The 72,089-nt window shown below is 40.9% G+C and overlaps 1 protein-coding gene and 1 non-coding gene across 2 annotated transcripts; one reads left to right on the plus strand and one right to left on the minus strand.

The window, feature by feature from the left end:
* Window positions 1-22,949: 22,949 nt before the first annotated feature.
* On the plus strand, window positions 22,950-55,284 carry LOC122682703 (translation initiation factor IF-2-like). Its single transcript, XM_043885705.1, has 5 exons — window positions 22,950-22,967; window positions 31,631-32,537; window positions 34,444-34,595; window positions 49,681-49,866; window positions 54,858-55,284. The coding sequence occupies exons 1-3, from the start codon at window positions 22,950-22,952 to the stop codon at window positions 34,503-34,505; spliced, it is 987 nt and encodes a 328-aa protein (XP_043741640.1). The 3' UTR covers window positions 34,506-34,595; window positions 49,681-49,866; window positions 54,858-55,284.
* LOC122683383 lies at window positions 34,441-34,603 on the minus strand. Its single transcript, XR_006337729.1, has one exon. It is a non-coding gene; the product is annotated as a U1 spliceosomal RNA (small nuclear RNA).
* Window positions 55,285-72,089: the final 16,805 nt, after the last annotated feature.

Raw genomic sequence — 72,089 nt, forward strand, 5'->3', positions numbered from 1 at the left:
TCAGACTGGACCTATTTTATTATTACTCCTTCCCTGGAGGTTCTCATTCTGCAGCTGGAAGAGAAAATCTTTCTTCTCTCTTGATGGAGTTATCAGCATGTGGGACTCTAACTCCCTGTGTTCGTGTTCTTCACCCTGTAGAGAGGTCCCGGCAGAGTGAAAATGAACAAACGATACGATGCAAAACAAAGAAGAGATTAGAGACAAAGGTGGAGAAACAGAGCACCAACAGAAGTTGTGTCTCTGGATCCCGTTGCCCTGAAGGTTACTGTTGACTTTCTGCAGTTCAGATTTCTCTTATATGTTTAAGTTCACTTCAGCTGTATTTCTCTTGCATCAGAGTAGTGATTTATATACATAATTGAAACTCATACATTCAATGTGTAGCCATAAAGTACCACATGAACACATTCCCATTATATGTCACTGTGTCTGATACAGCATTTCTCTTCATTTTTTAAGTGAATGAGCTTGAAGAATAATTCTTCAAGATTCTGTTTAAACATCAAATCTTACCAAGTTACTTCTTGATAACTTCAGATTAAACTGACCATTATATTTTGAGAGCCTCTTCATACATACAGAATTTACCCTTTTATATTTATTCATATCCTTTATTAGGTGGTAAAATTTTGGAAAAAAGGGACCCTTCCTTCTTCATTTTTGTCATTGATCATAGTGTCTGAGATAGAGAAAGTGCCAAATTAATATTTGTTAAATGATGGATGATTTTGCAATTTATGTTTACTATTTTAAATGGGAATTATTTTTGTGTTTGGGGATGTTTTATCAATTTGCTTTTGGACATACTTGTAGGAACCTTCATATTATCACTTTATTTATACACTATGGGAACAAAGAAAGGAACAAATGGTATTGCTTTCATTTTATACAAAGTATAAATAAGTCAATTTATAGTATTTTGTCAACATGTAAGTTAGAAAAATAAATGGGATTAAACCAAAAGGAAATCGCCCTTAGGACATAGGTTCCTAAGCATTGTGAAGTGAGACTGATATTAACAAGCAGCAATCCAGTGGAGACTAAGCCAAGTGTTGAGGTAAAGCTTTTAGAGTAGATACCCTTACAATTGGGCTTCCCTGGTGGCTCAGACCGTAAAGCGTCTGCCCGCAATGCGGGAGATCCGGGCTCGATCCCTGGGTTGGGAAGATCCCTGGAGAAGGAAATGGCAACCCACTCCAGTATCCTTGGCTGGAGAATCTCATGGATGGAGGAGCCTGGTAGGCTACAGTCCACAGGGTTGCAAAGAGTCGGACACGACTGAGCAACTTCACTTCACCCTTACAATTATCAATTTTTTTTCCATTTATTTTTATTAGTTGGAGGCTAATTACTTTACAATATTGTAGTGGTTTTTGCCATACATTGACATGAATCAGCCATGGATTTACATGTGTTCCCCATCCTGATCCCCCCTCCCCGCTGCCTCCCCATCCCATCCCTCTGGGTCATCCCCGTGCACCAGCCCCGAGCACATGTCTCACGCATCCAACCTGGACTGGTGATCTGTTTCACACTTGATAATACACATGTTTCGATGCTGTTCTCTCAATTTCAAATCTGGTATGTGCAATCACCAGACTTAAGCCTCATATTCATTTTTCAAAGATTAACAACAATAAATTGATGTACCTATACACAACTGGGGCTTCTGTCATAGCTCAGTTGGTAAAGAATCCCCCTGCAATTCAGGAGATCCTGGTTCGATTCCTGGGTCGGGAAGATCCCCTGGAAAAGGAAAAGCCTACCCACTCCAGTATTCTGGCCTAGAGAATTCCGTAGACTGTATAGTCCATGGGGTCGCAAAGACTTGGACGTGGCTTTCACTTTCATACACAATTGTTCGTAGAAAGCTCTGTAACTTCCCAATGTAAGTCTGTTTTCTAATATTCAAAATAAAACTCTAAGTCAGTTTGCATGAACTTGGATCAGACAGCCTCTGTATTTCATTTTCAAATTATGTTGTATTGTTCACTTCAACCAACCTCCAAAAGCAATTTTAGTAATTTAATATTATTTTATTTTACTTGAGATAAAACAATCTCCAAATTGATAAATAGATGTACATAATTCTAGCCAACTAGATTGATAGCAAGTAATTGTAAACAGTATTTTAATTCTAATAGAAATATATATATATATATATATATATATATATATATATGCTTAGTTGCTCAGTCATGTCCAACTCTTTGCAACTCCACAGACTGTAGCCGACCAGGCTCCTCTGTCTGTGGGATTCTCCAAGCAAGAATACTGGAGTGAATTGCCATGCCCAGGGGAATCTTCCCAACCCAGGGGTCAAACTCCGGCCTCCCGCATTGCAGGGAGATTACTAACTGAGCCACCAGGGAAGCCCAAGAATACTGGATTGGGTAGCTTATCCCTTCGTCAGGGAATCTTCCCAACCCAGGAATCAAACTGGGTTCTCCTTCATTGCAGGCGGATTCTTTATCAGCTGAGCTACCAGGGAAGCTCACATATATGTACACACACACACACACACACACACACACACATATATATATATATATGTATATATTCAAAAGTTTTTTATAATTTTAAAATATTGTCCTCTGTCTTAAGCCAGGTTGCTTCAACAAAAATACTGGGTGGCTTATAAACAACAGAAATTCATTTCTCACAGTTGTGGAGGTGGGAATCCCACGATCCAGGCTGGCAGGTTTGAAGTTTGGTGAGGGCCTGCTTTCTGGTCCATAGGTGACTATCTTCTCACTGTGGCAGAGGGGAGCAAGAGAGCTCTCTGAGGTCTGTTTTGTAAGGGCACTGATCCCATTCATGAAGGCGCCATCCCCGTGCCCTAATTACATGCCATGGGCCCCACTTCCAAATACCATCCCCTTGAGAGTTAGACTTCAGTATATGAATTTTGGGGAGCACAAACATTCAGTCCTTAGCAGTCTCTGATCTATCATTTACTGAGAAGCTGCATGAAACTCTGCCCCCATTTGTATGGATTGCTGAACGAGTATTGTCATTCTATCCGTTTTAAATTTCATATATTTTGAAGCAATGAAATTGAATGAAATGATTTTTGACATTTTATGTTTCCAGATAATTGTTCCTTTTATTCTTATAGTGTCCACCTTTCTCCCTAGCAACGAATATTCAACCATTCCTTATCATAATAGCAAATGATTATTTAGTGCTTCAAATGACTAGATGGGCTTCCCTGGTGGCTCAGCGGTAAAGAATCCACCTGCAATGCAGAAGATACGGGTTTGTCCCTGGGTTGGGAAGATTCCCTGGAGAAGAAAATGGCAACCCATGCCAATATTCTTGCCTAGGAAATCCCGCTGACGGAGAGCCTGGTGGGCTGCAGTCCAGGGTCACCAGGAGTCCAACATGACTTAGCGACTACACCAACCGCCATATATTTGCAGGTTTACAGAGAGTTTTAGCCCAGTAATACAATGCAGTGCTGAGTTTGATGGAATCATAACATAAAATTTTCTTCATTGATTTTCAAAAAAAGCTGTGAATCAAACCAGTTCTTTCACTCATCTGTACTCAACACCATTGTGTCCATTTTCCTTTCTTTTGAGGTTTTTAGCCAAAAAAGAAAAAAAGATCTAGGACCATCTGATTTTAACCCCATAGGCAGAGATGACCATTTACATCGATGAACTCGGATTCTTTCCTTTGGTTGCTGTTCTTCAGTCACTCAGTCATGTCTGACTCTTTGTGACCTCATGGATTGCAGCACTCCAGGCTCCCCTGTCCTTCACTATCTCCTGGAGTTTGCTCAGAATCATGTCCATTGAGTGGGTGATGCTGTTTAACCATCTCATCCTCTGCCATCACTTTTCCTTTTCCTATAGGAAAGCTGAAAATCTTTGAAAAATCTATTTATAGAGCATAACATAACATTTCATTTTATTTAACCTGATAATTTGTTCCATACCTTAGATATGTAGTTCTGATCAAACTGATAAATTCTTCCACCAACCCCATAAACTTCATTCTACTCAATGTGGTTCTGACTTGGCCTAAGATTTTATATCTCCTATAGCTCTGTGGGATAGTTTGGAGTTGTATATTCAAATAAGGTTTTTTGTTTTTTTTTTGGTTTGAAGGTATCAAAAAAGTCTATAACCTATTTGAACTAAATAGTAACTACTGTCTCATGAAACTTAGAATTCTTGGAACAGAGCCAACTTCAGCTAATAGCTGCATCCTGGCAATCAGAAATTGTCCTCAGGGTTCTCCTGCACTCTTTCGCTTGTCTCCACTTAATTTCCATCTGCAGGCAGGGGCTCCTCTTGTGATCGTCAGAATGACTTCCTGGACTCCCTCTTAGCTCTTAGGAAACACTGTGACTGTGCCAGTAAAATCACATGACCATATTGGAATAACCAGCCTTGGTCACACCCTGTATATCTGGTGCCTAAGGGAAGATATGATATGCTTTTCCAAAAGAAAAGAAAAAACAGGATGATATAAGCAAAGAGGAGGAAATGGAAGCCCGCTCCAGTATTCTTGCCATCGACAGAGGAGCCTGGTAGGCTGCAGTCCATGGGGTTGCAAAGAATCAGACACGACTGTGCACACATGCATAAGCAAAAAAAGGGCATAGGATACACCCTGTGATGACCACATCATAGCTTTTATAAGATTACTGTTCTAGAAAACATTCATCTTATCTGTGCAGCCCATATATCCTGAACAAAATGGTACAAAGAATAATGTTAAAAACAGTCAGTTGGAGGAAAGATTGTTTAGGAAAACTATACACTTTTTGACTTATAAGATGTTTTAATGTCTTATACAAGATTTTGAAAAACAAACAAATAAACTCATGGTCTCAGAGGTGCTCTTAAAATATACCTGATGAGAATTTACATTGGTATAACATTTCTGGAAAACATTTTTGCCAATTCGTAACCAAGATAGTAAAAGATCTAATGATTCTTAACCTAGGTATTTATCTGCTTCTAGGTATACAGCCTAAGGATAAATTAGAAATAAAGACAAATATGTATCAGAATGTTAGTCATAGAACATCAGTCCTTAAAACTGATGAAACATTCAGTTCAGTTCAATTGAGTTCAGTTGCTCAGCTGTGTCTGACTCTTTGCAACCCCATGGACTGCAGCACGCTAGGCCTCCCTGTCCTTCACCAACTCCCAGAGCTTGCTCAAACTCGTGTCCATTGAGTCGGTGATGCCATCCAACCATCTCATCCTCTGTCGTCCCCTTCTCCTCCTGCCTTCAATCTTTCCCAGCATCAGGGTCTTTTCCAATAAGTCAGTTCTTTGCATCAGGTGGCCAAAGTATTGGAGTTTCAGTTTCAACATCAGTCCTTCCAATGAATATTCAGGATTGATTTCCTTTAGGATTGACTGGTTGGATCTCCTTGCAGTCCAAGGGACTCTCAAGAGTCTTCTCCAACACGACAGTTCAAAAGCATCAATTCTTCGGCGCTCAGCTTTCTTTATAGTCCAACTCTCACATCCATACATGAATACACAACAACTCTCACATCAGTACATCAAAACCATAGCTTTGACTAGACAAACCTCTGTTAGTAAAGTAATGTCTCTGCTTTTTAATATGCTGTCTAGGTTCGTCATAGCTTTTTTTAGGAGCAAGAGTCTTTTAATTTCATGGCTGCAGCCACCATCTGCAGTGATTTTGGAGCCCAAGAAAATAGTCTGTCACTATTTCCATTGTTTCCCCATCTATTTGCCATAAAGTGCCGTGATCTTAGTTTTCTGAATGTTGAGTTTTAAGTCTACTTTTTCACTCTCCTCTTTCACCTTAGGAAGATTAAATGTACTACAGTAGAAGATGGTTTAAAAAAATCATAGCATATTTCAAATAGTGGAATATTATGTAACCATTGTAACTTAAATGAAAAGAAAAATGCTCATATAAAAACCAGATTTGAAGCTACTTAATACAAATTTAATCTTTATTTGGTGTTTGTAAATAGTTGTATCTATAGAGTTACACAAAAATTTCAAGTTTTTTTTTTCCCTGGTGGTCAAGATTACATGTGGTTTCACATTCATATTTTTTTTCTAAGTACATAATTTATTGTTACTATTGATTTTTTAAAGAAAAATCTTTCTTCCTGAAAACTGTATCTTATTTAAAACTCAATATTCAAAAAAAGAAGATTATGGTATCTTGTCCATCATGGCAAATCTATGGGGAAATAATGGAAACAGTGACAGACTTTATTTTCTTGGGTTTGCAGATGGTGACTGCAGCCATGAAATTAAAAGATGCTCACTTCTTGGAGGAAAATCTATGACCAACCAAGACAGCATATTAAAAAGCAGAGACATTACTTTACCAACAAAGGTCATCTAGTCAAAGCAATGGTTTTTCCAGTAGTCATGTATGGATGTGAGAGTTGGACCATAAAGAAAGCTGAGGACTGAAGAATTGATGCTTTTGAGCTGTGGTGTTGGAGAAGATTCTTGAGAGTCCTTTGGACTTCAAGGAGATCCAACCAGTTAATCCTAAAGGAAATCAGTCCTGGATGTTCATTGGAAGGACTGATGCTGAAGCTGAAGCTCCAATACTTCGGCCACCTGATGTGAAGAATGGACTCAGTCGAAAAGACCCCAGTGCTGGGAAGGATTGAGGGCAGGAGGAGAAGGGGATGACTGAGGATGAGATGGTTGGATGGCATCACCGACTCAATGGACATGAGTTTGAGCAAGCTCCGGGAGTTGGTGATGGACAGGGAAGCCTGATGTGCTGCAGTCCACGGGACTACAAAGAGTCAGACACGACTGAGCGACTGAACTGAAGTGAATTGACTATTAGACACTATGAATTAAGAGATTAAGTGCCTTTTTAGTAGCTATGTTACAATGCCAATATAACTAACTCCTTCTCATAGTGCAACAAAGAATATCTAAGAACTGCTCAGATAACATGAGATACTTAAGCATGTTGGTAAACCAGCAGGGAGAGAGCCACTTGGACTCCTAATGGTGCCAAAGGATGTCAGCTTCCTGAGGCAGGGGCAGGGTCCACTGTCCCCAGCACAGTGGCTGACACAGACGCGATACTCATGGAATTGCTCATCAAACACATTTTCTCACTCATGCAAAATAACAACTCAACTAACTATAGCAGATAACTATGAATACAACTCACTGGCTACCTGTGTCTTTGAAATCTTTAAATGCTGGCACATATGAAGAGAGGCTTGTTAGTTGGCATTTATGGAGAAAAGGATGATACAATATGAGACCTGGAGGTTCTCCTGGAGACTCCCACCCCTTCTGATGCTGTGAAGTGATTGTCATACAAATGGCACTGAACAATAACTGCACCACACTAACATCAAACAAAAGCATTTTGGATTTTCTGACAAACCAGAAATAATTTTCCAGGTGTAGGCAATATACTCATGTTGGCATTTGTAAGTTCTTACATGTGGTAATAAATATTGGGAAGCAGCCATGCCAGTTGTCTTGGGGGTGGTGGAACCATAGTTATTGGATTTATGGTGTTCCAGGTCAAAGCAGAAACTACGTCCTTGCCTTAAGTTCATGCAGGGATTCTTGGTAATATGTGGGGTCAGAATGGAGCTTACACTAACCTGCTTTCCATTAACTTTTACTCTAGCATTTGGTTCTGCAAAGAAACTGAAAATGACTAAAGGCAGTAAATAAAACTCGTGGCTTGATCACAGCTCTGCAGTTGTTTGCCAAAGGTTAGGCACACCGAGTGAATAGCAAGAGGAAAACAACCTAGGAATCTACAGATTGAAAAGATTTAAATGCACTTGTTTCAGCATGTACCCTCATAGGCCTTCTGTTAATAGTAGGATAACTGGTGTGCAGGGTTGCATGTTATAGGGATATTTGGTATATATGACAATCGAGAGAAATGGCACCAAATCCTACTTGGAGTAAAGCCCGACACTCATTCTCTTTATTTAGCAGATTCTCAGCGTGCACATCAGAGTTGAGATGTCTCAACATCACTTAGGGCTTTGGAACAAAACTGAGAGTGGGATCATTTGATTTCAACTGGGTGTAAGGGAAACAGAGCTGCCCAGCCCTCAGTGGCTTACTACTGATCTCTTGACTGTATTTAAACCACATGCTGCTGGTCAGGCCACAGAGGGAATGCCTGGAGTAACCCTGAACAGGATAAGGAGGGAATATGTGAACAATGTTAATGCATAATGTCTGAAGTCTACAAAGTTAATGTTCCCCCAGGCTTATGGTCCTGAGGTAGAGTGAAGGAAACAGAAGATAAAAGTGGAAGTTACTTTGGCAGGTAATGGATCATGGGGAGAAAAGCCATCATACCTCTTCTACGGGAATGCTGCTTCCTGAAGGAACTTCTAAGGATGTCTGATGGACACTGGGGTCCCTGTGACTTTGGCCACACAGAGGATGCTAATGCAATGACAGCCAAGCAGACAGGGGAAAAAGTGAGAAAATGAGTCCACTCAGCCTTGAGTCCTCCACAAGCTGCCCTTGCTTTGCTCAGAATCACTCTATCATCTCCTTTGAGAGGTTCCCATCTTGGAAAATCTCAGTGGTTCCTTTATAGCAGTGGTTCTCAAACTGGACTGCTTCAAAGCAATCTGGGTGACTTGTTAAAGCATCCATTTCTGGGCCCTTCCCTGAAGATTTGATTAAAAAGCTCTGTAGTGGGACTTGAAAATTTGCATTTCTAAGTTGCCAGTTGATAATGGTCTTGCTGGTCCTGGCAGCAAACTTTGAGACCCATTGCCTTACAGGACACTAGCTAAGATCACGGCATCTGGTCCCATCACTTCATGGTAAATAGAAGGGGAAAAAACGGAAACCATGAAATTAAAATATACTTGCTCCTCGGAAGAAAAGCTATGACAAAGCTAGTGAAAGTGAAAGTCAGTCATGTCCGACTCTTTGCGACCCTATGGACTGTAGTCTGCCAGGCTCCTCTGTCCATGGAATTCTAAAGGCAAGAATACCGGAGTTGGTTGCCATTCTTTTTTCCAGGGAATCTTCCCAATTCAGGGATTGAACCGGAGTCTCCTGTGTTGCATACAGATGCTTTACTGCGTGAGCTACCAGGGAAACTCTAGACAGCATATTGAAAATAGAGGCCTCGCTTTACCAACAAAAGTCCATATAGTCAAAGCTGTGGTTTTTCCAGTACTCACTTATGGATGTGAGCATTGTGCCATAAAGAAAGCTAAGGTCTGAAGGACTGATGCTTTCCAATTGTGGCACTGGAGAAGACTCTTGAGATTCCCTTGGACAACAAGGAGATCAAATCAGTCAATCCTAAAGAAATCAAGCCTGAATATTCATTGGAAGGACTGATGCTGAAGCTGAAACTCTAATGCTTTGGCCAACTGATGCAAAGAACTGACTCATTGGAATAGCCTATGTTGCTGGGCAAGTTTGAAGGCAAAAAAAAGGAGGGGGGCTGCTGCAGAGGATGAGATGGTTAGATAGCATCACTGACTCAGTGGACATGAATTTGAGCAAACTCTGAGAACTAGTGAAGGGCAGGGGAGTCTGGTGTACTACAGTCTATGTGGTCACAAAGAGTTGGACACGACTTAGCGGCTGAACAACAACAAATTCTGCTGTCTCCCCTCTCTATCATGACGGTTTTTCTAGCTTCCCATCTCAAATGGCAGGACCAGATTACTGGAAGCTTGTTATGTCAAACCTCCAATCTTCCCTGTAACACTATTGCTATGCCACCAGAGCAGCAAAGAAAATTCAATGTGAATGACTGGCAAAGATTATACATTTCTCAAGAGACTCTGATGCATTTTTTGCACAACCAGCTTAATTAAGAATCCTTGGCAGTATATTAACCACAAGCTTATGGATCTCAATATGCCAATCAAACATAATGAGATAAATGCAAATGTCAAAGTACAGACTCTTTGCCTAGGAAGTTCCAATGGCTTAAAGCTGTGTCTTCAGTCAGTTGGCAGAAAGCAATGGGAATAGCTGGGTCTGGTGAGGCTGGGGTTTGCCCATTACAATTTAAATATATATGGCATGACCTCCAGGACTGAGCTATGCTGTGTCCACGTGGGGTTTCAGGGTGTGAGTATGAAGATAAAAGTCTCTGGCTCACAAACTCACGTTAAGCTAACGACAGCAACAACAATAGTAACACACCCCAAGAGACTTTTAGAAAACAGGCCTATAAGTCAGGAGCCAGAATCAAAACCTGCACCCAGGTCTGCCTCTATAAGGTAACAGACAAGTCAAATGACAGCTCTGTGTCTGAATATCTAATAAAATAGACATGATAGTAGCTGCCTGTATTTGTTTCATAATAATTCATATCAGAAAAAAAGAGCAGTACATTTAATTATATTAATTTGTCTTTTCAATGACTGCACTAACAAACGGCTACACTATAGAACTGTTATCTACTTGGTGTATCTGGTTCTTGGCTAGATTTGATGATCTATTGACAGTTGAACAACTTGAAACTTAAAACAGGCTAACAGATGGTTGTTAACCTGGTGGTGTTTGCCATTCTTACTGAAGACCTGAATTGAAAGTATAGATAACACATTTATGTGTGACGCAAATTTGGAAGAGATGGGCAATATTTTCTATGAATAAATCAGGAGCCAAATATATTTTTTTTAATTTGACTATAAGGTGAATTTAATCAATTGCACTTTAATAGAGTAAATATAAGGATATTCACGAAGATACAGAAAAAGAAATTCAAACAACAAATTCCACCCTATGGATAGGTGACTTAAGAATATTTTAGGTGGAAGAGACTTTAAAATTTCACTGTGAAGCATTAATGTGTTTCAGATTCTAAGACAGTTAATGTGATCTTTGTTGTCTTTAATGGATTATAATGTACAGAATGAAAGAAGTGATGATGTTGCTGTAAATTAGACAGACTATCTCTGGAGTATCCTTCTTAGCTCTGGATACCATGCTGTTGAGTAAAGAGACAAGCAATCAGGTCGAGGAGACAATGGTTTCATATAACGTGCAGTTGAATGAAAAGGGAGGTTGTAGCCCTTATACATGCAAACTGAAGGAAGAAGAAGATATCTGGTTTAAAGTACTTGAAAGATAGTCAGGATGAAGAGAAACAATCAATACTTTTATATGTTGAGTCATAAGGAGGATAATTAGGACCAGAAGGTAGAGAGGCAGATAATAGGTCAGAATAAAAAAAAAAAAGAAATTTTCTTTCAACTGCTTAATACTTAAAAAAAATGTTTATTAAAATAATTCATGCACACAGTTTACAGAGACAAATAACAGTGCAAAGCATGTAATTTAAAACAACAGCTATTTTCTTTCTCTTCATCCTAGTCCTTGCTTCCCAGAGCAAACATTATGGACTGTTTTCACTTACTCTTCCAATATTTCCCTCTATTTTCTAAACGTTATGTATATTCTGCTCTAAAAACATTAAATCTAAACACTTTTACTATAGAACATGGGAATTTGGATGTCTATCATCTCCCCTCCTTTTCTTTTCTCCCAGCAAGTTAAATAACTGTTTCTGGTTAAATCAATATTTAGAATGTTATTTTATATAAATAGCTCATGACTGAGTCACATAAAGTATTGAGGATATTTTCTGTTTTTACAATGTTTTGTTTTTCTTAGAATTAATGATTATCCTATTTTTGCTATTTCCCCTGGGTGCTTTTGTTAATTCATCCTCCAGATTCTCCATCAGAGCTGTAGGGCTTCAATCAATGCAGTAAACATGTTGGTCAATCTTTTAATGCCATTTTTTTTCTCAGGAAAATGCTCTTTGGAGCCTTGAGCTCACTGACTCCTATCTGGCAGCTGTGGGTCTTTTCAACACTCCTTACTTCTTTCTGAAATATTACGTATCCTATGTCTTGTTCTATTTCCCTATTTCAAAGGAACATTTTCCCCAGTAAGCTTCCTCAGAAAGGATGTATGATAAATAAAAATTTTGAAACCTGACAATCTGTTTCTGTTCTTTTCTGAAGTTGATTAAGAGTGTTCCTGGGACTAGAATTCTGGATTGGAAATTACACTCTTTCAAATTTTAAAGGCATGGTTTGAATTATTGTTTTCTAACTTTCAAGATTGTTGTTTAGAACCTGAGAATATCATTTGCATATACATTACATTCAATTTTTTATTCTCCTGGAAATTTTTCAGTAAATAATCTTTATACCTTGTTATTGTTCAGTCTCTCAGTTGTGTCTGACTCTTTGTGACCCATGACTGCAGCATGCCAGGCTTCCCTGTCCTTCACCTCTCCCAGAACTTGCTCAAACTGATGTCCACTGAGTCGATGATGCCATCCATTTTGCTCTCTGTCGTCCCCTTCTCCTCTTGCCTTCAAATCCTTCCCAGCATCAGGGGCTTTTCTAATGAGTCAGCTCTTCACATCAGGTGGCCAAAGTACTGGAGGTTCAGCTTCAGCATCAGTCCTTCCAATGAATATTTGAGATTGATTTTCTTTAGGATACATGTCTGATCTCCTTGTTGTCCAAGGGACTTTCAAGAGTCTTCTCCAGCACCACAAAAGTATCAGTTCTTTGGCGTTCAGCCTTCTTTATGGTCTGACTCTCACATCAATACATGACTACTGGAAAAACCATAGCTTTGACTATATAGACATTTGTCGACAAAGTAATGTTTCTGCTTTTTAATATGCTGTCTTGGTTGGGCATAGCTTTTCTTCCAAGGAGCAAGTTTCTTTTAATTTCATGGCTGCAGTCACCATTTTCAGTGATTTTGGAGCCCAAGAAAATAAAGTCTGTCACTGTTTCTACTGTTTCCCCTGTTTCCCCATCTATTTGCCATGAAGTGATGGGACTGCATGCCACGATCTTCGTTTTTCTGAATGTTGAGTTTTAAGCCAGTTTTTTCACTCTCCTCTTTCACCTTCATTAAGAGACTCTTCAGTTCCTCTTCACTTTCTGCCATAAGGGTGGTGTCATCTGCATATCTGAGGTTATTGATATTTCTCCTGGCAATCTTGATTCCTGCTTGCGATTCATTCAGTCTGGCATTTTGCATGATGTACTCTGCATATAAATTAAATAAGCAGGGTGACAATATATAGACTTGATGTACTCTTTTCCCAATTTTGAACCAGTCCATTTTTCCATGTCTGGTTCTCACTGTTGTTTCTTGACCTACATACAGATTTCTCAGCAGGCAGGTCAGGTTGTCTGGTATTCCCTTCTCTTTAAGAACTTTCCAGTTTGTTGTGATCCACACAGTCAAAGGTTTTAGCATAGTCAGTGAAGCAGAAATAGATATTTTTCTGGAATTCTCTTGCTTTTTCTATGATCCAATGGATATTGGCAATTTGATCTCTGGTTCCTCTGCCTTTTCTAAGTCCAGCTTGAACATCTAAAAGTTCTTGGTTCACGTACTGTTGAAGAATCGCTTGGAGAATTTTGAGCATTACTTTGCCAGCAAGTGAGATATGGAGATGACACCACCCTTACATCAGAAATCAAAGAAGAACTAAAGAGCCTCTTGTTGAAAGTGAAAGAGGAGAGTGAAAAAGTTGGCTTAAAACTCAACATTAAGAAAACTAAGATCATGGCATCTGGTCCCATCACTGCATGGCAAATAGATGGGGAAACAATGGAAACAGTGACAGACTTTATTTTGGGGGGCTCCAAAATCATTGCAGATGGTGACTGCAGCCATGAAATGAAAAGACCCTTCCTCCTGAAGAAAAGTTATAACCAACCAAGACAGCATATTAAAAAGCAGAGCCATTACTTTGCCAACAAAGGTCCATCTAGTCAAGGCTATGGTTTTTCCAGTAGTCTTGTATGGATGTGAGAGTTGGACTCTAAAGAAAGCTGAGCGCTGAAGAATTGATATTTTTGAACTGTGGTGCTAGAGAAGACTCTTGACAGTCCCATGGACTGCAAGGAGATCTAACCAGTTCATTCTAAAAGAAATCAGTCCTGAATATTCACTGGAAGGACTGATGCTGAAGCTGAAACTCCAATCCTTTGGCCACCCGTTGCAAAGAGCTGACTCATTTGAAAAGGCCCTGATGCTGAGAAAGACTGAAGGCAGGAGGAGAAGGGGACGACAGAGGATGAGATTGTTGGATGGCATGACCGACTCAACGGACATGAGTTTGAGTAAACTCCGGAAGTCGGCAATGGACAGGGAGGCCTGGTGTGTTGCAGTCCATGGTTTTGCAAAGAGTCGGACATGACTGAGCGACTGAACTGAGCTGAACTGAGATGAGTGCAATTGTGTGGTAGTTTGAGCATTCTTTGGCACTGCCTATCTTTGGGATTGGAATGAAAACTGACCTTTTCCAGCTCTGTGGCCACTGCTGAGTTTTCCAAATTTGCTGGCATATTGAGTATAGCACTTTAAGCAGCATCATCTTTTAAGATTTGAAGTAGCTCGGCTGGAATCCCACCACCTCCAGTAGGCTTGTTCATTGTGATGCTTCCTAAGGCCCACTTGACTTCACACTCCAGGATGTTTGGCCCCAGGTTAGTGATCACACCATCATGATTATCTGGGTCATTAAGACATTTTTTGTATAGTTCTTCTGTGTATTCTTGCCACCTCTTCTTTATATCTTCTGCTTCTGCTAGGCCCATACCATTTCTGTCCTTAATTGTGCCCATCTTTGCATGAAATGCTCCCTCGTGTCTCTAATTTTCTTGAATAGATCTCTAGGTTTTTACATTTTATTGTTTTCCTCTATTTCTTTGCATGGATCACTTAAGAAGGCTTCTTATTACTTTTTTATTATATTGTATGTATATAATGTATTTTCTATAATATTTCTTATTATTTCTTATTCATATTATATTTTCTTTTTATTATTTCTCTCCTTGATATTCTTTGGAACTCTGCATTCAAATGGGTATATCTTTCCTTTTCTCCTTTGGCTTCCCTTCTTTTCTCAGCTATTTGTAAGTCCTCCTCAGACAACCATTTTGCCTCTTTGCTTTGCTTTTTCTTGGGGATGGTCTGGATTCCTGCCTCCTGTACAATGTTATGAACCTCCATCCATAGTTCTTCAGACTCTCTATCAGATCTAATCCATTGAATCTATTTGTCACTTCCACTGTATAAAAGTAAGATATTTGATTTAGGTCATACCTGAATGGTCTAGTGGTTTTCCCTACTTACTTCAATTTAAGTCTGAATTTGGCAATAAGGAGTTCATTATCTGAGCCGCAGTCAGTTCCTGGTCTTGTTTTTGCTGACTATATAGAGCTTCTCCATCTTTGGCTGCAACGAATATAGTCCATCTGATTTCAGTATTGACCATCTGGTGATGTCCATGTGTAGAATCTTTTATTGTGCTGTTGGAAGAGGGTGTTAGCCATGACGAGTGTTTTCTCTTGGCAAAGCTCTGTTAGCCTTTGCCATGCTTCATTTTGTACTCAGAACAAACTTGCTTCTTACTCCAGGTATCTCTTGACTTCTTACTTTTGCATTCCAGTCTCCTATGATAAAAAGGACATCTGTTTTTGGTGTTAGTCTAGAAGGTCTTGTACGTCTTCATAGAATCATTCAACTTCAGCTTCTTTGGCATTAGTGGTTGGGGCATACACTTGAATTACTGTGATATTGAATTGTTTGACTTGGAAATGAACAGAGACCGTTCTGTCTTTTTTTGAGATTGCACCCAAGTACTGCATTTCAGACTCTTTACTAGTCTGAAACTTCTTAGTGATTTGCATTAATGTGGAGTTTTTTGTTCATTGTGTGGGATATTTCAGAAACTCTTGGCCTGCAGTTTTGAGACATTATCTCATGTTCTCTATTAGTTTTTTGTTTTTTTTTTGTATCTTTAAAATTCCTTTTCTAGTAAAATGCGGTGCCTCCTGGATCTAATTTTCTCATGCTCTTTCTTAATCTTTATCTTTTTGTAATTTGCTTTATATTCTGAAGAGTTACACAACTTTATCTTTCAATCTATCAGAATTTTTATTTCTATTAATGTGTTATTGATTCTCAAGAGTTCTTGTTTGTTTTCTGAAAGTTCTGTCTTAGAAATTTTTAATTTTATGAATAAAATTTATCTCTTTGAGAAAAATTTAGTTTAATATTCTCTGCGCTATCTTTCTCCTCCAAGTTCCTTTTTGTATCCTCACTTTGAATTGATTTGAACTCATTCTTTCATGTTAGAGTCTTTCCTAAAAATAAAGGCTGGGATGTCCTTTCAAATTCTAGAGTGAGTCTGTTAGATCAGGTTCCATGGGAAATAGATTGTATAGTAAGTTTACTTGGGATTTTCTTGGGATCAACACCTGAGAGGATGAGAGAGAAATTGGTAGAAATATTGTTTCAATCACTTACCGGGCAATAACAGGGAAAGCTCTGGTACTGGGATGACACCTCAGAGATATACTAAATTGAGGCAAGTGTGCTGGATTTGGGTTTTCCTCTGGGAAAGATTGTAACCATCTACAAATCACTGGATTGGGTTTGTCCTCTGGGCAAGGCAGCTGTCTTCATTTGGGGTGATTTCCAGAAAAGAAATCAGCTATGATCCATAAGCCACTGATACATCCAACAACTGGGAGAATTGCCTCAGCCCCTGAAGGGTGAATCCGGAATCCACGAGAGCATGGTAATTAAGTGCTGTGATGTGCATGAGCTTAGGCAAATGGTAGACCTCACCACAAGGTGATCATTTTGGGAGAAAGATCACTTAGGGAGATTCTTAATTGTCAATATCAGAGATATTTCCCCTGGGCTGTTACATTCCCACAGATGAAATGGGGGAAGGAGTTGGGCGGTGGCTACCGTGTTAGCAGACCAGCTGAGGGGCTCAGTGTTCAGTATGCAGATCTACACTTAACCCCTTGTTTCCAGAAGATGCTTCACAGTCCTCTGTGCCTGGTGTCCAAATGACAATCTTTACAGTTCAACATCTTCAGAATGTAAATCCATATGCCTGGGTGGGAGGGAGAAGAGTTCACTGGCTTTATGAGGTGAGAGAGAGAATCTGGGTGTCTGACTTTTTTTAAAAGCAACCTTCCAATAAACTCTCACTTTCAGCCCCATATCACCCCTCAGATGTACCTGAGCCTTTCCATGGTTTGTCTTCCCCCTTGCAGATTTAAAACTCAGCCTCTCTGTTCTGCCAAATCAGCTTCCAAAGTTTCACTAACATCCGTGGCTCTTGTGGGATTTTTCAAAAGCAATGCTATACTTGTTTTACTTGGGTTTTTGGCGATGAAAAAGGAGATAAACCGGTTGCTTAGTATTTCATGTTTGACTTTAGTTACAGTAATTACTTTCTATAAGATGCCATGTGCTATCTCAAGAGATGATGTTTCTCAACCACTGGAGGTGTTCAAGCAGAGAATGGACAATCACTCAAGAGGGGGATGCTGACAGGATCTTGCCTGATTGGAATTAGGAGATCATTTCACCCAATCCTGGGGCTTCCCTTGTGGCTCAGTTGGTAAAGAATCCACCTGCAACGCGGGAGACCTGGGTTTGATCCCTTGGTTGGGAAGATCCCCTGAAGAAGGGAAAGGCCACCCACTCCAGTATTCTGGCCTGGAGAATTCCATGGACTGTATAGTCCATGGGGTCACAAAGAGTCGGACACGACTGAGTGACTTTCACTCACTTACTAACCCAATCCTGAGCTTCTACAGTTCTGCATAATATAGGAGAAACAACTTTATTACAGGAAATGGTACATGATAGTCAAAGAACAAGACTTTATGTATTAAACTTGTCCATTTGATAGATAGCCCTTAATATTCAAGGTCCTTTTTGATTTTTTCTTCTATTTACCATGTGGGTTCAACTCACAATACTACTCAACACAGTTTATTCCCATCAATCAGATGTACCTAGTAATGTCTGAATATCAGTAGTGAGGGTAATTAACCAACACCCAAGGTGAGATCATATATACATAAGAAGGGAAAAGTGAATTACGTATTTCAGTTGTGTATATAGACTAATTAATGGATAAGTTAGTCAAAGTGATCAGTGGCCATGGAACTCTCTTTTGGGCTATTTATACTCTAGGAAGTCTTCCCTGGTAGATCCGATGGTAAAGAAAGTGAAAGTGAAAGTCACTCAGTCGTGTCCACCTCTTTGCGACCCCACAGTTCACGGAATTCTCCAGGCCAGAATACTGGAGTGGGTAGCCGTTCCCATCTCCAGGAGATCTTCTGAACCCAGGGATCGAACCATGGTCTCCTGCACTGCAGGCAGATTCTTTCCCAGCTGAGCCACAAGGGAAGCCCAAGGATACTGGAGTGGGTATCCTATCCCTTCTCCAGCGGATCTTTCCGACCCAGGAATCGTACTGGGGTCTCCTGCATTGCAGGGGGATTCTTTACCAACTGAGCTATCAGGGAAGCCCCCAGATGGGAAAGAATCTGCCTGCAATTCAGGAGCCTGAAATGCAGGAGACCTGGGTTTGATCCTTGGGTCTGGACGATCCCCTAGAGGAGGGCATGGCAAGCCACTCCAGTATTCTTGCTGGAGAATTCCACGGACAGAGGAGCCTGGTGGGCTACAGTCCATGGGGTCATGAGTAAGCAACACAAACACACACGCACACACACACACACACACTTTAGGAATCAAATTTAGATCAAGTTTTCCACTCACATCTCTTGAAATTATTTGGGAAAGTAGACCAAGTGTTCTGTTTGATTTCTGTGTTATTACATTTTAGATAATTCAATACTAAGAGGTAATATTTATACAGCCCTTACCCTGCCAGACAGAGCTCTAAAGCTTTGCATGCATAAACACATTTAAACCTCACAATAAAGTCTCATAGTAAATTCTCATAATAAAACTGTATGAGATAAGATAAGAGTTTTATTCTCATGTTATAGATGATGAAACTGGGTCACAGGAAAATTAACTTACCCAACACCACACAGCAAGTGAAAGAGCCAAGATTTGAACTACATTCTGATTTTGCTCTAGACTCCAAGCTCTCAACTGCTGGGTTGCTCTGATCTTTGTAATCAAGGTCAGACACTTTTACACAATGAGAAATATTTGATATAACATACTGTGTCATACAATGTATTATACAACAGTGTACAATTCCAACAAGTTCTGCAAGTACTGCTCCCAATTAGACCAGCCGAAAGCAGCGCTCCGTGAATAGCATCTGGCATTAGTCAACAGAAAACATACAGTCTGCCCTCAGGATACTGGAAGACCACATATTTCTTTGATGACCAGACAAAAGCTGTTACAGCTTGACAGGCAAGTTCTGATTCATCCGCCATATTCACCAGATATTGCACCTTCAAATTTCCGTTTATTTTTGTCTTTACCAAACTGTCTTAATGGCAAAATTTCAGTTCCATGAAAGACTGCAAAGGGCATCTGAAATAGTTATTTGCTCAAACAGATAAAAAGTTTAGGGAAGATGAAATTATAAAGTTGCCAGAAAAATGGCAGAAGGTAGTGGAACAAAACAGTGAATATATTGTTCAATCAGTTCTTAGTGAAAATGGAAAAAAAAAAAAAGGAGACTTTCCCTGGTGGTCCAGTGGTTGAGATATGGTACATACACATTTTAATATTTGCACATTTATTATGGTCTAGATTAAGCCCTCATGAGCATTTTAAAAGCATGTTTCACTTTTTTACAGATTGACAAACCTCACAAATTTTTCTTGTGTATTACACATATGTAGCTATATTAAATATGTGATGTGTGGATAAATGATTAATACTAATATACAATATATGTCTGTATGTACATTGTATATAATATCATACATAATTGATATATATGTGTGTATTATATGCACATATATTTATAGTTAATATAGTATATAGTTAAATATAATATAATATATATAATATGTAGTTAATATAGCACTATAATATATATTATATAATTAATGGGCTATACATAAAACATATAACATATAATTAATATATGCATATACATAGATATATATATATGAGTATGTTTACATATCTCTGTATTACCATATTGCTTGTGACTTTCAGATTGCATTGCTCAAATAGCTAGAATGATAGAAGACACAAATCCTTGTAATCCGTTTTGGGGCTTCTTTTTTTTTTTAAGATTTATTGCTCTGGACTGAAGAATCTCCAGTTCCATTATAAAGGCACACTTTTTCTCTAGGGAAAGAATGTATGTATTTCAAACACTTTATTTTGAGGGGATAGATATGTTGATGACTGTCTGTTTGGATAAAACTATTCCACCAGATGTCACTGTTTCCCTTTCAGTGGAAGTGATTTGCCATCAAATAGTTTCTAAGATACTTTAAATAAATTAAAATGAAGTAAAGAATTCCCTTGTATATGGGTGAGTCAGTCAGCACACATTTTGTCTACAAAGAAACGCATGTTGATATCCAGCACAGTCCTGCATGTTAACTTTAATATCGGTGCATACAGCTTTCTAAGCAAAGAGCTTGATGTATATGATATTGCTACACATTAAAGAGAGGGATTCAAGTATAATACAAGGATACCTTTAGCTTTTAAGAAAAATGTAGGTAAAAGTAATTTTCTTGTTAAAAAGTAAGGATTTCAATTAGTTCACGAAGCCTCACTGCCACCTTATTGCTTTATCCTTTGTTCTGGGGGATTGTTGACCCCTTCCCAACCTTGCTGACCCAAATATAGAAGATTTAGTTATAAAAATACCAGAAAAGAGAAATATGCAAATTTCCCAATCTTGTCCTTAAGACCCCTAAATTCATTTGTATCATCTTTCTGTGGGATTATCTGCCATCCATTTCAATTAACCAGATCAGGTATGGAGGGCTTAACTTGATTGTGCATGGGATAAGTATGAGGGTCAGTTTTATCTCAAGCTGTTTTCTTGTCATATTTTATTTTCCTGCCTAAAATGCCTTAGCCATGAGACCTTGAGGGCAGATAAACAGAGTGGGGATAAAACACAAAATAGAACATTTCAAATTGTGTTATTCCTTTTAGGAGTCAGTATTCTTTCTAACAGACATGTTGGAAGACACATAACTTGCTAAGTCAACATAAAAAGTAGTGTGAATGGATGACATATATTAATTCTATCAGCAAGTATTTATTTAACTTTGCTACACTTCCAATATTTTGATAGGGAGTGAAGATGACATGAAGACATGAAAGATAAGCTCCCAATCCTCTGGGAGCTTCCAGTCTAATAAGGAAGAAGGACAGGAAAGGGTGTGTAACATGCCCTTAGGGCAATGGCAGGTGTATTCATATATGTAACACTATAGACTGACTGGTTAAAGTGAGGGGTCTGAGTTCATATTCCAGGAGCCCTAGTTGCCCACTGAGGTTTGCTTATGATGTTTCACTAACAATAGACCTTGAAGGAAACACCTAGTTCAGGATATTAATAAACAGGTAAAATAAAGTTTAAAACAGGTACATTATATAACTGGACTTCCAAGAGACTTATTTCACAATAGTGTTTTATTCCAGCAGAAATAAGTTTATCTTTAGAGATTCCCTAATATGCTCATAGGTTTAACACCACCCCACCTGATTGAATTTAGAAACACACTCTTCTCCACAGTAAGGCATCTGTTTATTTTAATAACATAAATCTGACTGTGGGTAAAGAGAGGATGTCGAGTCTTCTTTTCCTCTGTAGATGCCTAATAGGTGTTAATATAAAATAGAGGATTATTGTGGAGAAGGAAATGGCAGCCCGCTCCAGTATTCTTGCCTAGAGAATCCTGTGGACTGAGGAGCCTGGTGGGCTGCTGTCCATAGGGTCGCACAGAGTTGGACACGACTGAAGTGACTTAGCAGCAACAGTAGAGGATTATTGGTCATTTTATTTAATTTTTATAGCTAGATAACTACATAGATTTTAATCAAAAGAAATGACTGTTTTTCTTCCCATAGTAGTATTGTTTTATTTTTTGGCTAAGGTGAGGAGAGTCTTTACTTTAGTTTTGCATTGTTTATATATAATTATATATTTATATATACATATAAACAGTATATTATATTAATATATATAAATATATTATAATATTTTATATAATAATATACAATATTATAATATAATATATAATAAAGAGTAATAATATAATATATAATATACTATATTATATAGTATATAATAATATATAATATAATATAATAATATATAAAATAATATAATTATATAATAATGTATAATATTATATAATATTATATTAATATATAACATACATTATATATAATATTATAATATATAATATGTATAATATATATAATATAATTATATAATACATATAAACATATATTTATATAAGTATATTATATTTTATATTTTATGATGTTTATAATATTTTAAATATAATATATTATATAATATTACAATGCACAATATCATGTATTAATATTAATATATAATATATGTATAACTACAATAGTAGAACTATTTACTCAGATCACAATTGCTTTCCACCATTTTTCCTGCTTTGTGACTTTTTAATGTAAAATTGCATTTCTCCATTCACGTGTGTTTGCTCTCCTTTCTCATTTAAAAAAAATATTGGAACATCTAAATTGCCTATATTTAGACATGGACTCAGAACTGTTTCATGTTGAATAGCTCAGGTTTGCAGGGTCCAATCCTCCAAGGATTTTCTGAACTGCTCTTGCTTTTTGGTGTGTTTTCCTCACATGAATCGAGATATTTCACCATGTAGTCGCACAGAAATGTTGATCAGAATGTGAGATGTCTCCTCACTTCTTGACAAAGCTAGTCCCTCAGTCTGGAAGGTTTTCCCTACTGTCCGCTTTGACTTAATTAACTCCTACCCCAAATTAAAATGTTGATTCCTTTGTTAAAGCTGTCTTTCCTCAACCCTTCTTCCCCAGTTTCCTCCCACAATACAAGCATAGGCTTGGGAACTTGCAGAAAATATTACTCTAGATCCAGGCAATTTTGGTCGATTCTAATTAGGAATTTAGTTTTTTTCTCCTCTCGTTGATAGGGCAAGGGTGAGGATGAAGATGAAGATGAGGGTAGGGAAGGAACACCCTTTAGCTCCTCCTCCTTCACTCTGCATCAACCATAAGAAAGTTCCTTTCCAACCAACAAAAGGTGATTAAAAAAAAATTACTTTGGGAGTGGCCTAATTGGAAATATAAAATAAAGTTCTACTATGATCATCTTAGAAGCACAAGATAATTTTCTCTCAACTGGTAATTACTTCTGCTTCAAAATAACTTTTTCCTTACATCTGCCCATTCTTGATTCTTCCCTAAGTATATTCATTATCAAGCTATTAATTCCTCTTTCTGCAATATTCCTTCTCTCCCTTTCCCCAAGACAATGACTTAAAATAATCCTCCTTTTTTTTTTTCTCTCTCTCTTTACAAACATGCCATCGTTTCTTATATTTTAATGAGTAACCTTGTTCCTTAGTGATTTTTCTCCAGTTCTGGCTCAGGACCCTCAGGGCCTAGGGCACAGAAATCTTTCTGGGAAGGCCTAGTAATGTTCTTTTGGGTTTTGGTTGTGGTTTCCTGAAACTTGTTTCTCTCAAAACTCTATTTACTCTTCTGTTATGCATTGAAACTTGCTCTTAAATTACATTTTGACATGTAGTTCTCCATTCCTTTGTAGGTAATATTTGCTCTTTCTGAAATCTCTAGTTACTACGACTCCTTGCTACTATTGTAATATTTCAAAATTATGTGTTTTGGTGAGATATCTTTCTCATTCTGTTGTGCTGGGCACTTGATGAGCCCTTTTAATCAGTAGAATAATGTATAATCACTCTAAGGAATTTTCTTCTACAAGTGATTTATGAAATATTATATTTAATGGTTAAGAATGAGAGTTCTGGAGTTCTGAAGCATGCTATTTGATATTAAGCAATTTAAAAAAATATGTCTTTATTCAGTCATAAAAGAGAATGTAAAAAAATATGTCTTTATTCAGTCATAAAAGAGAATGAAATAGTGCCATTTGCAGCAACATGGGAAGACCTAGATATTGTCATACTAAATGAAATAAATCAGACAGAGAAAGACAAATAGTACATCACTTATATGTGGAATATAGAAAATAGGACAGATTTCTTATTTACAAACAGAAACAGACCCACAGACATAGACCATCATTGCCAAAGGAGAAGGGAAGGAGGAATCCATCAGAAGTACGGGATTAACGATGCACACTACCACATATAAAATAGAGAGATAACAGTGCCTTACTGCATAGCACAGGGAAGTACATTCACTATCTACAATGGAAAAGAATAAGATATATATATATATATATATATATATATACATGTATAAACAAATTACTTTGTTGTACACCTGAAACTAACACAATATTGTAAATCAACTCTTTGCTGTTGTTTAGTTGCTCAGTTATATCCAACTCTTTTGTGACCCCATGGACCGTAACCCGTCAGGCTCCTCTATCCATGGGGTTTTCCAGGCAAGAATACTGAAGTGGGTTGCCATTTCCTTTTCCAGAGCATCTTCCTGACGCAAGGACTGAACGCCTCCTCTTGCCCTGGCAGGTGAATCTTTACCACTGAGCCACCTGGGAAGCCCCAATCAACCGTACTTCAATTTTTAAAAAGCAGCCACAGAAAATATGTAAACAAATGAAAATAATATTTTTGTTTCTCAGTTTTCTTGTCTAAAAATTGAGATGATAATGTAACCCTATTTCACTGAGGTCTTCTAGGATTAAATAATTTTAATTTTATTGAAAAGTACCTAGAAACATATGACTGCTATTGTTCTAGAGAACTCTGCAATAGTAGTCATCCATTTAAAAAAAATTACTATGAGATTTTATGTAAATATGATGAATGGAAGCAGTTGATTTTTCCAAAATATCTCTGAAATAGATAGGTGTAATGAGAGTGCCTTTTTTCTTCTTGATTTTTTTAAATTTTTTAAATTATTAAAGTGTGATAACACATTTATAGGAGACTTGGAAATTACAAAGTTACATATAGTTACATTATATATTACAATTAATTTTTTAAGTAGATAAAAATTTTTAGTTGAAATTTCAATATCAAACTCTCAAAAATCAATAGACTGAATAGACAGAAAAGTAGATCTGAGAAGCACTATGAACCAATTCAACATAATTAAGACTAATACAATTTTCACACAAGATGCAAATTCTATTCAAATTCTATTCATAGATTACAAACCAGGAGACACTCGAACATATCCATAGGCATAAAACAAGGTACAAAATTTCATGGTCTAAAGGTACTGAAATCATACAAAGTCTGTCCTCTTATCATGTGGAATTATGTTACAAATCAATATCAAGAGATATTTGAAAATAACTCACATATTTTAAGTGCAATGTTCTGTTCACTGAGACCATATTTACCCATCTGCCATTTACCACCTTGCCCTTTATAAACTTTGCAGTTGAACAAAGACATTTCCTGATAGTTTCATGAATCTTTTCTATTCTTTCAATGCTTCAATGCTTTGCCAAAGGAGAACCTTCATTCTGCATAATGGTCTCACACAATTTTTAGCCATGCCAGAGAAGAGAACATTAAAATCCATCACTAAGTGATGTTATTTGGATTTGTGGCCTCTCTCCAGAGGCCACTGTGCTCATTAAACAATGAATTGATTAGATTCACTCAAAAGAGGAGTTGTTCACTTATGACAGATGTAATATTGATCATATCCTTCATTGAATAAGTCATCCAAGTATAATTCAATGCAAGCTACTGGAATAAATTACCATCCATATTCATCTTACTTGACTGTTTTATAATACCAAAGAGGAGCAAGAACAACAGCATAAAAATTTTCATGTTGCAATGTAAACAGTGGGCAGCCTCTGCAGCAGGACTGGGCATTTCTGCTGTGAGAAGTGACAGAAGTCTGGTCTTTGTCAGAAAATCAGACCATGCAAGTCTAGCTCCATCTGGCTGTGAGTGATTTGTGATCAGACACATTAACAGGAGGGTAAGGATGGAAGTCCCTTAAAAAGGTCTACCAAGTCTGTCCTCTCTATCGCTACACGGATCTCTCCCACTGTGTCCCTTTGTGATGGATTTCTGCTTATTCTAAGTCGCTGTGATTTAGAACATAGGCAGTAACATCTGTTCTTTTCAGAGCGTGGATGCTAATGGAACCGACAGGCAACCTGAGAACAGCTGAGAGAACCCGTGAGAAAAAGATCAAAATCTAAACGGAGTGAGTGTTCTGAACAGGGTGTCAGATGCAGAAGTAGAGATTATATGGAGTACGATTATATGCTACAGAAGCTGGTGAAGAAAAACATGTAACAGCAGAATTAGACTCACTCTTTTTATTTCTGTACCTCTAACTTTCTATTTTAACACTACAAACTGGTACAAACCGCATTACTGAGGAACTGCACTCACTTAGATCACTTTTTGTTGTTCATTTGCTCCGTTGTGTCTGACTTTTTTGCGACCTCATGGACTGCAGCACTCCAGGTTTTCCTATCCTTTACTATTTCCCAGAGTTTCCTCAGACTCACGTCCACGGAGTCGATGATGCCATACAATTTGACAGTCATCTTATCCTCTGTCGCCTCCTTCTCCTCCTGCCTTCAATCTTTCCCAGCATCAGGGTCTTGTCCAATTAGTCGGTTTTTCACATCAGATGGACAAAATATTGGAGCTTCAGCTTCAGCATCAGTCCTCCCAATGAATATTCAGGATTTATTTCCTTCAGGATTGACTGGTTTAATCTTCTTGCTGTCCAAAGGACTCTCAAGAGCCTTCTCCAGCATCACAGTCGAAGGCATCAATTCTTTGGCACTCTGCCTTCCTTATGGTCCAGCTCTCACAATCATTTGTGACCACTGGGAAGACTATAGCCTTTACAGCATGGATTTTTGATGGCAGAGTAATATCTCTGCTTTTCAACACACTATCTAGGTTTGTCATAACTTTCCCCCCAAAAGCAAACGTTTTCTGATTTCATGGCTGCAGTCACTATTCCCAGTGATTTTTGAGCTCAAGAAGAGGAAATTTGTCACTACTTCCACCTTTCCCCCCTCTATTTGCCATGAAGTAATGTGGCCAGATGCCTGATCTTAGATTTTTTTTTTTAATATTTAGTTTTAACACAGTCATTAAAATGGCCATAATCCATAACACTGGCAATACCAAACGCTGACTGAGGTGTCAGCAACAGGAACCCTCCTTTGTTGGTGATGGAAATGCAAAATCATTTAGACATTTTTGAAGACAGTTTGATTCTTTTTTCTTTTTTACAAAACTAAGCACATTTTTACCATATAATCTTAAAGTTATGTTCCTTGGTATCAGCTCAAAAGAGTTGACAACTTACATCCAGAACAAAGTCCTGCAGACAGATATTCAGTTCAGTTCAGTTCAGTTCAGTTGCTCAGTCACGTCCGACTCTTTGCGACCCCATGGACTACAGCATGCCAGGCCTCCCTGTCCATCCCCAACTCGCGGAGCTTGCTCAAACTCATGTGCATCGAGTCAGTGATGCCATCCAACCATCTCATCCTGTGTTGTCCTCTTCTCCTCCTGACTTTTTCCTCTTTCCCAGCATCAGGCTCTTTTCCAATGAGTTAGGTCTTTGCATCAGGTGGCCGAAGTATTGGAGCTTCAGCTTCAGCATCAGTCCTTCCAATGCAGGCAGACAGATAGTGGGTTGGCCAAAATGTCAATTTGGTTTGTTAAGTAAAAATAAAATCATTTTTAATTTTCACCAAGAACTTTATCGAACAACACATTCATTGTTTTGTTCCACCACCTTCTGCCATTTTCCAGGCAACTTCATAGTTGCAGCTTCCCAAAACTTAATCTTTGTGAGCAAAGAAATATTTCAAATGCCTTCTATACAATCTTCCAGAGAAATAAATTTTTTTCCATTAAAAAAATTTTGTAAAAACCAAAATGAATGGAAATCCAAAGTTTCAGTGTCTGGTAAATAGAGCGGATGTATCAGAATTTACCAGCTAAGCTGCAAAAGTTTTTGCCTGGTCATCAAAGAAAGATGCAGTCTTGCATTATCCTGATGGAGGATTATACATTTTCTGTTGGCTAACTTTGAGACATTTTGTTGAGTGTTACTTTGAGTTGGTCTGTTTGGAAACAGTACTTGTACTTTTTTTTCTTGAATAATTTTATTTTATCATTTGGTTTTGGTTTTCAAGGAAAAGAAAGTGTATAGCTTAGCATCTGGAAACAATACGAATATTTACAAAGCTATACTGAGAGGTAATTGAGAAGTTTTTTTGCCGCTTGAATTAACTCATATCTCCAAGTGAATCTTGGTCAAAGATGACTCAATGGATACCTTTGGAGTTAAAGGACATTTATAAATTCAGAAACACTTATCAATAAGCAACAAAGTACATGAATAAATTTTGTACAATACTGGAAGCTGACCTTGAAACTAAGCTTAAAATAAAATAATATGCATTATGCTACAGTAAAGTTCTCCTTTCCTCTCTCCTCAGTCTTTCTTTTTTAAATTGAATTCATTTTTAAATGAAGCAAAGATGAATATTTTTAATGATAAAAGGTACAGTTCACAAAGAAGATAGACATCATAAATCATTAACTAAAAAACAAAGAAACAAAGATACATAAATCAAAAATCAAAAGAAATGAAGGAAAAAGAAAAATGTTTATAATCATAGTGAGACATATTAACATTTCTCTGAGAATACTTTATCAAGTGCAGAAAAAAGTAAAAGCAACTTGAATTATGTCATTCATAATTTAAATGTAATAAATTTCTATTTCTATTAATTTATATTATTCTTACATACTACACAAATATATTTAAAATTTTGTGTCTCATACATTATTATCAGGTGTCCATAGGACATTTAGAAAAACTGGCAAAAAGATAAACAGTATTAAATTCCATAAAGTAAAATTTTTTGTGATTTAATTATACATATACATATATTATTTTTGAAATTATTTCCCATTATAGGTTATTATAAGATATTGACTATAGTTCCCTGTGCTACACAGTAAACCTTTGTTGTTTGTTGTGTATCTATTTTTCTAAATTAGAAAAATAGCATTTTATTCATAATAAGTCAAGCGAGTGGAATCAAAATGTCATAAATTTTTAGCTAGGCAAAATTCCTAATTTTCTAAAATAGACATTATTTATATGTATGCATACAGGAGATTTTCTACTTTGTTTAATAAAAGTTTGAGAAAGAACATAAAAAAAGTGACGGAGAAGTTGGAAAACATAAACTAAATTAAATGAGAGCATTGACTATGAAATGGGAAAAGTGAAACAGACTAGATAAAAGTAAAACGTCCTCATATTGTCCAGTTGTTTTTAAATATGGCTGCTCATTAGAAACATATCTGGAACTCCAGTCAAAAGAAGAAGCAATACCTGGACGTTTGTATTTTTGGAAAAACCTCCAAGATAATTCTGATACGCATCTGAATTTTAAAAAGTGATTACAGATTTTTCTATAAAGTGGTAGCTTTGATGATATAGAATTCTATGATTTTTCTGTTGACCAATCATGATAAATGGTATTAAATGAGTAACAGTTACGTAATCACAATAGTGAAAGATGTTTATCAGTTTTCACAATCAATAGCCAGACAAAAATAAAAGATAATTACAATTGCAAGCCATAATAGAACATGATTAGCCTAACAATATAAAATAATTGCATGCAATTTGGAGAGTCAAGCAGAGTGATGGAATTGCATACATGCACATGTTTTCATCTGCTCAGCCAGTCTATGTCTTTTGGTTGGTGCATTTAATCTATTTACATTTAATGCAATTATTGATATGTATGATCCTATTACCATTTTTGTAACTTGTTTTGGGCTTATTTTCTATAGGTAAATATTTTCCTTCTCTTGTTCCTGCCTAGAGAAGTTCCGTTAGCATTTGTTGTAAAACTGGTTTGGTGGTGAATTCTCTTAACTTTTACTTGTCTGGAAAGCTATTGATTTCTCCATCAAATCTGAAGGAGAGTCTTGCTGGGTAGAGTTTTCTTGGTTGTAGCTTCTTCCCTTTCATCATTTTAAATATATCATGTCATTCCCTTCTGGCTTGTAGAATTTCGTTTGAGAAAACAGCTGACAGCCTGATGGGCATTCCCTTGAATATTATTTGTTGTTTTTCCTTTGTTGCTTTTAGTATTTTATCTCTGTCTTTAATTTTTGTCAGTTTGATTATGTGTCTCAATGTGTTCCTCCTTGGGTTTATCCTGCCCGGGACTCTATCCTGCCTGGGACTCTGTGATTCCTGGACTTGGTTGACTATTTCCTTTCTCACGTTAGAGAAGTTTTCAGCTATTATCTCTTCAAATACTTTCTCAGGTCCTTTCTCTCCCTCTTCTCCCTCTGGGGCACCTATAATGCAAATATCAGTGTGTTTAATGTTGTCCCAGAAGTCTCTTAGGCTGCCTTCATTTCTTTTCATTCTTTTTCCTATAGTGTGTTCTGTGGCAGTGATGTCCACAATTCTGTCAACATTTCACACATCTTCTCAATCTTTGCTTCCATTCTTTTTCTGAGATCCTGAATCGACTTCACTATCATTATTCCGAATTCTTTTTCTGGAAGGTTGCCTCTCTTCCTTCCATTTAGTCGTTTATCTGGGGTTTTATCTTGCTCCTTCAAGGAATCTTCCCAGCCCAGGGATCAGACCTACATCTCCTGCACTGGCAGGCGGATTCTTTACCACTGGGCCACCTGGGAATCCACTTGAGTTGGGGAGTAGGACTAACAGGCAGAGGTTGATAAAGGCTGCAGACTTTTAGTTATAAAATAAACAAGGTCTGACGTGCTAACTTTACTATATTTGATAACAATATTCTATAATCAAAATTCACTGAGAGAGTAGAATGTGCTCATTCTCACACACACAAAAAGGTAAAATTATGAAATGATAAACATGTTAACTAATTTGATGGGAAGAATTCTTTTACAATGTATACATATATCAAATCATCACATTGTATCCTTTAAATAACTTAGTTTTGTCAATGATACCCCAATAAAGCTGGAGAAAAAAAAAGAGATCAGGAGGAAACCTTTGGAGGTGATGAGGTGATGAGTATGTTCATGACATAGATTGTGGTGATGGTTCATGGATATCATATATACTTATCTCCAAACTCATCAAGCTCTATTTACTTGAAATATGCTTTTTGTATGGCAATCATACCTCAACAAAGTGATTAAAAAAAGAAACTAAAGAATGGGTGACTATAGATGTAAAGAAGGGAAGTGAACAATGAGATAGGTTAAACTGTGTCTACATAATTTCTAGAATGGATATAAAGCTTAAGATAAATGCGAAAATCATTTTTGAGGACTAGATGCATACTGTAATGAACAGCAATAATATTAAGTAAAATTTTACATGTTATACAAAGAAATCTGTGTTTGAGGATATGTACATATTTATATATCCAAAAACCTATTTCAGGCAGACCTGAGTTAAAATCTTAGCTTTACCTTTCAGTTTTGTGTGATCTTGGACAAGCCTCAGTTTTCCATCTGTAAAATGAGAAGGCTGCAAGACGCGGGTCCACCCAGAAGCCGTCTCAGCCTTTAAGATGCTGCCCCTTTAAGGAGGGCGGGGTAGCGGAGAAGGTAGCCGCGCCCCCTTCCTCTCCTCGCGGAGCCTTCCAGACCGCCTGTCTCCGGCCCCGCCCCGCCCCCTAGGGGCGGGGCGGGAGCAAAGGGGGCGGGGAAGGAAGACGGTTTACCTGGCGCGGCGGGCGCGCGGCGCGTGCGAACGGCCGGACAGGCCCGCGGCGTTCACTTCCAGGCGTTGCCCCTTCCCCCTCCTCGCCGTTACCCTGTACATCCGGCTCATTTGCCCTCCCCGCTCGCAGGAGCCGTTGCCGCCGTTGCCGCCGTTGCCGCCGTTGCCGCCGCCGCCTGGCTCGTCGCGGCTCCGCCACAGGGACAGGTGCGGAGGGGTTCCCCGTCCGGCCGCCGCCGCCGCCGCCGACGCTGCCCAGCTCCGGGCCCGGGGCTCCCCCTAGCGCTGCTGAGGAGCTGCCGCCGCGGCTCGAGGAGGGCGGAGGAACGGGGCTGAGAGAGAGCGCCTGGAGGCTCGCGGGGAGGGTGACTGGTTTATTTTTTTCCCGTTTTCCTCGCTTCTCTCACACCCCTGGCTCGTCTGCTCCGCGACCCCATTTTGGCGGAGAGGCGGGCGCGGTGGGGCCGGCGCCCACCCCTGGCGTGCGGCGGCATCTCCGCGGGCGCCCCGGGCCCTTCCTCCGCGCCCCGGGCCGCCCTGGCGCTCATTCATTCGGCTGTGCCTTTCTCCGCCCCTGCCTCCTTCCCCTCGCGTCTCCCCGCGCGTGCTCGCCGCCCTTTCCCGTGCCCAGTCTTGCCTCCGCCCGTGGCCTTTGGCTCCGGGCGCTTTCCCCTCCGGCGTCTCTATGGCCGTCCCCCGACCCGGAACTCCCACGTCCTTTCCTCCCAGCGGCCGCCTTCCCTCCCGCTGCTGGTCCCCGGATCCACACCCCCTTCTCCCTCGGACTCCACCAGGCCTCGCCCGGACACGCGGCCCTCCTCATCACCTGCCTTGAACTTGGTGCCCCGATACCGCCCGATTCAGGTGTTGCGTGGACCGCAGATCCTTAGCATTTAAAGTCCCGGTTCTCGGTCCTAGGGTGTGGCCTTAGCTGTGTTTCTAAAACACACGTTTCTACTATAATTATCCAAATGCATGACTGTCAAACTGTAGTGGACTTGGCACTTGCTCTGTGTGTGTGTGTGTGTGTGGTCCTCATGGTTATTCTGGGTCACACCAAATCTCTCTCTCTCTCTTTTTTTTTCCCTGAAGGAGTGTGTGATTGATTTGCTCTGAATGTAAAATTTGGCCAAAGATTGTTACTCTTTGAACTCCTCCACATTCCTTCTCCCGCTGTTCCATGACTGATTTGCAACATTACCTGTTAATACTGTTTGTTGGTGAAGCTTCTTGTCGACTCATCTGTCACCAGCAGTTACTGAATGTCCCCCAGTGTGCAGAATACTGATGAAATGCCTGAATTCTTGCAGTGCTACAAAATGCCATTCTGGAGAAGACAAAGACTTGGGGCATTTGTTTTCACTTTTTCTCCCCTCCCTCCTGTAAATTTACTGAGTTTGAAATCTTTTTACTCCTTCATGTGTAATGTGGAGAATGTGTATCAGTTGTGTGTTCTTATAGTCTTGCCATTTGGAAGACTGGCATTCCAGAGGAGTGTTTTGTATAGCTCAAGGAATTTCAGTCACTTGGGTGTTCAGAGACTTATTGCAGATCGTTTTAGACTAATGTATCAAGAAAAATAAACTGATCCTTTTTATTCTTTAATTACACTTAATAATAGAAACAGAAGCTCTGTGTCTGGAACAACTTGGTAATTGGGGCTTATTTGATAGCCTGTAAAGTGTTGCAGTTAACTAAAGCTACCTGATTCAGCATTCATAAAATGAAATGACAGCAGTTTTTCTAATGTGACATTCATAGTTCGTAATAATGAACTCCAAGGGAGGTACTTAATCCTGAAGTGCACCTTCCTGCGTGTCAGTTTGATACAATTGCTGTCAATATTAATAGCATTTGTCTAACAGCCCTTTCTTCTGGAGAGGTAGGTACTAAAAAGGTGGTTGGCTGTTTGTCCACTTTCAGGTTTTGGATGACCACTTGAAGCACTAAGATTACTTAACTTGGAGTCAAGATTGCATTTTTTTTTTTGGGCAGAGCAATTTTGCTGGGTAATATGTATGTTAAATTCTTTAAAACTTTAACAGGTAGCTACTGGAGAAAAATCTTGTTTTGTAAAATGTAGGATAAAAAGTATGAATTCTAGATTGTTTGATGATTGCATTAAGGCTAGATTTTTCTCTCCTAAGAAAAAATGGTTGATCAAAGGAAGGCATGATTAGTAAATTGACTCTAGTCGCCCCAGCAAAAATTCAGTTTCAGATGCTGAGTGAAACTGAGTGAATGTACTTTATTTCTGATAGATTACAAGTGACATGTAACAGCTAACTTAAGATTTTCTCAAAACTTTCTCCTTCAGATGGGTGAAAAATAGTGTCATTCTTGAGGTTATTTGACTCATTTAAAGTGGTCATTTACCTTTACTTAGTAATTGAGCAGTAGAGACGGATGCTTATTTCATTTAATCCTAGTCTCCTTGGGGAAAATATTGTACTGTCACTTTTATGAAGTTACTTAACTCTTAACTATTAATGCACTCCAGTGTTGGAACATACAATTTACTCTTTTCACTGTTTAAGGAAAACAGCATTTCAGGAACGTTTAATCACAGTGTTGGCGGCGCCCACTGTCGCTGTGGTCTCGCCTTTCCTGTTACTCTGTAACAGGGTTTGGCCCAGTGCCTGCCTGTGAGTGGCAGGTTTGCAACAGTTAGACTGTAGCACTTTGGAATTATGTAGCAAAAGTTTTAGAGAAAGATGTTGATTGCTCTCAGATGCAATTTTCTCTGGTAACTTGAAGTTTTTTTTTTCAGGGGAAAGCGGGCACGCAGTCCCCCACTACCATAAATTACACAGTCGAGTTTCCCCTATTTGAGGAAATGGCAGAGGTCAACACACCGGAGTGCAATGGGTGAGCCTCGCCCTGGGAGAACCACCTTCTTGATAATGGTATCTCCTCTGCCAGGTAAGTATACTTGTAAGTTTTGAGAATTGCTATATATAATTATTTTAAACTGCTTTGAAATCTTTGGGGAGAAACTACAATAGACATATCAGTTTGTGATATGCTTTAGTTCCGTGAAGGGATATGTTCACTGAAAATGGATATTTGTTGTATGTATCTTGTCAACATTCATGACCAATGGTAATTCAGATAATTTCTTGTATATTTAAAGTTTCTAAAAATCAGCATAAAAACTCTTTTGAGTGTGTGAGTTCATCCTATATTATAATCAGTTCACTAAATAAGGTTAATTTTCAAGGAGCATTTTTTCATATAGTAGAAAAGTAATGAATCTGATAATGTGGCAATGTTTACTTAACATTTCAGTGGTGGTGATGATAATGATGTTAATAGTAACTAACACGTAGCTAGTGTGTGCTACTTGCCGGGCAGTGTTGTAAGACATTTAATCTTTACAACACCCTAATTCTAAAAGGTGATCGTATTATAGACTAGGAAACTAGTAAGGGTAGGTAACTGAAGGGACACAGAGGTGGAGGACTGGGTCTCTGCTCCTAATTGTTACTCTGTAATAGTGAACACCTCTGTGCCACGTTCTCTATACGACCGTGCAAGGTGTAGGTTAATTCCTAGTTAATTCTTAAGTAGCATTAGCAAAGTAAGGCTCAAGCCGCTTAGGTAACTTGTCCAAGTACTTGCCCAAGTAGGATCAAGAAGGCTGGCATTTCAACGCAGGCCTCTGTGACTTGTAGTCTTCACTAAAATTATTTCAAAGTACTAATTTGAGGTCCTGTATTTTATGTTATACATTTAGAAGGCATACTTAAAACAGCGAGTCTCCAAACGTTTTCACCTGCCACACAGGATGGATAGTGTTCACTCTTCTCTACTGTCTGTGAGCATATACGTTACATGTCAGTTGCTCAGTCCTGTCTGACTCTTTTCAACCTTATGGACTATAGCCCACCAGGCTCCTCTGTCCATGGGATTCTCCAGCTCACCAGGCTCCTCTTGTCCATGGGATTCTCCAGGCAAGAACACTGGTGTGGGTCGCCGTTCCCTTCTCCAGGGGCTCTTCCCGACTCAGGGATCCAACCCAGGTCCCTGCAGTGCAGGCAGATTGTTTATGGTCTGAGTTTCTGTGAGCAAATACAGGATTATAATTTCCTGTCCACTGGCTGTAGCTTCACCCCTTTCCCACTCACACAAGTATACTGGAATGCAAAATGAGTGACATTTGTAAAGTTTTTTAAACAAGGAAATCATTCTTAGAGTTTTGATCCTTTAACTATAAGCCATTTCTTGTGACATGCCCCACATCCTGATTGTGGTACGTCCCATGGGTGAGAATGGCTCTTTTCCAAGACACTGGGTGATTTTATTTCAGCAGAAGACCTGATGCAGAGATGTATTTTAGTCGCTGTTGGTTTATTTTGGAAAGGTGATGCTCCGGTGCTGTTGTGCACAGCATTCTGAAGCGCTCAGTCCTGCACAGTCACTCTCTGCCTGTGAGTGATCTCTGCTGGGTGTGTCCTGGTTGGTGCATCGTGTCAGCTCTGTGCTAAATCTAAACTGATAGACACCTTTCACTGTGCCTGTCTGCACTGTGCCCCCAAATCCTTCTCTTAGTCATAAATCGGCATGGTCTCAGATAATCCAAATTGCACTGAATACTGAGGTCAGTTTCAGAAAACACCAGAAAAAGATACATCATATTCCCAGATGTTATTACTTGGGATTGTTGTTGTTCAGTTGCTGAGTTGTGTCTGACTCTGTGGCCCCTTGGACTGCAGCTCGCCAGGCTTCCCTGCCCTTCCGTCTCTCCTGGAGCTCGTGTAGGCTCCTGTCCACTGGGTCGGCGATGCCACCCAGCCGCCTCACCCTCTGTTGCCCCCCCTCCTGCCCCTGGACTCCATCTTCCCCAGCATCGGCGTCTTTTTCAGTGAGGCAGCTCTTCGCATCAGGTGGCCAACGCGTTGCAGCTTCCAATAGGTTAACCCTAACCCTATTAAGCTTCAGTCATTCCAGTGAATATTCATGGTTGATTTCCTTTAAGATGGACTGATTTGATCTCCTTGCTTTCCAAGGGACTCTCAAGAGTCTTCTCCAGCACCACAATTCCAAAGCATCCATTCTCCAGCACTCAGCTTTCTTTATGGTCCATCTCTCACATCTGTGCAGTGGCTGTTGGAAAAACCATAACTTTGACTGTATGGACCTTTGCTGGCAAAGTGACATCTCTGCTTTTTAATATGCTGTCTAGGTTTGTCATAGTTTTCCTTCCAAAGAACAAGTGTCTTTAATTTCATGCCTGCAGTTACCATCTGCAGTGATTTTGGAGCCCAGAAAAATAAAATATCTGTCACTGTTTGCACTTTTCCCCCTATTTGCCATAAAGTGATGGGACTGGAAGCTGTGATCTTAGTTTTTTGAATGTTGAGTTTTAAGCCAGCTTTTTCACTCTTCTCTTTCACCATTATCAAGACGTTCTTTAGTTCCTCTTTGCTTTTTATCATTAGAATGGTATCATCTGCATATCTGAGATTGTTGATATATCTCTCTCCAGTCTGGACTCCAGCTTGTGATTCATCCAGCCCAGCATGTCATGTGATGTACTCTGCATATAAGTTAAATAAGCAGGGTGACAATATACAGCCTTGACATACTCCTTTCCCAATTTGGAACCAGTCCGTTGTTCCATGTCTGGTTCTGTTACTACTTGGCCTGCATACACATTTCTCAGGAGACAGGTAAGGTGGTCTAGTATTCCCGTCTCTGAGAATTTCCACAGTTTGTTGTGATTCACACAGTCAAAGGCTTTAGTACAGTTAGTGAAGCAGAAGTAGATGTTTTTCTGGAACACTCTTGCATTTTCTGTGATCCAGTAAATGGTGGCAATTTGATCTCTGGTTTCTTAGCCTTCTCTAAATCCACCTTGAACATTTGGAAGTTCTTGGTTCACGTACTGCTAAAGCCTAACTTGAAGGATTTTGAGCATTGCCTTGCTAGCAGTGTGAAATGAGCACAATTGTACGTTAGTCTGAACATTCTTTGGCATTGTCCTTCTTTGGGATTGGAATGTTAACTGACCTTTTTCAGTCCTGTGGCCACTGCTGAGTTTTCCAAACTTGCTGGCATATTGAGTGCAGCACTTTAATAGCATATCTTCTAGGATTTGAAAGAGCTCAGCTGGAATTCCATCACCTCCACTAGTTTTGTTTATAGTAATGCTTCCTGTATTTCTATATTTGGGATTGTTTATGCCATTTTTCTGTTCTTAATGTGGGCAATGGAGAATTAAGGGCACTAATTTAAATGAAACAGAGATCTTGAAGTGGACTTTTGTAGTTTGTTGACTTGTGCTGTTTTTTTTGGCTACGCCACAGGGCTCGTGGGATCTGAGTTCCCCAATTGGGGATCAAACCCAGGCCATCAGCAGTGAAAGCCTGGAGTCCTAACCACTGGATGCCAGGGAGTTCTTGACTTGTTCTCTTATTGGTAGAGTCTCCATGTAAAATTTTAGTATGTATGGACAAAAACATTTCATTTAAGTCCTGATTTGCTTTTTCCTGATAGTGTTAATATTTTCGGATCATCTATAAGATATGAATAATACTATGTTTGCTACTTGCCTCCCAACACTGTTGTGAGATTTTTGTATTTATTTCAGTGCAGCATAGTAGGGGAGGAAGAATGTAATTTTATTGAAGTGATGCATTTTTAAGTTGAATGATCATTAAATTTTTTTTGCTTGTTTTGATGTAATTCTTTGACACCTGGGACAGTACATGGAATATGATTGCTATTGATTACTCAAATAGTTACTGAGCACATAAGCAGGGTTATACTACAGTGAATAAAACGTTAGTGGTCCCTTTTTAAGAGTAGAAGCAAAGACGGAGGAGACTAGACAGTATGAATTTAGCAGGTACCTAATCTTATGAGCTAGGATAAATACCCATCTAAACTGAGATCTGAAGAGTGGACCATTAGTCAGTCTGGCAAAAGGAGAAACGCAGGGACATAGGAAGGAGGAGAGGCCAAAGCCTGGAGGTGAGATCAATCCTGTGCATCTTAGAAACAGTCACTGGTTCCGTGTGGCGGTACTGCCGGGCATGAAGGAGACGTGGGAAAGAGGTGGACAGGAAGTGTGCTGTGAGGCTGGCTGGCTGGGTCATGTTAACAGGTTCAGGGCAGTTTGGACCAAAGGCCACGGTAAGCCATTATAGGACTTTAAAGGGGGTGAGAAATATTCATTTATCTTTTCAAAAGATTGTTCTCAAAACTTTTGGAGAATGGCCTGAAGGGAAAGTAAGACTGAATATAGTTGAGCAAGTTCAGAGGCTTTTGCTAAAGTCCATGAAAGAACTGATAGTGATCAGTGCTCAAGTACTGACAGGGGATGGTCTGGCAATACAGGGTTTATGGATGTGGGCTCCCTTGGGCCCATAACTTTGTGTCCAGTGGTAAAGTGGAGGATGAGTTTCCCCAGAGGGCTGTCCACCTCTTTTTCAGGTAAAGTTGAGATGTTGTGAAGCTAAGGCAATCCAGATACATTCTCAAATACACATTTTCAGTTGACTCTGCATATTCTTAGTCGTTGAGTACGAGCTGACCCACCCCAGAGTAGAAGCATCAGACTGGGACTTACGAGGCCTCCCTGAGTCAGGCTTCTCAGTTTCCACAGGAGCCGAGTAGCCAGCTGCTCAACAAAAGCAGTGGGCCTGATAGCTGTTCAGGGAGGCAGAAGAGTCCTTCCGCCCAGGGGCACTCCAGGTGGCACCTTTATCAGAGGCTGCAGTCAGTAAAATCATGAGTCACAGAGACTTGTCACCAGAAATGGTTCTTAGGGCTTTGGAGCCCCAAAGGTGCTAGCACTTTCCTGCATGCAACCCTTCCTGATTGGGAGAGTCCTCTCTGGGACTTAACAGGATGGGGAAGTTCATCTGTACTGTAGGATGGATGTAGAGATTTACTCCTCAGTTTTCTTCTAAAAGTGGTTTTTTTTTTTTTTTTTATAGTTTTAGCTCTTAGATTTAGGTCTTTGATCCATTTTAAATTAACTTTTGTGTATAGTGTGAGGAAGATGTCTGAATTCATCTTTTTGTATATCACTATCCAGTTGTCTCAGCACTATTTGTTGATGAGACTGTCCTTTCCCCCTGTTGAATGAATTGCCTTGGCGTTTCTGTTGGTAATTAATTGGCCATAGATATATGGCTTTATTTCTGGACTCTCATTTCTGTTTCATTGGTCTGCATGTCTCTCCTTCTGCCAGTACCACATATTTTGATTACTGTAGCTTTTCATGCCATAATAATATAGCATTCTTCTTGTAAAAAAAATAAACACTGTTAAATATTGAAACTATATAGAAAAGTAAAAGAAGAATGTAGAAATCATCATCTGAGTGGTCACTGTTTTGGTGAACGTGTCTCCAGACACCTCTGCACGTACATGCATGTTGTATGAGTGCACACACACCCTCTGCAATTATACATAGAGACGTGTCAGTATTTGCCCACACTCCTTGTTCTTGTGTACTTCTTGAGTGAGTACCTCTATCGTCAACTTCAGGAGAGAAATGATTATTTTTTTTCCTTCAGGCACTTTTTAAATTCTGTGAGTTTTTACTGACATAAACTTCTGAGAAGAGTGAAGATGCTTTGGGCTGAGAACTATGAGTGTTGTTTTCTTGGTCTCATGTTAAATGGAATGTATTTCTCACTCATCTGCCTAAAGATGGCCTTCAAACAAAATTTTAAATGTGTGCTCTGTGAATGGATGGCAAATTATGTGTGAAACTTTGAGAAATTAATCCCCAGATCCAGCTTTAAATAAATTTAGTTTGCAGAAATCTCCTGTTAAGTATTAGGTAAACTTTTTGGCAGTTGTGACAGTGAGTGTGGAACCAATAAATTATATGTGTCTGTGCAGTGATAGTTGTATTTACAGTCTTGTGGGGGCTGATCCCTGTTGCAAGCTTGGTTTTTACTGAGTTATAGAGGAGTAGCATATTTGCGCTTTTGTCCTTGGTGATTTCAGCCTCGTAGACTTGATGAAGCTGGGTCCTTCGCTACTTTCAGTAGCCAAATTTGAGCTGACCAAATTCGTCTGAGTGTAGGTCCACTTCCATGATCAGAAACTCCTCTGACATTCACATTTTTCTTGCAGTGTGATTTTTCTATGATGAATACATGTTTTAAACCATACAGATTATGCTTCATTTAAAAAGATTGAAGTTTAATTTTGGAAATAGGGAGCCATTAAAGAGGTTTTGACTTTGGAGAGTGACATAGACAAGTTTCAAGAAGCCACCGCGCACATTGGTTGGTTCAGTGTAAATTTGGTGTTTGAAAATGTCATGCTTAGTCCATGGCCATATCACCCTGAATGTGCCCAATCTCGTCTGAGAATGTCATGCTTAGGTTATGTGGGAAACTGGATTGCTCAAATGAAATTATATAAATGAGTGCTTTTTCCATGGTTTTTAAAAGTTAAAACTTGAAACAAGAAACTTTCAGATGACAACTAGACTCTACAGAATGAAAACCAGTTAGCAGTGACTAACTGGTGGGCTTACAGATTTTTCTTCCTGCTTTTGGTGGAAATTTTAGAAAAAAATATTAACTATATTATGTAATAAGATGTTACAATGAAGCTCTTTTGTTCTGAGTTGAGCTCTAAGTCAGTAGATGCACATTTCTGAAATGCGTTGTAAGAACAACACAATGCAGGTCCTGCAAGAGAAAGAGCCAGAAAACGGATCTTGTGACTTCTAACACCTATCCCATCTGTCGGTATATAAAGATTCAGGAAGTTGGAAATTGGAAGCGTTTTTGAACCAAGTGGTTGATGTGAGTTTCTTCTGACTCCCGCTCCCATCTCAGCGTTCCCCCCACCCCAAGTATGGGGTGACTTGGAGAGCTTACTCAGCGATTGATTCGGTTCGTGGACACAGCGGGTTGATGAATGTCTCTCTCGTGCCTGGGTGAAGGAGAGGCTGTTTGCTCTGGCAGCACACGAAAAGGACCTGTGTGGGTCCTTGTTCTCTGAGGCGAGGGTTGCGTGGTTCCTGCGGATCCTGTGAGGGCCACCAGTGAGAGAAAGCCTGCTGTAACAAAGTGGTGTGGAGTGGAGCAGGGACTAGACGACTGGATGCCCAGAGCACCTGCATGTTCTCCATCAAGGAAATGCAGTGAGAGATCTCAAAGGGCTGGAGTGGCTGAGAGCGTCCCAGGATCCTGGAAGCAGTTCCTCACAGGTTGGCTTTATGCCCTTGTGAGCTAAGAGAGTGCCCATGTCCTACAGGGACCCTTAATTGCCTCACCCAGGGTTACTAAGGTGGAAGGAAGAGGGGTAAAGTGCAGTCCTCTTAATAATGCCTGGTAGCCTGCTTTTGGAGAAGGAAATGGCAGCCCACTGCAGTATTCTTGCCTGGGAAATCCTTGGACAGAGGAGCCTGGCAGGGTATATAATCCATTGGGTCTCAGAGAGTAAGACACGACTTAGCGACTAAACAGCAGCCTGCCTTAGGCAGAGCCGGGCATAGGGGAGAAGCTGTAACCTTGAATGACAATTTTGACGATTATGTGGTACTAAACAGGGTCTGTCAGTTTCTAAGCTCAGTTTTTATAACTTGAAAAAATGACTAAAATCATAATAAAGGTTCGGGGCACTATCACCAAAGAATAACTTTAAAGAGCAGCAGTGAACAGAAATTTGCTTTATGGTTACATCCCACAGGTTCTGCTTGTCCGGGGTAATGGTTACTGTTGTTTTTCTAATAAGAAAAATATCAGTGAAAACAAATTTTTATAAGAAGAATGTGCCCATTGAGACATTTGTTGGGGGTAAAACACTGCCTTTAGGGCCAGGCAGATCTGTGCTTGAGTCAAACCAAAACCTTGTTAGCACTGACATGAGGTGAGTAAACCAGTTTTTTAGGTTAATTTCTGTCATTTACTTTTCATAAAAGGGGTAGCATCATCTGCTTTCTAGTGTTTTCCAAAGAGATTTTGGTCTATAGCAAAATTCATGGTACACATAGGTGCTCACAGATATTACTAGTGCTCTTTCCTCTCTGAAGCAGATGTTTTCTATAACTTTAAATGTTCTTACTCCCCTTCACATATGTTTTACTTCCTCTAAATGTACTTCTTTAGCATACCAAATAGATTAGAGGATTTAAATGACAACTGGATACTACTATCAAGAATGTAAGAAGTGTGAGCTTTTAATATAGCTAAAAATTCAGTTTTGAATTGAATTGTGAAAACTTTTCAGAAACAGTGAAATGTAGTTTTACTTACGTGTTAATTTTTAGTGAGGAAGCATGAAGTAGGGATCTAGAGAAAAGGTAGACGCAGGTGGAGAATTGTTTTCATTACTGTTCTTGGAGCTTTCTTTCGGGGGGGAGGGGGGGGGGGCGGCGGGCAGGCAGTGCACTGACTTAGTTGCTCCTTGGCATGTGGGATCTTCCCAGGTCAGGTGTTGAACCCATGTCTCCTGTATTGGCAGGCGGATTCTTTACCACTGAACCACCAGGGAAGCCCACGGTTTGGTTTTCATAAAGGAGAAAGAAGCCTTCTTACCCCAGGGAAAACACTTTGTAAAAACCAGTACCATTCTAGTGTTCCTATTTTCTCAAAACATGCATCAGTGTTTTCTTTTTCTGGAAAGCTAGTTTAGTTTTTTATTTGATTGATACTGTTTAAAATGTTCTTGGTGTTTTGTCATTTCTTCTTTCTGGATGTTCTTATACTCTAGCATTCAAATTTTGTCCTTTGAAACTTAAAGTTTTTTTAGTTATTTTTAGGAATACAGGCACCTCTTAAATGTCTCAAAAAGCTGATTTATATCACTTTTAATTTCATAAGATCTTTACAGTCTGCATCTCAGAGTTACATTTGTAGCATAGTTAAGATGTGTTTATTTATAGGAATGGCTTTAAATTAGGAAGGAAGTTATAGTTAGCATTGTATTTGAGTTCAGAATATTCTTTATAATTCATTCAAGCATCTTAGGTTGCAGCCTGCAGAAATTGACAGGGTAATTTGGATGGAAAAGGAACGTATTGGGAGGCTGGCAAGTAACTCACAAAACTGGCAGAGAGACTAGGAATGCAGCCTCGAAAAACCTGAGCAGTCGTGAAAGGAGGGCAAGCCCCAGGAAAGCCCAGCCCAGCCCAGGTGATCGTCTGGTTGGGACGCTGGGTCTGGGCTCTTGCTGCTGCCAGTGATTCCTCAGGTGCCCCTCTCTGGATCGATCAGTCAGAAGCCATGGGGGTGGAGGTGCAGTGTTTGTGGGCTGGCCTTCCGTGACCTACCTACACACTTGTGCTCCTGTGACTCTCCGAGGTCCTTGACCTGGCACATTTAACATGAATGGAACTCTTGCTTTTTTTTGTTGACCTCAGTGGTAAAGAATCCACCTGCCAATGCAGGAGACACAGGTTTGATCCCTGATTTGGGAAGATCCCCTGGAGGTGGAAATGGCAACCCATTCCAGTATTCTTGCTTGGGAAATCCCGTGGATAGAGGAGCCTGGTGGGCTATAGTGCGTGGGGTCCCAAAGAGTCGGACACGACTGGGCAGCTGGGCATGCACGCACCTGCTCCTTCCCACCCAGGCAGGTGGTCTGAGAAGTTGTTCTGTAGTTTGAATTTTTCTGTGTTATGTCTCCTTATACATAGACTGAGGTACAGCATATTTGCCAAGTATTTTACAGAGGATAGTATTGAGAATGTCTCCATGTGTCACATCAGAAGGCATACCAATGATTGTCACATTTCTTGGTGACACTGAGTTTGATCCCTCATTTGAAGTGATGCTTACCAGCCTTTTCTGTTTGTTTTTTCAGTCTAAAATACGTACATAAAAATTATTGATGATATGAAAGTATTAATTATGGCAAATAATTATTGTGTTGCAATGATGCATTCATTTGGTTTGTGGATATTAACCTGTTAAATCATTGAAGGAGTTTAAGTCTAGACAATAAAGATAGCACAGTACTAGCTGTTTTTTTCTCTGCATAGGTTGGAGAAGTTTTATTTTATTGATTTGTCTTCTTGTGTTTATACTAATGTTTGAGAGTAACACTCAGATACAGTGCTGTGAGCACTCTGAGCATGTACCACAAAATGGTATGTGTATATGTTTAGATGTATAGACTCATTTCAGGCCTTGACTCATAGATGTATAGACTCATTTCAGGCTATGGCAGTTCCTCTTTACTGCATAATGGGCAACACGAGGTAATATACTATGTATGCCAAAATGTGGAAATACTGATTATTTTCCACTTGTATATCTCTGCAAAGCCTCTTGAAATTAGGAAAAGCAGAATTCCATTAAGAAAGTACCAGCTGTTTTGAGAAATTAAGCTGTATGATGTGATGCTTTTGTATTTGTGTGTATTGATGTTTTGTATCTGTTAAATCCGTTAGATATCATATGGCTACTTTCATTCCTAAGAGAAAAACTGTAAATATGTAAGGTTTTGTTTTTTTTTTTTCTTGAAAGAGAAGATACAGAAAAAAAAAAACCAATTTTATCTTGGACAGTGTTTTAAACATAAAGCTTTAAGACACACACACACACACACACACACTTTGGTCATTAAAGACTAATTTTTAGAGTAGTGCATTTTTTCCCATTATTCTTTGTTTATTCCAGTTTTATTGAGAAATAGTTGTCATACATCACTGCATAAGTTTAAAGCATACTCCATGATGATTTGACTTCCATATATTGTGAAATAATGCCAATAAAAGGTATGTGTCCTTTTTTGATATGTTTCCCCCTTGTAAGTTCAGACTTAAATAGTCAATATCTGAAATTAACTAGACTCTGCAATAAGTGGAAATAAAAGACAATTAAAGTTTAAACATGCATAGCAAATAGGATAAGAATTGTTGAAAAAATTGGCGTAGTGTTTGTTATTTAGTGTGACTGAAAAATCTTACCTATTCTGTTCCCACAGATAGATGTGCCTCGATGTTGCCTCAGTCTCAGTTTAACAAAGCTTTTTCTTAAGGACTTTTACATTAATCTATTCTGTGCCCCTTGTTAGGAATCAGGTGGATAGCGTTTAAAATGCTTCTTTTAGACACAGATGTATAGAAGAGTCTTTTGGACTCTGTGGGAGAAGGTGAGGGTGGGATGATCTGAGAGAATAGCACTGAAACATGTATATTATCATATGTGCAATAGATCGCCAGTCCAGGTTCGATGCATGAGACAGGGCGCTCAGGGCATCTAAAAAATATCTTCGAAAGTTGTTAGTGGTGGTAGTGTTTTTAAACATAAAAGGCAAAATCAAAGGTCAGCACTTCTCTAGCTTTCTCTAACACTGTCCTCTAGGCATAATTCAATTACTTCTTCATCTGTTTTCCTAAAGTATTTTATCCACAGAACTGTAGCGTAGCATTGTACTTAATTACACTGTATGGTCGCAATTTATTTACCTGCCTTCACAGACTGTGAGCTTCTTGAGGACAGGTCTTATATTACTCAGTATATACTCTGCCTTGCATGTGACAATCTGGCTTTTCTAATCTTTGTCAAATTGCCATTGCTGAACAGGTTAGCATTATTTTTTAAAGAAGATTGTGTGACAAGGCATTTTTTAATGATTTTGAAGAAATCTATGGTTTGATGGCTTCTTAGACAGTTGTGAAGTAATATTACATGTCAGGCATACAGTATCTCTTCTGAGTGGCTATCTGCTTGCTGCAATTGAATTATTCTGTTAGCTTGGAAGAACCAATATCTATAAAACCACGGTGCCCACTTGAGAGTGTTCTATTTAACATCTTTTTTATTAATTTAAATAGGGGAAATAACAGATTTTTCTAAATGTTACTAGTTAGCCCATTACTTTTTTTTTTTTTTTTTTAATGGCCTCTCCTTATCTCTCATTTTCCTAAAGAAATCTTTTTGGCAGAACAGCCAATCTTATGAGGCCATAACTCTAAATAAGTCGCATTTACTCAGGTCCCCTTAAATCATGTATCATGTTTGCTTAATTCACTCACTCGGCCAGCATTTACGCGTTGGAGGCTGCAGTGTGCCAGGCATCGTGCTTAGTGCAGGAGATACAAGAACAGTGAACAGGGGTTCAGTCCTGGAAAAGAGCCAGACATTACCACTAGTGATGTGACGTGTCATGGGGCCCATGAAAAAGGATTCTTGTGGAATTGTCTCTAAATTTCTATTGCGATTGTGATCTGTAACAGTGATGTAGTATGGGCAGAATTGTTAAGGACTTGTTAGTTTGTACATATGCAGGTATCATTTCCACAGGAAGTCATTAGCCTCTTTCAGGATAAAGACTGGCTTATTTCTTCATATCTCAAGCACCGCTGGGGACAGAATAAAGATTGAATCGACAAACAAAAACTCTCTAACCTCTGTTGCTGCTTAAAATCTTTGGGCCTTGAAAACTGCAAGAACGGCAGTGACCACATCTCTGCAGAGGGAGTGCTCTTGGCCTAATGTTGACAGGTTAAGATTGGGGAAAAGAGCCAGACCATAGAATAAGTGCCCCTCGAACTTTATTTCTGGGTCGCTCAATTTCATGAATACATATTATAGTCCTTTCTATAGATGAAGAAATTGAAACTTTGGGAGATTTAAGATTCTTGCTTCAAGTTTAAAAGCTGAGATTTTCTTTCTGTCAAATTACCTTACGTGTGGATCTTTATTTTTGTCGGGAAGATGATTAAATGTTTGGTTTGGTCATAGAACTCTCTGGAATTAGCAGAGCACGGTGTGACGTCCCAGGCACAGACCTTCTCTCTGAAGCTCACAGGCCCAGCATGATCAGGTCTTTAGTCCTGGCTTGGTTCACGGCATGCTGCAGCAGCCCACGCTGAATGGCACACTGGCTTATATTGTTTGTAAGCAACACAAATTACCTTTTACAACAGCCAGAATTTGTCAGTTACTTCATTTAATCTTTAATGTTATGTAAGGATTAAGCAATTTTAAGAGTGAGTTGTGTACATTTGATTTTATTAGTGGTTCCTAGTTTTATTTTGCATAGATTGTTTTTTTTTTTTTTTTCATTCTATGGAATAAAGCTTTTTAAAAAAATTGCATAGATGACTCAGTATAACTCTGTATTTTGAAATTTGTGGTATTGCAGTTCAGACCCAGAAGTTTGAGAACACGCTGTACTTAAATACATACTTTTGTAGAGCATTATCTCAATGTTTAGCACTCTGGGAATATTGCTGCTAAACAGTTGATTATGTTGTATATTTCCAACAGTAGGAAAAATGGCTAGAGAAAATTAAGAAGTGGACTTAGCTTTGGGACTTTGGATTTTCCAATGGTGGACTTGTCTCTGATTCTGTTACTGTGAAGTGTGGTTTTCAGAGGTACTCAGTGAACAGCCAGCTGTAGAAAGGGACATGAGTGGATGGACGTTGTGTTCTTTGCTTCTGAAAGGCTATTTTCTTTTGTTAGTGTAGGTCAGCCCTTTTGATGTTTATGTGTTTTTACATGGGTTAGATCTATAATGTTTGCTGTAGTTGAAAGTGTGAAATCCCAGGCCTTCCCTCCCCCTTGTGGTATAGCTTGCAATATGGAGTATCATTTTTATGCCTTGGCCAAATTGTCACACTTGTAGGTCTGGGTCAGCTTCCAGCATTTCACCCATTGCCTTCTCAGTGTCATAAGACACACCCGTGAGTTCTTTCAATGAGAATTTTTTTTTGCTGGCATCACTTCCTGTGGGACATCTTTGTCCTTTTCTTCACGACCACTTTCCTCACTCACGTTGATAGGTTTGTCTCCACAGAGTTCCTCTGACTACATATTTAGTCTCCTTCATGGCGACAAGTGTCAGCATTCTTGGAGTCAGCTATTTTTTTCTATAACCCCACTTATGTTCTATTACAGTTTGACTTCCGACATTACCACTTCTGTTTCTTTACTGTAATTTTATCTTTGTTGGCAAGTCCTCTTGTTTGGCTGTCCGTTTTTGTAAAATGTCCCACGGGTTTGTCGCTGGGGGACAAGGAGGAAACACACCTCTGTGCTTTACGGTCTGTGTGTGACCTGGACAGCAGACGTTCACAGTGACTGATCACTGATGGGCTGTGAGAGGGGTTGTCATCGGGCACTAATGATGTAAAAATGGGTACAAAGTTATGAAACTAGACATATAAAACATTCTGTTTTCACTGTCTTCATTTCTCATTACGTTTTAAAGAGGCAGCCAGATGTTTTAGAAAACGTATATTTGTGGGTGTGGTTTATACAGTAATAACAGCAGCGTCAGCTTACCCTTACATGCTACTTGTATGTCAGGGGCTGTTCTCAGTGCTAAGCACGTATTCATTTACTCCTCACAGTAACCCATTGAAGTAGGTATTACTGTTTGTTATCCCCTCTCGAGGTAAACAGACAGTCAGAGAGAGATGAACTTGTCTGGAGCTAAGCCTGACAGTCTGGCTCCAGAGTTCCTGCTTTATATGTTATGCTTTGTAAACCAACTCTAGTTCATAAACTGTTGGCAATCTGCAGAGAATTGGGATTTGTATTCTGTAAGTCTTTTTAAAACTTTTTTTTTTCTTTTTTTTAGCCGTCTTCATCATCTTCTTCTTTTTTTTTTTTTAACTCTAGCATGTTAGTATTCTGGATTTTTTCCCTTTCCACCATGATGGGTGGAAAATTTAAAAATGAAACAGCTGTCCTTCACCACAGAGAGCTTGAAAAATCTCAGTAGGCTATGCAGGAAATCATGTTCAGTACTCTAGAAATGACCTGTATTCAAAGAATGTGTCTTGGTCTTCATAACAGAATTAGCTGATGAATGTGCATGTATATTATATCTATCTGAAGAATTTTTCTGAATTGAGTAACTTCTGACTCTGATTATTCTAATGGAGAAAAGAGGGGTTTTTACTGTAAACACCTTAGAAGGAGGCAAGGCTTATCTCAAAAACTTCTGCTATTTTCAAAGTGGAGCAGGTTCCTGAAAGAGTAGTAAATTGTACCATTCACCTTTGTGCTCTGCGTGTAGATTTGTTGTTTTAACACTGATAGGAGAAAATATGCTTGTTTCCTATCAGCATAAGCGCGACATGCAGACATGCAGTCCACTGCAGCTGGGGCATTCCGGTCGTTTATGGATGAGGCTCAGGACGGAGGCTGCGTGGCCTGCCCGTGGAGAGTGGAGGAAGGAGTCACGCCTTTATTTACCACGGAAAGTGGACTTTTTTCCCCGCCACCTTCTGGCCTCACTAGCCTTCCTCGAGGTAGGTTCGGGCTCTCCCGGAGGCGGCTTCATCTTGGTCGCTGTCCACTGGGACCGGTGGTGATGGGCTATAAGACCTGCGGACGAGCTTCCCAGGGAGGGTGGGGATCGTGTAAGCAACTTTAGAAGTGTAACCCTCAGAGTCCGGTCGGGACGGTGTAAAGGACGCGACCCCGGACCCCGGGCCGGATACGCTTACGCTGCCCACCCTGGCAGGTCGGTGGGCCCCCCGCAAGGGCGGGAGCTTGGAGCCCGCATCTGATCGCTCGTATCTGCCCAAACGGGCCAAGGACGCGCCTCCGTGCACGCACGCCAGGCCCCGCGTGTCCTCCGCTCGCCGTGGTCCGGCAGCTGGCGCGGCTGGTTCCGCAGCACCTGGGCCCGGTGGGACGGCGGCAACTCCGGCCGCAGGGGCCCGCGGTCCGCTCGGATGGATGTGGCTTTTGGATGCGCGCCAAGAGCGCGCCCGCCGCCTCCCGCTGGCGCGCCTCGCGCTCCAGCGCTGCCTTGCCCTCCAAAAACTGCGGCCTCATGCGGTGGAGTAGCTGCGTGTCCTCCACACGCATTTGTAGTAGATCCCACTCCAGAGCCCGGATCCGGGCCAGCTGCTGCAGCTGCAGCTCCTGCGGGCGGGGCACGGGTCAGCACCGGTCCGCGGCGCGCACCCACCTCCCCGGCCCCAGCCCGGCCCGCCCGCGGGCGCGCGCGCACTGACCTTGCCGAGCTGCAGGTTCCGCGCCTGCTGCGCCATCTGCGCCTCGCGCGCCTCCGTGTCCAGCAGCTGCGCGCGCAGCCCGTCCTCACGCGCGCGGTAGATTGAAGTCAGCTCTGCGCGCTGCCTGTAGATCTGCGACAGGTCCACGCCGCTCTCCCGTTCACGACGATGCGCGGAGTTGGCGCAGCGCTGCGCGCGCGTGCTCGCGTACCTCTCCGGAAACGGGTTCTCTTCGCGCAGGCGCGCCGCCTCGCTGTCAACCAAACGGTTGTCAGCCCTCAGTTGTTCCACTCGCTGCTTGCAGGCCTGCAGTTCCTCAGAGCGCCCCTTGTGCTGCCGATGCAGGTACTGACGGCGCTCCGACAGCGGCGGCTCGGCGCCCTCTCCCGCCGCGGCCCCCTGGCGCCCGGAGCGCGGCCCCTTCTTCTTAGGCGCCATGGGTCTCGGGGCCCGTTAGCCCCGACCCCCCCAAGCCCGAAACTTCCGGCTTCGACTGACTCTAGGAGTCACGAACCTGCGGGAGGCAGAATCAGGAGTTTGGGGGTCAATCAGGGGTCAGCGTATTGTCCCCAACCTTTACCAGTGGGGTCTTACCGGACCCTGGCCGCGTCCTTCTGAAAGTTCAGGGCTGGAAGGCCCCAGACCTTACCTTGAAGTCTTGTCATTGTGAGGGGACATACATCTACTTCAGACATGTCTGCTCTTCTCAGACTTAGAAGCTAAGCCCCTGGGCTTGGGGCCCACCCTTTCCAGAATCAGGCCCAGCTATACCCTGATTCCTCTGTCTTCCACACTGGGGTCTCTGGTTTTCAGAGTCTTCTGTCCTTCCTCTGGCCCCCATAGCTGTTCCTTCTGTGCACCCCATCTCAATATCAACACAATAATGCCATATCTAGTTACAGGTCTGCTTGCCCTAGGGTAAGCTGAATTCCCCAAAGGCTGGGACTGCTTCTTAATTATATATGCCAAACAGGGCCAGACACATTATAGAACTCATTTGAAAGCAGTAGTGAATTCATAAGTGGATAGATGGATGAATTCATGGAAGGATGAACAGGTAGATGATAGTGTTAGGGGAAGCACACTGATTGAAACCGCCCACCCTGGCCAGGCACCATAGTAACCATTTGCATGAGTTGTTTTATGGCAGGAGATCCTGATAAGGAATACGGAACTAATAGGCCACCACCAGCCGGAAGAGTTCGGGAAAGATCGGAAGAGTTCGGGAAAGATCGAGAGGAGACACTACCTGTCCGTCCACTTCCCAGAATCCCTCTTGCTAGCATCCATCTTGGTTGAGCGATGTGTGCGCCACCAGGAAAGACTCTGAATTAGAATGATTGGCCAAAGACCACCCGGAAACTAATCCCATCACCATAAAACCCAAGACTGCGAGCCACGCGGCAGAGCAGTTCTCCTGGGTTCCCTTACCTACTGCTCTCCACCCGGGTGCCCTTTCCCAATAAAATCTCTTGCTTTGTCAGCATGTGTCTCCTCGGACAATTCATTTCCGAGTGTTAGACAAGAGCCCAGTTTCGGGCCCTGGAAGGGGTCCCCCTTCCTGCAACAAATGGCGACCACGAAGGGACATCTTCTTCGCTGAGACTGACATCCTGACCACTCGGGGTACTCAGGGGCCAGCTTGCCTGCCAATGGACCAGACCCAGCGGCCGCAACTGGGACCCTTTTGTCCCTGGTCTCCTCCTGACGCGGACAACTGGCCAGAGTGCCCCAACCGGTAAGGAACAAGAGACTTTATTGACCTCCCTCCCCTTCCCTCTCTCTTTCCTCTCCTTAGCCCTTCCTATCCTTCCCGTTTTTCTAGTCCCCCGGTCCTGGACGCAGGAATCTGGTCGAAGGGCCTCAGCTTGAGCTGAGGATTGGAGACTGATCACCTCCTCTTGGCAGAGAACTCGAATTTTCTGGTCTGGTTTCTGGTAGGGCCGAGTTCCAGTCCTCCCTTTTCTGGAAGCCCAGGGAAAAGTCCCGTAACGCCTGGGTGTCTGCAGGTGGCAGGAGACGTCTGTAAGGCCACCCTTTTTGCCCCCCTTTCCCGCCTCCTCCCCCTTCTTTCAACCTGGCTTCCTTTCCTCCTTTTGAAATCTTTGAAGACATCTGAAGTTTTTGTGTCTCTATAAAAGGTTTTCTGAAAGACTGTATTCTTGTATTTAAGAGAGTGTCTGATGATGAGGACTGCCAGGTTTATATGTGTGTGTTTTAACTCTGTTCTGTGTTGTGATTTGTGATGGCCATTTTGCTTTGTTTGGCTACCATTTAGACCTGCCACCATTTTGTTAGAGCTTGATTTTCTTTCCCTGTGCCTTGAGACCAGGGCTCTCAGGAACACTTATCTAGACCATCTCTAACTCCTGAGACTGAGAAAAAAAAAAAAAAGAAAAAAGCCTTTAAAAATGTTATTTATTTCAGCTTTTTTAATAAACTAGTAAATTTTATATTGTAATATCTAATTCATGACCAAACTTAGAAAATGAAGCTAGATCTTGCAGTGTGTCTGTCTAAATATGTCTTGGTATGTTTTTGCCTCTGGGTAATATTTTTTAGGTTAATTTGTAAATGAGCTCTATTTAATTGGCTTAAAAAAAGGTAAGCGCTTACAAATCAAATAATTCTAAATTAAACAATAAATTCCAGGTTCAGGTGAACTGGGAAATATTCAGTACTAAATACCTGATATTAATGTTTTTTGTTGACCTATCTAATATAGACATGTCTTAGAGTAATTAACATCAAGTAGAATATTTTCATTGTACCTAGGTTTAATATAAGTTAAATATTATACCTATTACAAGTTTGTCAACAAAGAAATTACCTCGAGTGAAAAAACTTCTAGAAAATGTAAATGAGGTATGAGTTTATATATAAACTCTATTAAGAATAATTATTCTTTAAAAATATCTGTCTACAATAGTCTCCCCAAATTGGCGTAACTTGAATTTCTAAGGGTTGTGCTAAACTAAGTATTAAAAGTCTATTAAATAATTAGGTCATTTCCAAATGAAATAAGATTTTGAAACATTTACTACTAAACACTGATTTCCTTTTACAGAAAAACGAAAGAGATTTGGGACTATAAATGAATAATGTTTGATGCCATCCTAAAATGTTTTAAGAAAGCAAGGGTTTTAGAAATTATCACTGGTATTTATGCTCACCAATCTATAAAATGCTAATATAAAAGTTAGCTCTTGGTTGCTAAAGGAAAGCAGGAAGAGTGATTTCAGTAAAAAAGTATGAAAAAAATACTAAAAAGAGTTATGCATGATCAGGATTTTCTAAAATTGGATTACAATTAGTTAGGTTAAGTGGATTTTGTCAGGAATGACATGGTTGTAAGAAAACTGCTTAGAGCCAATTAGGTCCAAGATGGCGGAGCTGACTTTCACTAGACCTTGAGCCTTGGTATTTACGACCATTGTGACATATCAACAAGCTAAATGATACAGCCATCAACATTGACTAAATCTGACCAAATGTTCTAAACGCTTTTAATTGATCTTTTCGATAAAAATTCCTAAATCGAATTCTTTTGAAGTTCCTTTGACCTCTAGCTAACTTTGGGGTGTTTCAGAGGGCCCCTGAAACATCCCAAAGAGAGATATTAAACTGTTTATTTGGTTGGTTAAGTTACATGAAAAAGATTATCAAATGAGTAATAAATCCGCTCATGTTATAATGTATGGTAAAATTACTAATACAGATATCCTAGAAATTATATAGAGTTCTTAACATTTTGATATGTCTTGGTGTTCTAATGAGAAACCTGATGACTTCACAAAAGTTAACAAAGGACTGAATGAACCAGCGAATATGTTTATAACTTTTATGGTTTCTATCTGAGAAATTACAGGTTTAAATCGTGTGTTTTCTGGGAATTAAAAAAAAAAAACCTTCCTCTTAAACTAATTATAAAAATAATTTGGTAAAATTACACGTTATAAACAGAACAATTATATTTTCTCTCTATCTGACTCCTCCAGAAATTTAAAACTCTTAAGTTTCCAGTAAGTTTATCAAATGAGCTAAAAATGTTATCTCACTAACAGGTACAAAAATCTCAAGGAATTTTTGAGACCTTAAAAGAAAAGAGTTCACCTAGATTTGTTAGGCAAAATCTGTGATAAGCCTTTGGTGTGAGTTTCCCAGTCCTGTTTTATATTAAAAGTTCAGTCTGAGATCCTAATTAAGTGTTTCAGCAAAATAAAAAGTTTACGATCAACTCTGTTATGTGATATTAATGTAAAAGTTTATTTCTGAAGCTTATCTCAGTAATCTATCTTTGGACGAAGATCAGATGCCTCATGACCTGCAACCAGGACTGGAAAAAGACATAATTTAAGAGACTGTCTCCAACCTGGATGGAAAGACTTTTTGTCAGGTACTCTTAATTAGCTCAAGCACAATGAAACTGAAGGGAAAGATTATTTCCCACTTCCAAAGGCCCCTATACTGGATTGGTCTATAGAGAAGACAGCTGACCTGATCTCACCTTAAAATGATGCTCAAACAAGAAAAACTACAGTACACCAGGATGAGAAGACAACGACATCAGAGGTAGACAGCTTGTCCAAGATACTGGACCTGATTTGTATGATCGTTTATAGTGTTCTCTTGACTTCTTAGACCTTTGTATATAAATCAAATGCTTTTCTATCATAGGCCTGATACTATGCTAGTTTTAAAAATCAATCCAATTGTTGGGTTTGTGGCCAATTATCTGTGTGTAGCTCTGGGTTACCTTGGTAAATGTCTCTACTACAAGACTCTAACTGGTTGGCCCTGAGGAAATTTACTTGGAAAAATTATAGTCATATTCAGGTTACTATGATACTACCAGACGGGATCCCCTCACTGGGCCAATTACTAATGCCTACTCTGACTCTGGCTATAAATTTGAGCCTTTTTCTATTCCTCAAGCTCAGTCAGGGCAACAAAAAAAAGTTTTAACAAAAGAAAAAGAAATCTCCCACAATTATGAGATAGATTTATATAGATAACACTAGGCTATGGTAATTTAGGTTTAAAGTCTCCTCTGTGTTAAAAACAATTAAATCATACTAAGGATAATCAGTCTAGTAACACTAGAAAACTGGGCTATGTGCCTTATAAGTGGTGGTGCCAATGTATAATTTCCCTGAAAGATAAAGATTCGTACAGAGTAGACTAAGTCAGACGACCTGAGATATACTGGGCTACATCTAATAGAAGCTCTTAGGTCTTACTTGTGACTTTACTTAATACTGCTGGCTACGTTCTTTGTATTTCACCTGTTTTACAGAATTGCTATTTCTTACAGTGCCAAATGTGTGACTGAGGCCTCTGATAGAATAATATATAGTTCCTTATGAAATCGATGATGATGACAGTGTAACTCTAGATATGAGAAAAAGCAACAAGAGGGAATGTTTTCCTGGACCAAGAGGCTAGTAAGACAGATGGTCCAGAGAATTTTAGATACTGTTTTATGGCCTAATCCAGTAACAGCACATCGAGAGGCCGGTCGACAAAATCTTTGCCAAACCTGAGAATGGACATTCTCAGCACCATGGGATAAAATGGTCATGAAATGGCCCCCTCAAAGTCGTGGTCAAGTTTGTGAGCAAAAAGGGGCTTTGCCAACTGAAGACTGACACTTGCCATCTACATCTACAGCGATTATATCATGGCCACTGCAACTGCTGACTTTCAACAGTCAACCCTGAAAGGAGTTCAGGGTGAAGATCAAGAATGAGGTGTTCCGTGCTCTGGGAGAAACTGGCAGAACAGGCCTTCAGATAGTTAGATCTTTTCAAGAGATTTTATGAGTCCCAATTCTTGCATCTTCTCATACCTAGAGAAACACTGACATCATTAATGGTGCCATCTGCTTTGGCTATTAAATAAAAAATTTTACAATTAAAAGTCAAAATAGAGTACTCAGCTATGGTTCAGACATCCTGGGAAATAACCAGGTGTTACTATGGGTGTAATTTCAGATTAGACATTGTATTGCTAAACACTTGAGTTTTCTGAGTCGTGTCAGGCTTAGATGCCACCATTCTCAAAACAATGTCTGCTGGAAGCTAGTAACTTCTACCTTACTTTTTATAAAACTAGGCAACTGGCCACCTGGCTACAAGTCTCCCTGAAGTGCCAGGTCCAGACTGGATTTCAGGCCTATTCTTCTAAAAGAAAGAGATTTACTTTGTCTATTAAAACTCCAGTTATCCCTTCTCCAGCTACTACTAACTGGGTATGTTACAACAAAATGGCAGACCAAGGGACTGAGATTTTAATCATACAAGGCTGAGATCTAAGACTTGGAACTCAGGAATACTTCCAATTCAGTGTCTCTTCTCCAAGCTGAGGCGGTCCTATGCCCCATTTTGACAAAAAGTTATCACAGTCATAGTTGCCCTGTTCCCTAAATAAAACTGAACAGGACTCTGCGGGGTGGCGACTCTGGAGTACAGATCTGCTGTACTGTAAAATATAGGCTTTATTCAGCCTCCTTGACCTTCCCTGAGTTCCAAAGGGTAGATTCAAACAATTGCCAATCAGAGAAGGAAAAAAAATACAGAAACAGAGGGGAAACAATCAAATGGTGGTACAGCCTTGAGACGGGTCCTGGTTCCTACTCAAAAAAAAAAAAAAAAAAAAAATGCATAACAATCTCTTCTGAGTTCTTCTACAGAACTAGAGCCCCCACCCAGGTGGAAGATGGTAACTTCAGACTAAACATTAAGATTCTTAGAACACAGCTCTGTTGCTTGACCACCAGCCAATCATCCCAACAGTGCCTCCTGTTTCTGGGGACCAGTGATGACCATCCTGTTAGGTCTCCTGTTTGGCCCTTGTCTATTTTACCTCTGAGAGGTGCTGACAGTTCCAAACTAAGTTGCTGTTATTACAAGAGTAAAAGCTGGTTTCAGATGTAAAACACCCCAACTTAGGTCAGGTATAGAGAGACTTCTGCTCTGCTAGGCAGGCCTACGCCCAGGCACAGCAGGAAGAAGTTACAGAAGAAAGAGACCTCCGCCCCAATTCCCAAGAAGCATCTTGAGTATGAAGTCTCTCAGGGGGGAGTTGTTAGGGGAAGCACACTGATTGAAACCGCCCACCCTGGCCAGGCACCATAGTAACCATTTGCATGAGTTGTTTTATGGCAGGAGATCCTGATAAGGAATACGGAACTAATAGGCCACCACCAGCCGGAAGAGTTCGGGAAAGATCGGAAGAGTTCGGGAAAGATCGAGAGGAGACACTACCTGTCCGTCCACTTCCCAGAATCCCTCTTGCTAGCATCCATCTTGGTTGAGCGATGCGTGCGCCACCAGGAAAGACTCTGAATTAGAATGATTGGCCAAAGACCACCCGGAAACTAATCCCATCACCATAAAACCCAAGACTGCGAGCCACGCGGCAGAGCAGTTCTCCTGGGTTCCCTTACCTTACTGCTCTCCACCCGGGTGCCCTTTCCCAATAAAATCTCTTGCTTTGTCAGCATGTGTCTCCTCGGACAATTCATTTCCGAGTGTTAGACAAGAGCCCAGTTTCGGGCCCCGGAAGGGGTCCCCCTTCCTGCAACAATAGGATGGATAGTCTTTTTCTTCTGTTCCCAGGTTCAATCTCTACCACCCAGAATTTCCCTCAATTTGTTCCTATCACCCTTTCTCTACCTCTTGGCTCCTAGTAAGATATCCTTCTTTCTTCATTGTCTGGTAGGACCCAGAGTTCCTCATGGTTTCAGGTTGTCTCTCTGGCTCCTAGGAGCTTCTTTGCTGCTGGGACTGCCCCAGCTAAGACACACTGTCAGCTTTATTCTTCCTTCCTGAAATTTGTCAGGCAGCCAGCTCCCTGCTCCCTCCTATTCCCTACCATAAATAGCTCCGAAGGGCCCCTTTGGATATCAGAGTCATCCTTGTTCTTCTGCTCTGAAGATTTCTGAACTGTAAACAAAGTATAATCTTGCTTCTTTAGGACCATAGAGCAGAGGAAGAGGCACAAGCTTTGCAGAGAGAGACATCCTTGGGTTCGGAGTCTACATTCCTGCCTCTCTAGCTTTGGTAAATCATTAACAAGATTTCACTTTCCTCATCTATAAAAGGTGGGGGATTTTACCCATTTCACAGGATTACTTGGAGAGTTAGAGTAAATTAGAGTTCATGACATGGTATATAGTCAGTTTCAATTTGTGGTTTTCCTTCCCTGGCAGAAATAACTCCTTTCTAGACAATCACTAGCTCACTGAGCAAGAATTTCCAGCTTGCTCTGTCCTCCTGGCCTCAGCCACACCATCAGCCTGCTCTCTACTCCCAAGAAAGACTCTCTGTGGCATTTTGAAGGTTTGTTAAAGTCTTACGAAACAGAACACGACTCCATTTGACTGGGGGAAGCTGGGGCCATCGAGGACTAGAGTGGATTAAAGTTGGCTGTGAATTCTTTGAAACCAATTTTTGGTTACCTCTCTCCTTGAATCCGAAATGGCAACCCACTTCAGTATTCTTGCCTGGAGAATCCTGTGGATGGAGTAGCCTGGTAGGTTGCTGTCCATGGGGTCACACAGAGTCAGACAGGACTGAAGCGGCTTGGCATGTGTGCATGCACTGGAGAAGGAAATGGCAATCCACTCCAGTATTCTTGCCTGGAGAATCCCAGGGACAGAGGAGCCTGGTGGGCTGCCATCTATGGGGTCGCACAGAATCAGACATGACTGAAGCGACTTAGCAGCAGCAGCAGCAGCTCCTTAAATCCAGGGTGGTTCTGTGCTGCTTAATCAGAAATCCTCAGCATTAGTGCAGCACCTGCCATGGAAGTGGATGGGAAGTGGAAACTTCTGCTTTGTCTCCCTTGGAACACTTCCTCTTGGGATGCTTCCCCCAGAAGTGCAGCCACCTGGAGCAGCCACGTCAGGCCATTGACTAGAGCTGCCCTCCCAGTTGGCAGCCACCTAGATGCACCATCTCAGTCCCTGCCAGCCAAGCCCTTAGAGGACACCGGCTCCAGCCAAGGCTGTGTAGGTCAGAACTCACAGAATCTTTGTGTAATAAAATGACTATTCAAAGCCACTGAGTGTTGGGGTGGTTTGTTACGTAGCAAATAGGTACCCAGAACAAGAGCCTCGACGACGGAGGTGGCACGCAGTTCCTGTCTGGACACCAGCCTCAACCCTCCGTGCTGTGGGAGGAGTCCTGGGCCTTTATGGGGCTGGCATGCCCCTCCCCCACACCACACCGGAAGCACTTTGATGCACAGTGCTCGGAGACCACAGAGCCAAATGTGGGGCTCTATCTCCCTCTTGCTGAGCAGAGCAGGCACTGCAGAGAGCTCCCTGCCAGGTCTGCATCAATACCATCTGCCTCCCTAGTGCCAGGTGGGCAGCCAGCCCCAGAGACCCTGGCTGCCAGGAATGCTTGGCTGTGAGGCTGTGGCCTGTGGCTGTACCAGCCCCAGCTACCAGGGCCAATATCAGAGCAGCCATCCCCTGGTGCTCAGCAGAGCTGCCAACGGGATTTCAGAGAACAGCCGGAGACATAGTCTTAATGAATCAGAGGCTTCTAGAGGGGAAACGGAACGCAGGGCTGGCAGTAGAGGGACAGTGCTTGATCTCCAGACTGCCGACAAACGGGGCTGTGAACAGAAGGTGGCCTGTCCCCCATCAGGGGGACGGGACATCCGGGGAACAGGAGTGGAGCTCAGGAGGCGGAGGGGATTGGCCAGACCTTTCCCCTCCACTCACAGTGAATGTCACCCCAAGCACAGATTCTGGATTTTTTTTTTTTTTTAATTGTGGTAAAATATATAACATAAAATTTACTATTTTAACCATTGAAAAATTTATTTTTCATTGAAGGACAATTGCTTTACAGAATTGTGTTGGTTTCTGCCAAACATCAACATGAATCAGCCATAGTTATACATGTGTCCCCTCCCTCTAGAACCTCCCTCCCACCTCCCTTCCCATCCCACCCCTCTTGGTTGTTACAGAGCCCTGGTTTTTGATTCCTGCATTGGTAGGCGGACTTTTACCACTGAGCCACCTAGGAAGCCCACTTATTACCATGGATATGCACTATTTAAATTAACGTGAATGAATTTGATTCATCTAGGGACCTCATATAAGGAGAATTACACAGTGTTTGTCTTTGGGGGACTGATTTGTTTCACTTAGAGTAATATCTCCAAAGTTCATCCATGTTGTACATGTGTCCAAGTTTCACTCCATTCTAAGGCCGAAGGTATACACTATGCTTTGTTTTTGCATTTATCCATGAGTGGATACTTCTATTGCTTCCAGCTTTTGGCTATCGCGAATAATGCGTGCACATTTATCTGAGTCCCTGCCTTTACTTCTTTCTGAATGCTTTTAAAAGTACTCTTCTTCCCTCTGTTGACTATAAAATTTATAGATGTATATTATTCCCACTTGTCTCCTCAGCTGACTTGAGATTAAGAGGTCTAACGCCTAGGCCTCTTCACCTGGCCCATCAGGCTAATAATAAGAAACGTTATAAAGCAGGTGATGTGTGTCACTGCTTCACAAACTCCATGACAGCCTGTCAAGTGCGTGTTATCTTCTTAGTTTAAATAAACTAAGGCTCAGAGACAGCATGACTTTTGCTAAGGTCATCAGCTGGGAAGTAGCAGAGTCAGGACTTGGAAGTCAGGGCCATGTGAATCCCAAGTTCTCAGCCTGATGAGTGCTCATCCCAGCCCCTCACCTGAAGAAGCCCTTCTCTGGGGCTCAATTTTGTCTCTCAAATTCGAATCTTTTCTTAATTTATTTTATTAAATTATAGTTGATTCATGAGTATATACACATATGTATATATATATATATATATATGCATTCTTTTTCATATTCTTTCCCATTTTGGTTTATCACAGAATATTGAATATGTTTCCCTGTGCTATACCGTAGGACCTTGTTGTTTACCCATTCTATATATATTAGTTTGCATCTGCTAATCTAAAACTCCCAAGCCATCTCTCCCCAGCCCCACTTGGCAACCACAAGTCTGTTCTCTACGTCTGTGAGTCTGTTTCTTTTTAATAGACAAGTTCATTTGCAAGTTATATCATATGATATTTGTATGTCCTGTCTTACTTAGTATGATACTCTCTAGGTCCATCCGTGTTGCTGTAAATGGCATTATTTCATTCTTTTTAAGGCTGAGTAATATTCCATTGTATATATACCCATATGTATATATGGGTGTATATATGTGTATATGTGGTGTACATGTGTATATATGGCTGTATATATGCATATATGTGGTGTATATATGTGGTGTATATGTGTATATATGTGGTGTATATATGTATATATGTGTACATATATGCCCATATGTATATATGTGTTGTATATATGTATATATGGGTGTATATATGTATATATGTGGCATATATGTGTATATATATGGTGTATATGTGTATATATGTGGTGTATATATGTATATATGTGTATATATATGCCCATATGTATATATGTGTTGTATATATGTATATATGGGTGTATATATGTATATATGGGTGGATATATGTATATATGGGTGTATATATGCATATATGTGGTGTACATGTGTATATATGGGTGTATATATATGTATATATGTGGTATATATATGTATATATCAGTGTATACATGTATATACGGGTGTATATGTGTATATATGTATATATGGGTATATATTTGTATATATAGGTGTATATATGTATATATGGGTGGATATATGTATATACGGGTGTATATATGCATATATGTGGTGTACCTGTGTATATATGTGGTGTATATATGTATATATGGGTGTATATATATGTATATATGTGGTGTATATATGTATATATCAGTGTACATATGTATATATTGGTGTATATGTGTGTATATGTATATATGGGTATATATTTGTATATATGGGTGTATATATGTATATATGTGATGTATATATGTATATATGTGGTATATATGTGTATTTATGGGTGTATATATGTATTTATCAGTGTATATACATATATATGTGGTGTATATATGTATATATGTGGTGTGTATATGTATATATGGGTGTATATGTACCACATCTTTTTCTTTCATTCATCTATCAGTGGACATTTAGGTTGTTTCCATGTCTTAGTGATAGTAAATAGTGCTGCTGTCAGCATTGAGGTGTTTGTATCTTTTTGAATTATAGTTTTCTCCAGATACATGCTGAGGAATGATATTGTTGGATCATACGACAACTTATTTTTAGTTTTTTAAGGAACATTTATACTGTTTTCCATAGTGGTTGCACCAATTTACATTCCCACCAACAGTGCAGGAGGGTTCTCTTTTCTCTATACCCTCTGCAGCATTTGTTATTTGTAGACTTTTTAATGATGGTCATTCTGACTGATGTGAGGTAGTACCTTATTATAGTCAATCTTGAATGTTAATACTGTTTCTCCACCATCTCTGACCTTTATCCTTCTTTCTGGACCAAAACCCAATCAATTCTTTCCCCTGCAATGGCCTGTGTGGTTCATGCCATCCCCCCAGCCCAGGTAAGCACCATCCCTGAGCCAGCCCCTCTTATCCTCTGGCCATAGCCACGCCCCACACTGCTCTCCCTGGCCCAAGCTCGTGGTCGCACTGGAGATATTGGCCCTGTTGCTTCCAGGAGAAAAGGGAACAGCTCTTGTTTATTCTCACATCTCTAGCAGAACAGCCTCTCCTGACGGGTCCCCTTGGCCAAGAAGCAGAGCCCCTGCAATGATCTGCAGACAGGTCAAGCCCCAGCCTCTGCCTGTGCTCCTGAGGTGGGCAGGACATGATCAGGTGGGTCTCAAGGTACAGCTTTAGGGAGTCATGGAGAAAAGTTATTTTCAGACCAGGTCTTAGCTGTCTGAAGAGTCCCTGGTGACACAAGCACTTTGCTCTCAGCTTGGCTCTTTCTATTCAGTTCATCTTGATTGTAACCTTAAAGGGAAGCGGGTGAGAGATGGAGTGGGTGATGCTGGGATCCAACCCACTTTGGACCCCACCAGGCAGGAGAAAATTCACTTGGAAGAATGGCAGCACTTCGTACTGCAGGGGAGGAAGACTCCTTGGCCACTTGAGATTGACCCCCCACCCAACCAGGCCCCCACAGGAGAGCCAGAATTTCCACTCCAAGGGACATATTTATTGCCTGATGCTGAAAGAAGAGGATGATTGGCAGGAAGGGAATTTCTATAGCATCCTAAGGCTGTGAGCTTGTATATATTCTCTTCTCTGCCCTAAGCATCTGTCTCCAGTCTTGGCCTCAGAAGAACCACAGAACCTCAGAGCCATGAAGACCATCTGGTCACATGTCTTTTAACAGTGATTTCAGGGACTTTGTGAGGTACTGTGGGGATTTTTTTGGGGGCAGAGTCTGTAGCTCTCCTCCTGAACCACCAAAGTGAGTGACAATGCAGAAAATATCCAACACCTCCCCCCACCCCTCCTGATTTAAAAGCTGGGCATTAGGAAGGGAAAAGACTCATCTATCCACAGCAGAGGCAGGCCTGGCTCTGCAATGTGGCCTGTCTTCAGGATGAGTTCCAGGGCCTCTTCACGGCCTGAGGGAAAGGGAGAAGAAGCTGAGGAGGGGAGCTGAGGGACTGGGGGAAAGGGGGACCTCATATTTTCCATCTACAACAGGGACATGGCAAAAGGGAAAGAAGTCATGTTCCCACTGGAAAGATCACCATTTAAAGTAAGAGAGAAAACTGAAAAAATGGGGACAGTCACCCAGTCATGAAAAGAATGGTATGAAGACCATTGTTCTCAAATGGGAGGGCACTGCTCTGGCTCTGATGAGTGCAGAGGAAGACACAATTTCAGCCCAAGGAGAGCAGAAGGAGGGCAAGTTGGCATGGGGCGGGAGTGCTGGCCCACCCTTGACTTGACAGATTGGCAACAGGTCTGCCCTGCTCCACCTGCACTCAGAGGAGGTCCCAGTTCAGTAACTTCTGCTCCTAATACCCTATGGCTCCTGGTGAGCCTGTGAAACCCCTCTTTCTGCTGGGAACAGGAGACCTAGCCTTGGGTGACCATCAACATGTTTTTGCAGAGAAAAAAAATGTAAGGTGTGATTTTGAAAGATTGCCAATGTGATAGCCCCATCCCCCAGCCTCTCCAGCCACAGTGACCAACTCCTCCCAGCCCAATGGATAGGTTAATGGTTCATCCTGGGGGCACTTCTCCCCCTCACTCCGTCCCTTCTGCCTCCATTACACTCACAGCATTGTTTGCTTTAAAGGAGCCTTGGGGGGGGGTGACTTGCTTGGGGTCCCTACCTTGCTAGCTAAAAGCTGGGGAGAACAGGGAGAGGGCAGCCCAGGATGATGCAGACCAGAGCACCATGAGCCCCAGCAAGCCCAGCTGATCAGAAACCAGTCAGCTGCCCACTCCCGTACCTCTACCAATTTCCTCCACTCCTCTCTAGGCCAGAGAGCATCCCCTGCTAGTTTAGGATTCCAACAGCAGTAGCCACTTTAATTCTACTGAGAGCCCCCTGTGAGCCAGGGTCCCCATATTTGCAGACCCTTCCCAGGACCTTTGGCAGCCTGCTGGGCCCACTGAGCAGGGATGTTGGCTCCAGAAAGTCTCCAAGGAGGCCAAGGGGTGGGGGACCAGGACTGCTCCAGGGGGAAGCAAGGGAAGGTCTCTCATTTAGAGGAAGGGGAGCCCCTCCCACCCTCCCCCTGGCAGCACAGTGTCACGTTTGACTGAAATTTAATTATAGTGTAGTGCGAGCAAGAACAAACAAGGACTCCTAACTGAAAATTGCATTCCCAGCTCCATCACGGCTCACAGCCCTGATGCTGTCAGAGTGTCTATAAACACAGCCAGCCCCTGCAGGGCCAGCTCCTCTGCGCCCACGCTGTGCTGCAGGATCAGTCAGGAAGGCCCGAAGGGCATATTACTTTCTAGGGAAAGCCTTGAGGGCAACTCTCCTAGCTTCTTCTGGCCCTCCAAGGTCACACCGCCTCCTCATCACAGCAGGCAAATCGGATCCCAGCAGAGGGGGAAAGATACACACTGGGAGCCCTCCATATGGATTCTCTAAAGGAATCCTCTCAAGTGGCTTCTGTTGTTTAATATCGATTTTACAGGTGAGAAAAGTGAGGCTCAGAAGCTAGACAACTCATCTGCCTGGTCACCCAGCTAGTCAGTAGAAGCACTGGGATTGGACCCAGGAATACTACTTTTGACATAGCTGTGCTCTTCAGTCCCAAACACCACCCACACTGTCTTACACAGGACACACTCCTTGGGGCAGGGTGAGCGGAAGGCACTGCTTCCAATAATGCAGCCCTCCAGCCATGGCAGACCAGTCCTGCAGACATCTGCCCAAGCTCCCTGAAATATGAATGTTGAAAGGCCAAATGCAGAGGCTGGGATCATTGCTAGAGGTGCCCTGGGTTCCACCACCCACAGCTGCCAAAACAGGGTTTGGCCATTCAGTTCCCCTTTTGCTTCTAGAGAATACTCTTCTATCCTTCCAATATACTTGGGATATGGGAGGGTTTTGTTTGCTGGCTTGCTTCGTTGAGATAGAAAAGTTCTGTGACTTGCAACCAAAGAATTTTAACATATATCTAAAGAGGCCTTTGGAAATCTAGCTCCATCAAATCACTCAAATCTTATTCCTCAATTCCCAATAGTCATCAGTTCTAGTCAGGTCAGTCCCTTCTCTGTTCATGCTGAACCCATTCAGGCCAATGCCCAGGATATTCTGCATAAAGCATCCTCACAACCTCCAATTCCATTTTTCCTCCAGCCTAAGAGATTCTACCCATTCTCCAAGATTCAACTGCCTCAGCACAACCTGAACAATCATAGTACTAGAGAACAAAAATAATAATAAAACCCAATATACTTTCCCTGTGTATTGTTATCTATCTTGGTTCATGAGGTCTTTGATCATAGAAACCTCATATTGTTCTGGTCTTGCATAGCAGAAAGGGTCCAGCCCAGTCTGGGAACAGAACAGGTGCACTGAATTATTTATGAGGATGGCCTGGCAGACAATGCTCCCACTTGATCAAAAACTGTTTTATTTTTTGCTACACTGCACATCCCAGATCCTGTACATTAGACACAGTCATGTGACTGTGTTTTAGCCAATGGAAAGTGAGCAGAAACATGAGTCACTTTTGCCCAAGTGTGCCCACCCACACCCTCCATCCCCTCCTCTGGCTACATGAAGACAATCACAAGGCCCTAAGTTCTAAACCATTGTGTGGGAAGCCTCCTGTCAATCAAGAACACCTGCTGCAGACAATTATATAAATGAGAATGAAACGTCTATTGTATTGGAACCATCATACACTTAGTGGCAGTCTGTCAGAGCAGCTAGTCTTATCCACCTACTATGGATGGGGCAGTGATGCTGGGGCAGGTCATGGTGTCTTGGTAGTGGCAATGCTTGTTACCACTCATTCAGCAGGACAGCAGTCATAGTGTTGTTGTAATAGTGGGGGTGGCAAGGATGATGACAGTAACAATCTTCATGATGATAACAATGCGGTTGGTATTGCTCATGACTGTGATACTAATGACATATAATGGGCTGCCAATAAAGACTTCACCTGTCACCACAGAACTGGCATCTGGGACCCAAAGCTGAAGAAAAAGAGTCCCTTAGTTCTTCTCCCTGTTCAAACGTGGCCACCAGTATGTAGGCAGCAGGCACTTCCTCAGAGATCAATAAGAGTGGGCACCCACATCTCCATCCCCAAAGTCTGTGTAAGCAAAGGACTGGGGATAAGGACAAGGAGAATCATGTTGTTGAGGATATGCTGTTTTTTGGAGACAAGTTACTGCCTCCCTAGCCTTTCTACCACAAAGCCAAGATGGGGTAGGGGTGGGGGATCACTGCATTAAGAAAGGGCCTGCAGCTCCTTTTCCCACTGAACATCAGCCTGCCAACCTGGCCCGAGTGTAAAATAGGTCCCTGGTTTCCACCTGGGTTAAGTGAACTGAGTTGATCCTGCACAAGTATGCTCTACACAGAGGCAGACACTACCAGAGGCAGGAGGACATCCCACTATTGATGACAGTGGGGGCCGGGCGGGGGAGCACAAGAGTCCACCCTCACCCAGAACTGTCCTACTTGGACCCTGAGAAGTAGGAGGCCCCACAGGGCCCTCCAGGAGCCCATGCTGAGGACATGGGAGAAGCAAGATCTTGAAGAGGAGAGGGGAGGGGTCTCTTGATCAGACTTCACCTTCCCCTCCACTTCAAGAAGCCAGGGTACCTGCCCAACATTGTTCTGGGGAGACAAGATGAAATGACATTTCATTGGTGAGAGAGTGGGAGTTTCAACTGAATGGTTTGCACCGGTAGAAAGGACAAAATCTCAGGGTAATGGAAATTGCCGAAGATCTTCTTGAGGGATGGCAAGGGGATAGTCCACAGAATGTAGTTAAAGCACTTATTGGAGGGAAATATAATCTTTTCAGGTTGTTACCCCACCAGTTAGTCTTCCAATAGACTGGTTCCATCAGGAATGGGAACAGAGGTGATTCATTAATTCTTTCATGAAATGTTTAACAAGTGGCTACTGGATCTCAGGACACATACTGATGGGAATAATACTGACAGGGACAAGTGTGTGAAAACACTAGCTCCCGAGGGTCTCCCTTAGATGCCTGGGGGAGTCTGAACTCCCTGGGCCCCTGCTGTACTCTGGACCATCTCCCACTATAATCAAGTATATCTGATAGCATACTGGTGCACCCATACTAATAGAGACCCAATTTAATCAATATTAAACAAGATAGATGCTTATTGTGCACCATGGAAACAGCCAGGTAAATGACCTGGGGCTGGCTGGCAGGGCAGCCTCATCTCATCAGTCTCTGCTTCCTTTATCACATGGCCCTCTGTCTCAAGGTATTTCTTTCAAGGGTCTTATCACCATCTGTGACATCTTGCTTTTTTATTTATTTATTTTTGTATTTATTGCACTTTTTTCCCACTGCAATGTTAGCTCCCTGCAAGCAGTAACCATGTCTGGTATATTCACTGTAGAATTCCCTGCACCTAGCATGTGTAGATGGAGAAGGAAATGGCAATCCACTCCAGTATTCTTGCCTGGAGAATCCCAGGGACAGAGGAGTCTGGTGGGCTGCTGTCTATGGGGTCACACAGAGTTAGACACGACTAAAGTGACTTAGCAGCAGCAGCAGCAGCAGCATGTGTAGAGACTGTAAATATTTGTACATAACACTTAGATCCTAGTACCTCCTCTTTCCAAGAGTAACTCTGTCAATCTATATTCCCCATAATGCTTGAAAATTGTTAAGTAGGTAATTTGGCCCCAAGAACAGCCCTGAATCCAACTACCCAGTCAGTCACTTGATAGAGAATGATTACTTCTTCCTCTTAGCCTGTGAAGAAACAACACAGAACAAAGAAGAGAAAAATTTCACATGGTTCTTGATATTAATGCCTGGAAATTACATCACTAGTAAACCATGGCTCAGTGAATTATCAGAATCTTCCTCTGGGTAAGAATGTAAGGGAACAAAGAGAGGAGAGAAGTAGCAGTATTTACTCTCTAAGGTTAGTTGTTCGGGTAGGTTAGTGAACATGGAAATAAAAGGCCTAAATTGAAGTAAAGGAGACAGCCTGCAGCTGCAGAAAGCATTCAGCTGGGGTTGTCAGAAGACTGAGCTCCTGGTCCTAACCTCACCTTCACTCACTGCCTGAACAGAATAAATTGTGCCACCTCTCTGGGCAGTAGTCTCTCTGCCTGTTTGATAAGAGGTTTGGATCAAGTCATGTCCACGGTCTCTTACAGTTCTGATGGTCTGTAAGGAGGAAGGGCTTTCTCCATTAGTCTTAAAGCCCATCAACTTATGGCACTGAATGTGTTTCCCTCCAAACATGTCCTTTCTCCATAACTATGTAGCTCCTTTTCAAATCATATTCTTGTTTGGCACATCTCAATGTCATCAAATGTTGGCAAAGGAGGCTGAAGAGGTCCAGCAAGTCAGCATCTATGAAACAGCCAAGAGTGGCTTCTTATTTTCTTTGGATATTTTTCCATAGGAAAACAAGCACACTGATGCTCTGCTCCTCGAGCCACATGCCAGTAAGGGAAAGAGGAATTGCTTGCTCAATAGCCAAGAAATTCCTAACATGTTTGGATACTTTTAATATTAAAATCCCTTATGAATACCGAGTTAATATGCATAGCATCCTTTCTGACTCATCATCAACTCAATGGAAATGAGTTTGAGCAAATTCCAGGAGATAGTGAAGGACAGGGAAGCCTGGTGTGCTGCGGTCCATGGGGTTGCAAAGAGTCAGACACAAAAGAGCAACTGAAAAACAGCAACAAATCCTTTCTGAATCAAGGGAAAGCAAAACTCCAAACTATTTACAGATCTTCTCTATAAAGGTCTACTAACAGAACAAAGAGAGATTCCAGCAAGGGTTGAGGACAAAAAGGACAACAGGAAGAACAATAACCAAATATTGAGTATCTATCTTAAAACTCCCCCCTAGACTAGATGCTATGAGTGATGATGCCCAGGATACAATGACAGCTTTAATGTAATATCCTTACAATTCCTAGCATTTATGAAATAGTAAGATGATGGGGGCAGGGGGAGGAGTCCTGAGTGCATGACATGGAAGTAAGTTTATTTTAGAGATGAGTAATAAAGAATAATTTTTTATAATAATACAAAAGGCACAAGAAGAAGTAGAAAATCTGAATTCTATAATAAAGAAACTAAAACTGTAAATTAAACAAAAATATATATCCTCAAACAAAACTCAAGACCAAGGCAGCAACCCAAGAAAACTGTAACTAACACTTCAAGAAATAAAAACTTTATTGCATACGTCCTTCCATAGACATAAGAAGAAGCATTGCTCTAGTCATTTAATAAGCCAGCATGACCATAGTTCTAATATCTGACAAGGAGAGTGATAAAAAGAAAATTACAACAAACCCACTCATAAGTAGAGTGCAGAAACCCTTTTAAAATGAGCAAAATAAATCCAGTAATATGTAAAAAGGATGATATATCATGAAATACAAGACTGGCTTAACATTAAAAAATCAATTTATGTAAATTACCACATTAACAGAATAAAGAAGAAAAAACATTTCAAGATATACCCAAAATAATACATATGATAAATTTCAAGACCTGTTTAGTATCACAGAACTCTCAGCAAACTAAAATGAACATCCTAAATCTGAAAGAGAGTGCAACTAACATCACATCCAATGGTGACAGAATGAATGTTTCTCATCCCCAGGGTCAGGAACACAAGGATGGCCATTCTCACCCCTCCTATCCAACGTTATGTTAGTGGCCCCAGTCAGGGAAATAAAAAGTAAAAGTCATAAAGGTGGGAAAGCAAAAAAACATGCTTTCTTTGTTCACAAATGGCATAAATATATGTGCTGACTATACACACACACAAAAATGATAATTTAATTTTGCAGCAATGTAGGACGTGTTGTTGTTGTTCAGTCACTAAGTCACGTCTGACGCTATGTGACTCCATGGCACACCAGGCTTCCCTGTCCTTCACTATCTCCTACAGTTTGCCCAAACTCATGTCCATTGAGTCAGTGATGTCATTCAACCATCTCATCCTCTGTTGCCCCCTTCTCTTGCCCTCAATCTTTCCCAGCATTAGCCAACTCTTTTCCAATGAGTTGGCTCTTTGCATCTGATGGCCAAAGTATTGCAGTTTCAGCTTCACCACCAGTCCTTCCAATGAATATTTGGGTTTATTTCCTTTAGGATTGACTGGTTTGATCTCCTTGCAGTCCAAGCGATTCTCAAGAGTCTTCTCTAGCACCACAGGATGTGAGGTCAATATTTAAAAAAAAAAACTGATTGTATTGCTTGGAGAAGGCAATGCCAACCCACTCCAGTACTCTTGCCTGGAATATCCCATGGGCAGAGGAGCCTGGTAGGCTGCAGTCCATGGGGTTGCAAAGAGTCAGACACGACTGAGCGACTTCACTTTCACTTTTCACTTTCATGCATTAGAGAAGGAAACGGCAACCCATTCCAGTGTTCTTGCCTGGAGAATCCCAGGGACGGCAGAGCCTGGTGGGCTGCCATCTATGGGGTCGCACAGAGTCAGACACAACTGAAGTGACTTAGCAGCAGCAGCAGCAATGGATACTCAGAAATGAAATTTAAGGGATAACACCACTGTACATGAAAAGATGCTCAATATCACTAGTCTTAGGGAAATGCAACTTAAACCATAATGAGAAATCTTTGCTGCAAGATGGCAGAGTAGGAAGACCCTGAACTCACCTCCTGCCATGGGTACACCAACATTACAACTATTGATGGGAAAGCAGAAAAGACCTAGTAGAAAAGATCTTCTACAGCTAAAGGTATAAAGAAGGAATCACAACAAGAAGGGTAGGAGGGGAAGAGTCACAGTACAGTCAAGACCCAAACCCCAGGGTAAGCAGCCCACAAACACAACGATAATTACAATTGCAGAGGTTCTC

Source organism: Cervus elaphus, chromosome 24 (genome assembly GCF_910594005.1).
Source record: "Cervus elaphus chromosome 24, mCerEla1.1, whole genome shotgun sequence".
NCBI classification, from domain to species: Eukaryota; Metazoa; Chordata; class Mammalia; order Artiodactyla; family Cervidae; genus Cervus; species Cervus elaphus.

Coding starts and splice junctions, on each gene's coding strand:
- LOC122682703 (XM_043885705.1), top strand. Junction 32,538..34,443: donor CCCGATACCGCCCGATTCAG/GTGTTGCGTGGA, acceptor TTTTTTTTTCAG/GGGAAAGCGGGCACGCAGTC.